Here is a 72,089-nt window from a genome sequence, read left to right on the forward strand (position 1 = left end):
TTATCATTTTAATAAATGAGACTCTCAAAGTGATTAACAGCTTTTAAAAGTGTTGTCAGCAAAGCTGGGCCCTTTATTTCCTTTCTTTCTTTCTTTCTTCCTTTTCTTTCTTTCTTTCTTTCTTTCTTTCTTTCTTTCTTTCTTTCTTTCTTTCTTTCTTTCTTTCTTTCTTTCTTTCTTTCTTTCTTTCTTTCTTTCTTTGGCTAAACTAGCAAATAAAGAGATGAGAGATGAGAACTATGCAACGGAGCAGCATGGGAGGCAGGAGATGCTCACCTCTTCTTATAAGTTTTTCCCTTGATGATTAATTACTCAAACCAACAACAGGACAACTGGACATGGTGGGGGCAGGGGGAGGAATAGAGGAAGAACCACAGAGCTCCTGAAAAAGAGCACATGAGTTTATTGCCCCACTGGGTTCTCACGGGGGTCCATGAATCCTAAAAGGTTAAGAATCACTGAAGGAAAAAGGTTTCAATAAACCTGAGACTCTAGACTCAAAAGAGTTAAATGTATGAACAGCGACCAAGTTGGTTTAGAGAGAGAAATAAAGAGATTTCATTGGACTTTCAACCTTTGTAGACAATGGAAGGTGTTTGTTGGGTTAACTTTTCCAAAAACGACTTCCTGCCAAGCAGTGGGCTGCAACACTTGCTCACAATAGTCTGCACTTCCCACACAAGGCACTGAGAAAATCCTGATTTCCGCGGACTGTTTCTGGAGAGTGCCATTATATTACAGTTGAGAAAAGGAGTGGGAGGGAGGAGGGAAACGCTGCATTCAATGCCCCTACAATCTATTTTTAACATGCCTGAGAAGGTTTCAGCTATTAATGTAATGAGGCTCGACTCAAAAACAAAGGAAAAGCAGTAGCGCAGCAAAGGGGCCCGCCAAGGAGGTAGTGGTGGCTGACTCCTTGAGGACGCTAGCAGCTATTTCAGTATCACATGGGTGTCTGCAGCACTCATCGCCTTACATTTAACTGGAGGAAATCTTGATAAAAAGAAAATGTGTGATATGAATGACTTAGCTTCTCCCTGATTTTGTTTTTCACTGTCTGTGGTGGTGTTTCATAACTCCCTGCAGTCTGCCTACTGAATGTCACATTTCACTTGCTTATCAGGGGAAATTTCTGCAATCCTCCACCCTGGTATTGCTCTAGGTTCTTTTTTCTTTTCATAAAAAAAAATAAAATACAGATTTGATCACCATGACTGGGATACAGCACAGGTATGGATTTGCTGAAACACCCAAAGGAAAGCTGAGCTCGCATAGCATCATTCAAGGCCAAGATGTGGGAAAGTTCATGACGCGGGGACGACTATACAGTGATGCTCTGCTGTTAAACCTCACAACGACAGGGCGGTCAGCCGCCCTCACTTGGGACGGAGCTGAGACCCTTGGACATATTACTTAATCATCTGCAGCAAGTTCTCCATCTCTTCATTCTCCGGAAGACCAGTGTGTCAGCCCGACTCCTGGTGAACCAAGCAGGTATTAATTAAGAAAATCATAGCAATTAAGTAATAATAGCAGCTAGAATTTGTTAAATGCCTGATAATGATTTTACACAATGTGAGCACTTTGCAAATGGCATCACATTTAATTCTCGTTTCTCCCATTTACAGATGATAAAGGTGAGGTTCAGAAAAGTTACTTCAGGGAGTTCCCGTTGTGGCGCAGAGGTTAACAAACCCGACTGAGAACCATGAGGTTGCGGGTTCGGTCCCTGCCCTTGCTCAGTGGGTTAAGGATCCGGTGTTGCTGTGAGCTGTGGTGTAGGTCGCAGACGTGGCTCGGATCCCGCGTTGCTGTGGCTCTGGCGTAGGCCAGCAGCTACAGCTCCTATTTGATCCCCTAGCCTGGGAACCTCCACATGCCATGGGAGTGGCACAAGAAAATGGCAAAAAGACAAAAAAAAGAAAAGTTACTTCATTGAAAATGCTATACTGCTAGTAAGTGGTGAAGCTGAAATTTAAGTCAAATTCCATCTTTCTTCAAACCCCCATGTTCTTAACCCCTACGCCATACAACTTTCACCCAAAGCCGTGGCCCGCCTTGTGAATCACAGGAAACTTGTGCCAGGCAAGATAAACCACTCTCTTCTAAGAAAATTTACCTGGCACTGGGGCTCTGAATTTACTGCTCAGCCTCCCTAGTCTTCCAATAGGTGGTAAAGGGGAGAAGGGAGAAGATGAATGGAGAAAAGGTGTCATCCAATGGCTCTCATCTTTTATGTCTACTGTTTCTTTTTGCTTCAGCCCTGAAGCTAACATTCCCCCAGCGGAAGCAGCTTCATGCAATTAGTCCAGCTCCTCTAAGTGGAGCTTAATAATCTGCCAAATGCCAAACCATCCGACTAGTATTGTTCCTGCTAGGATTATATCACTATACTGACGGATACCCTAGAGAACAAGAGCATGCCTTACCCAGGGGGCTATGTACAAGATTACTTAATGTTCCATGTGTGCTTTATTTTCTTGTATTCTCTTTATTATAAATGTATAAGGGCAGTCACTGGAGTGCTTTTCCTCTGTCTCCTGTCCTTCCAAGACCAGGAGATACTCAGAGACTGGTTCTTTTCATGACAATGGCAGAAGCCAAAAACAGCAAGATCCAAACTCAAGCACATTTCAAGCATTTGTTTGCACTGTGGATGTGAACATACCATTTGCCAAAAGAAGCCTTATGGCCAAGCTCAAGGTCAAACTGGGGAGACATAATCTTTCATATAGAAAGATGGAGATGGGGGATAAAGTGAATATTGTTATACAAAATCTAATCTATTATAGTCCTCCCTATTGTTTACAAATAGTCATATTCGTTGCATACGGGAAATATACTCACCCCCATCTCAAGGCCCCCCCAGATCTCATCCATTGGATCATATCAGACACAAAGTCTAGGATCGCATGACCTACATCAAATCTAGATGTGCTTCGTCTTTTTCAGAGACCCATGACCTAAATAGACTATCTCCCTACTCTTTCAAAGTACAGCAATGGAATAAAGGCAGGATAACCACAGTAAACAATCCCATCTGAGAAAAGGGAAGAATGAGAAGCACATGGCAATCAATGGTCCACAGCAGTTCCGAAAGCCCACTATAAACGTTGCCACATTCTCCTGGGGAAAGAAAATCTTCCTTGATTTGGTCCAAGTTCTCACCCGGGAAGCCTCTGCCTGGCCCGTTACTTTCCAGAAGAGCTGACGAAGCCTCTCTGAGTGCACTGGGGAATCCTCCCTTTACGTTCTCTTCCTTGGCCTTCTGACAAGGCCACTGGAGAATACACCATTCTTGCATCCTGACTAAGTTCTCAGCCTGCTTCTCGCCTATGGAATGATGAGATGTCATTTTCATGACTTGTATTGTCTTAGGCCCTTTTAGCCAGGCTGGGGTGAGACCAATATGACCTGCTCCAAGAGACGGGGGCATTTCCATGTATCTGATTCCAATCAAGGCTATTTGCCAAAAACCACATTCGCCATTCTTTCTGAGACACACCCCCTCTTCGCAGACTCAATTACATGCACTTCAGCTTCTATGAAGCACACTTAAGGCAATACCATAGTAATTACTTATTTCCCAATTACAGGCCTTCAGGGCATTCAGGGCAGCTCCACTTCAGCATGTAGATTCGACATTACGGGGAAGCTGGGAGTTCTGCTCCATGTGTCTTTTATCCTCCTGGGACCAGCAGGCTATGCAGAGGTCCTGTTTTGCTCACGGCAATGGGAGAGATGCAAGCGTGGCCTCCAAGCATACTCTGGAAGCGGGTGAAAGGACAGGAACACGGACGCCTAACCTCCTTACCTCAGGTGTGGCCCGTCCATTTAGTTCCTACTGCACTTTTCTGCCAATGATGTGGCCCCACAAAGCTGCAAAAGGGCTAAGAAATGCAGTCCCTGGTTGGGAAGCTGCTTCCCCAAAACAACTCTACACTGTGGAAGGGAAGCTTAAATGTTTGAAACTCAACTGGCCTTTTCTGCCGTGAAGGAAACATGTTAAATATACACAGTATCCTACGGCAAGCTCAGGAAGGACAGAAACCTCCCGTGCAGGAGAAGAGCAAAAGCTTGCTTTGTCTTGATTTTCAGTATGAACACAGACCGTGAAAGGGGGCCTCACGATCCTTCTGAACTTTGTGGTTTTAAGCAGGAGGTGTCAGAAATATTACCACAGGGATAGCTGGCTTATGGTGATTACTCCTTTTAAATATTTATACTCACACACATACAGCATGTGCACTGACAGAGAGAGCTCGATGTGTAGGAGATGTTTACGTATTTGTAGATCTAGAAGAATAGAAAAATCTAGAATTATATATTGATAGTGGCTACTGATAAACAGGGAGTTTACGAGTAGTCTTATTTCTTCACTTATATCCAATAGGAAAAGTGTGTACTTTAAGAAACAAAGTATAATTTTTATAATGAGAAAATATAAGGTACTATAAAAAGTTCAAACAAGTTCCTTTTTTTAGAGTATAGTGATATTTACTATTCTCTCTAAGGATTTGTAGGAAGCTACTGGCATTCTTTTTTACTTTTTCCCTTCATTTTGGAAAAAAAAATGTACCCACTTTTAATTTCTGTCATTTTTTGGAAAAAAATGATTATACTTTGATTTTTCATCTGCCACTGACCTTGGTTATTCTTTTGAGAATACCTACAAAACCCGACATTCCTCTGGCTATTTGAGAATTGCAGGCACTACTTTTCAGCATACAGAAAGAGCAAGGGTAAAACGCTTTTCCTTTGTCATTTTAGAAGGAACTATTTCAGGTAGCCTTGATGTCAAGTTCTATGTCAGCAGATATGTTCCCAAGAGACAGAAGAGCTCAAGGGGCATAAAAATTAATGTTCCAATGTTTCATCTGTAGTCTCTCTTCTGAGTGGATTCACGTGGACAAACAGTCACTGCCATCTTCCATTTGCGCATCTCTACCCACGGAAAGAGACAAGGTATCCTCCTCTAACCATTCGCTTAGACCGCTTCTCAGGAAGGTCTTTTGCAAACTGTGGTTCAAGAGCTCCTTTATAAATGGTTTCTTACCAATAGTGAAACTGAAGTCTTCTATCACCAGAAGCCTAAATAAATCATGGGTTTTAAGGTTTTATTCCAAGTTTTATTTGCCTAAATCTAAGGTTTTAGGCCCTGCCCCACTTTTCTGTCACAGAAACCTTACCAATTATATCCTAGAAGGAGAATACTCTTCAAAGTATCGTAAAGTATAGAGGGGCAAGATACAAAGCAAATTAGCAGCAGTCCATTTCTCTGAGAAGGTTTACGTTTAAGTGGGGAAAACTAAGCATATGCAGAAAATTATCTAGAAACTATGATAATAATATTATCAGTATGGTCATGTTCCATGTGATAGGAAAGCAAGAAATCCCTCCCACAGAGCCCCCCGTCTCCCTCTGAATTATGGAAAGCCCCGGAGGTTTACATGGTACGAAAGGGGATCTGTCTGCCATCTCCTCCCCGTTAGAGAGGTCATTTATACCTGAAACATATGCAATGGCTAGTAATGTGGTCTCCGGAGAGAGACTGCCTGGATCCCAGGCTTTGAATTCTGGCTCTGTCACTTTCTAATTTATTACCTCTCTGGCTCCAGCTGCCTCATCTGAAAAACATGTAGTGAGAACTAAATAAATTAACTATTGTAAAGAGCTTAGAAGAGTGCACTGCATTAGTAAGTGGGCAGTGAATATTAGCTCTTAGTAGGTGGCTAGCCGCCATATGGTGTTATTGTTGAAAATTGTCCTTCGAAGTCTGACAGGTGAAGCTGCCCACTCTACAGTGGTACCCACCAGAGGCCATCATGCAGGTCACCTCAGTTCTGCAGCATAGCCCCATCTTTCTTCCTCAGGCTAAGCTTGGCAAAGGATGACCCACTCTTGGACTCCCTATGGTTGTAGCTTTGACTTATCAGCTCTTTAGGGACCACTTCCAGCCATCTCCCTGAATTGCCAGCATCCATGGTGCTTGATTAGGAATGAATCCAATGATTATCTCTCCAAAGACCCTATCTACTGCCCATCTCTCTTCCAGGCAAAGAATTAAAACAATTCTTTTATCATTAAAAATAAAAATACATCAATAAAAATGATGTAGAACAAAAAAAAAAAAAAACACAACTATTTGTTAAACTTTTCCAAAGCCATATTAAGTCAACAAGGGATTTTTTCCCATTTAATAATAACTCAAATTATATTCAGGCTTCTAGTTAAAATGTATTACTCTAGAAAGAGTAGTGCCCCTGTCCTTTAAAGAAAAAAAAAATCAAGTAATCTGCAAATTCATAACTTTCATTACACATTTGAGATCTTAGAGCAAAAACTGAACCCCAAACCTAAAGAAAGATAGCTGATGAGGAGGGCAAGTCCTTCCTTACATACAGAAGACTCTGGGAAACACATACGATGATAAAGACTAAGCAACCACATGTTTTAACAAATTGCTAAAAGCCAAGTGTGATCTATTATCAGAGCATAGAACCTCTGGGAACCACAAACACAAAAGAACATGCGCCTACTCCCAAGCTCCTCTCCAGGAACCTCATCAAGGGCTCACAAGAAGGACTTGAGACGAATAAAGAGTCAGAAGAAAGCCTTTCTTGTAGAGAATCCCTGAGTTAAGGAAATGCCATCCATTAGAGCAGTGGATTCTGCTCCCCACCTTCCTTAAGCAACAAAAGCCTTAAGCCAGTGAGGAAAGATACAGTGAACCCTGTTCCTCTTGGACAAAAACTCAAGACTGGTTGCAAAGATTCTTCTGTCCCTCCAGGTAGGGCAGGAAGTCATCTGGGCTCAGGTGACTAGTGTTGTCCTACAACTAGTGGAAGGAAAAATCATCTGAAAGTATTACCCCAAGGGAGACAGTACTTGCCTGTGACTGAGGTTGAACTAGCACAACAGAGAACAGCCTGCATCCCCATCCTGAACAGACAAACCAGCAAACACTGTGTGCAAACTAACAGCCGTGTGTTGCTGGGGGAGGTACAAGAGATTGGAAAGAGATCCTGTCTGAGGCACAGGCACAATGGGAAGACCTAAAGCTGTCATGGAGCAGATATTGAGAAAAATTCTCCAACAAATAGCTTCCACCCCAAAGACAGGAAATTTAAAGCATGTGATATGTTGAGGGTGCCGATAGCAATAAACCCACACTCAGCTCCACTCCTGATCAGATTATTTCAGTATCTTCTCCCCCTCCAAAACCTAGCCCCCAAGTGGCAGACATTTCCAAGCACAAATAACACCAACTTCAGTCTTTACTGTTCTACATTAAATGCTCAATATTCAAATAAAACATACAATGCGTAAACAAACAAAAACCCAAAAGACAAAGAGGTTAACAGGGCCTGACTCAGATGAAACATAGACTTTGCAATTATCAAAGGAATTAAAATATGATTCCTATATTAAAGGCTCTAGAGTTAAAAGTGGACAGTATGCATAAACAATTAGAGAATTTCAGCAGAATGGTGAAAACTATAACAGTACATCAAATGTAAATGCTAGAAATGAAAAAAAAAAAAAAGGTAGCAGAGATAATGCATGTTCCTAATAAGCTAATCAGCATACTTGAGGCAGCTGAGAGAAGAACCAATGAAATTAAAGACAGGTCAGCAGAAATTACCAAAAAATAAAAATAAAAACACAATGAGAAAAAAATTTTAAGAGAAGGAACAGAACAGAGAGATCAAGAGTTGTGCAGTATTAAACAATTTAACATATATGCAATTGGAGTCTTATGCGAAGAGAAAGAGGTAGAACAAAATACTGGAAGCAATAATGATCCAGAATTTCCCCAAATTAATCAAAGACATCGAACGCATACCCAAGAAGTTCAGAGAACACTAGTAGGATAAAATTTTTCTTAATTTTAGCAGAAATAAAGAATGATACCAGACGGAATTTGGATCTGAGCAAAGAAATACAGTGTTATCAAACTACTAGCCACATGGTACATTTTTAACCAATCATATTAACAATTACATCAAATATAAAATATCTAAACACACCAATTGAAAGAAACTGTCAGAATGGATGAAAAGCAAGAGTCTACTACAAAAAAACTGAGGATGAGATGGGCTATTATATTCTGATAAAGGAGTGAATTCACGAGAAGATGTAACTGTCTTAACTATGAATGTACCTAACAGCCAGGTGTACAGTCCACCGACTGGAAAGGCTCACCCACAGGATGAGAGTTCTGAGCCCCTCATCAGGTTCCCATAGCTGGGGACTCCCCACACTGGCAAGCGTCAAAGATCGTCCTACAGTTCCTCCCTCACAGAGCTGAAGGCTACGCAGGAACTCCACAGCCGTCACAGGTAATTGGTTCCATTCAAATGTAAACGCCTAGTAAAAAGGACCCAGCTGACTGTGTGTAAAGAAAGAACTGCTGCTGTTTAATGTTCACTGAGCATTGTGGATACTCTGGAGCAATTTGTTCCTGTAGTTCTAAATTATTCATATCATTCTAATTGTGTTCATATAGCTCTGAATCTTTTTCCCAGGATTTCCTGGAATTTCCATGTCATCCAAATTTCTTCACAAGCATCACATTAATGGGTGCTCTGCATCACTCTATGCATGTTTAGGGGGAAAAAGATTGTACTGAAGTGAACCAAACTGCTGGCAGTTAAATTTAAATGGCAAATTTACTGTGACATTTATTCATATTTATTTGTTTGTGTTTTACAAATTTTCAACAATTAGGAGGTACTATTTTTATGCTTAGAAAACTAAAGTTAATTAAAAAAATACTCTCACTCCTTCCTACATGAGGCTGAGCTTCTTCTAGGTAGCAGGGTCCCATAATGGCTCTTTTTAAATTATTGAGGATTCTACAAAGCTTCCATTACCCCTTGTGGTCAGAATAAAGAGACATTTCACTGAAAGAAACAGAACAGCTAGCACTCTAACAAGACACACAGACACACAAAAACAGACACACACATGTAATAGCTTCTTATTTAAATCTAAAATTAGGGTTTCTCTGTGGGACAAATCAAAACTTTCCCTTAACAAATTATATATGTTGCCTCTTTCCATTTCAAAACTTTTGTCTGTTTTCTTTAATTTTACAAATTTCTCACCACTTTTCCTCTGCTTACTCTTTGATGGCAGAGAAATACTACAGTAATATCCCTAGGTTTATTTTGCCAATATCATAGTATTACAATATGCTTACACTCTCAGAAACCACAAAATCAGATCTATTTACCAATCTTTACATAACACCACGCAGAACTTGGGAAGAGAGACAAACAAATAGGTCGGTCAGTCGGTCGGTCGGTCACTACGCAGATAGACTTCGTACATCAGTTGGCAAGTCTCAGCTAACAAACCTAAAGAAAAGGAATTTTTTTTCTTGGAACTGTCTAAAAAGGAATATCATAGAGCCTACTCTTTTGTTCCCACGAAGCTCTGAAATGATCATTCAAATGGCACAAACTCTAAGTTTCAAAGAGGTGTCTGTGGCACCTTAAAATATTTTCACTATTTCAGGCCATTTCTATTTGGTGTTAATTTTACTAATACATCCGTTTGGACAAATGATCGGTCTTTTAAAGACTAGCAGAAATCAAACTAACAAAAAAGAGCTGAATTTTATTCCACTGCATGGACTCCTCCCCTCTATACGCATAGACATGATAGATTTATAAGAACAGGACTCCTAAAAACTAAGGCTGGATGAGAAGACACCAATCTCACAGCTGCCCAGAGACTTTTTTCCAGTTTTGTCCCTTGTATTCCACAACCTAGTTCCTCTAGTTTGTAATCTCTCTGCTCACGCAGAACCTGCAGCGTTTTGAAGGTCTACAGTAATCCCCTGGAGCCATTGTTTACCAGGACTTTTTTATTCCAGTGCTGTCACCACAGGGAGTTGTCTCCTCCAGCGCCCTGAACTTCTGACGGCGGCGTCTGCTCTCAATGACCTTCGCAGGAGCCGAACACCATCCCACCTGTGTTTCTGGAAGCCTGCAGAGCAACGCAACCCTGCCTCTGTCATTCTCCCGGCTGCTGCTTAGGGTGATTTCTAGAGGAGCAGTGTGAACAGTGGGTGGAAACAATCGAGTTTCACATGCTTATGTCATCAACGCAAAAGCAGAGGAGAGCTCACTTCTGAGAGGAGGAAACAAAGCCGTTCACTCGATAACTACAGAGACTTTTCCTGGGGTGTGTGTTTGAGACATTGTTCCATATACTTCTAGGTTACAAGTGCTGTCTTGAGTCCACTCTTAAAAATAGTGTACAATAGTTTTATCACCTACCTCGTAAGTCTGGGGAAGATCAGGGCGAGTACTAAACGGGCCTGATTCTCAACCTTGCTTACTACAGGATTCCAAATTCATTTTAGGATCTCAGCATGTATGTAGTGGCTAACTGAACTGAAATAATGGCTAATCGGTTAACAGTACAGATGGATAGATAATATTAAGATGGCCTAGGAAGGAAGAAAATATTTTAAATTCTCCAAACTACATCCGAAAGTTAATGTACGTAGTATCCTTTAGTTCCTCTATTTATTAAGCATCGACTTTACACATGCTGCCCACAAAAACCTAGGGGGCTTAATTTTATTAAGTCATTAGAGTACACATGTTGGCTTTTTTTTTTTAATGAACCCCCTGTCTGTGCTTTGGGTACGAAATTGTATAAGTCAGTCTTGCCAGGAGACAGCTCCCCCTCCTGCTGCCAAGGCCCAGAAGGTCAGACCACTTGTACCCCCGGACTCCTGGCAGCCAGGGTGCAGACTCACGTGCTGCATTCAACACTCTGGTGTCCCAACCTGGGATTTTGAATCTGGCACAAAGATTCAAAGAGAGATAGGTTTAAAATTCATTTCCAGTTTTGACAGCATCCTGTCCTTAGTTTCCAGTGATGATATTCACAACAAAATCAAGAAACTAAGAGTCGCCAGTGGCCCTCTTAAAAGTAGATCATTCCATGGTGTGATCTGCCTGTATCCACGGCGGCACTGTCTTGAGCCCAGTTCTATGCCTCATTCTCCAGCATTTTCATCACTTCTGTATTATCTAGCCGGGAAATATCTTCTCAGCTTTAGTCAGCCACACTTATGCTCTGTACCTTCTACTCTCACAGGTTGCCAGAACTAGAGGGTGACCTGCTAACCCCTCTGCCATTTCACTCCTCTGCTCCCTCACTTTAAACAGAAGTAATTAGAGCATCATCAGTCATCTCCTAAAATCCATTCTGCACCTTTTCCTTCCACCGGAAAACCTCTCATTTTTAGCCAGGCCGAGACCACCTTTCCTTGTGACAGCTGGTTGGTCCATGTAGCTAAGCTCTGGCTGATGGGGTGCGAGTGGAAACGACCGGGACAGTGTCGGCACTGTGACAGTAAAGGAAAGAAGCATTCTCTCGGCTTCATCGTCCTTCCTCACTGCGTACTCCAAGGCAGACGTGACGGCGAGTGCTGAAGCAGCTATTTCAGACCAGAAGGTGGAAACCACAGGTGGAGAAGGCTGAGCAACCATACAGAAGGCGTGTGGGTCCTGGGTAAAGCGCAGCCTTCAGCTCTGGTCTGCTTACCCCCGGACCATTACTCACAAAATAAATGACCCTCTTTTGTTGAAGTCACTGCTGTTTTGGACTTCATCACTGAGCCTCGTCTGCATTCTAACCAAGGTGGCCACTGGCATTTTTTAGCGACATTACTCAACATCTTGCCAGTTATCCTTGCCCTCGGGCTCTGCGGAAGCTTCTCATGAGAAAAGAAACGAGTCTTCGTGCGCCTCTCAAGCCTTCTGAAATTCATTTACTGTGTTAGCTGCTCAGTAAGAGAAGTGAGAAGAAATGACAGGGACATTGCTCTGCCGCAGCGGCAGAAACAGAAGCCCCAGCATAGCCTGAGGAGATGCAGCAAATTCTAATCAGTATGGAAAGGTCAGGCCTTCGTTTTACAGGCTTCCTGAGAAGTGGTCTGAGGCCTTTTAGCAGTACTTAATACTGCTGTGCTGGTTTCCATTCTGAGGTTCATGGCACACTCCCTAAATGGGAGAACAAATAAAAGAAAACAGCTGCGTTGTGGTTTATGATACTCATGTTTGCCATTGACGAAATTACAGTTGAGGCTCTTTTTTTTTTATTAATCATATCGAAAGCATGTTCCAAACGCAAGTCCCTTTCCAATTAAACATCATCTCTATTCCATAAATTTAAATTCTGAAAGTCAAATGCAAAGCAGTTATGAAGACCCTCCTTCCTCTTCTCAGCTTACAGTGGACCATTCCCATGTGCCCAGGATAAAAGGCTAGGGAAACAAGTGGCTTTGCTAAACATTTTGGTATGTGGAGAAATCACTCCAGCACTGATGCTAGGGGGCTGCAATAGAGGTCATACACAAACGAAGCCTGTCTACTGTCATAAATCACTGTGAACGTGAGAGCCCTGGTGGAACCCACAGTACTCGTAATTAGCCTTTCACTAGGTCTAAATCTCTGCTTTCTGTGGGGTTAAAACAAAACAAAACAAGACAACAACCGAACCCTTTGCCATCTGTAGTTCATGTTCTATAGCTAGGGACATAAAAAAGAAACCCTATTTCTGTGCTATTGCAAGCACATCAAAGTTGACTGCTTCCAGAAAGTCAGATTAAGTCATTGGTAATGAGAAGCACTCAAATTACTATCACTGCTAATTTCCTATACCTACCCCAAAGATTAGAAAATGTAGAAGGGCGGCTGAGACTGGCATTAAAAAGACACACACACATGACATAACACAAATTGGTCTTCCCGAACCATTATCCATTTCCTTCCATACGTATTAGCAATCCAAGGGGTTTGATAACTTCTTGCCTCTGTTCTGATGCTTATCAAAACAAGTATCTCTAAAATAAATAAATAAATAAATAAAAGAGAAAAAAAAACAAGTATCTCTTAAGAGCATGAAGATGACCAGCTGAGAGCTCAGCTGCCAAAGATGATTGCTTGAGCATCCTTGTAATATCAGCCTAAGGCACAGCCTGCAAAATGAGATTAATTGCATAACTTTGAACACAGGTAAGCAAACCACAACCAAATGGATACTGTTTCCCAAAGAAGGTGTAAGCTTTGGATGCTGGGCATCTACCACATACATTCCACAACGGGTATAAATTCCATCACCACCAAATACCCACCAGGACCCTCCTCTCTTATCTCCCTGGACAATTTTATTTCACTTCGCAGACCACAGCTCACAATCATGTACTCTAGCCAGGGTCCATTCTAAGGGATTTGAATATATTTTCTCATTTAAGTCTCACAACAGCCCTTTAAGGCAGGTACAATTACTATTCCCATTTTATAGATGAGGAAATTGAGGCACTGCGAACTCAAGCAGCATGTAAGTATGTGGTAGAGTTAGAATTTGGATCCAGGCACTTTTACTACCTGTCTGTGTGCCGAGAGCTCTGCTCTTTACACGCGGAAGTGATCTTTTCAGGGTCTGTAATCCCCACGAGGCTGTAAGCATGTACGCTTTAGGAGCTGTGTCTAATTCACTGCTGTCTCCTTATCACCAACCCTAATGCCAGGCCTATACAAAGTACCCTTGAATATTTGTTGAAACAGACTGAATCAATTGGCCACTTCACATGGTATAGACAGGATTTCATTCCTCCTCTTGGCTTAGAGCTACACCGCAGCTCATGGCAATGCCAGTTCCTTAACCTGAGCAAGACCAGGAATCAAAACCCGCGTCCTCATGGGTACAAGTTAGGTTCACTACCCCGAACCCCGCCGGGAACTCCACTGGTGGTTTCGACCGGAGCCGAGCGGTGAAAAGGTGTGAGGGGAAGTCGACAGTGTTGAAACCGAGTCCAGCGCAGATGAGGAGGTGTGGCCGTGAAGCGGAGGAGCCGGCTGGGGCCACAGCTGGAAGGTCCTGTGGGGCCCGGGAAGATGAGGGCAGTTTCTTTTTTTTAAGACAGACGAGACTAGCGTGCGTTCAAATGCCTGATAATCCACGAGCAGGAAGAATGACCACAGCCTTCTCCACTTTCAAGGCTCCGATCAACTCCCTGGACTTCTCAGGGAGTTTTCCTGACGCTCTAAGCTAAGGTAGGTGAGGCGCCCACAGAAGAATGCCTGCAAACCTCCGTTCAACCACGTTTTGTGCTGAAATTATTGGTTTGCTTGTTATTCACTCACTAAAATAGAATGCACTTAAGTGCAGGGATTACTCATCCCTCCCATGCTTGACATGTTGGATTCACTCGTCAAGCAGAAAGGGTCTAGCCCATGGCTGAAGGCAGCCCCATCTGCTTGTTAGACACACTGTCTGATTCTCCTCATTAAAGAAAAAGTGTGGCCGGAGAGAAGAACCGCGAACATTTTTAAAGGCCTAGATAAAGAGATTTCTAACCTAGACTCGACCCTAATTATTGACAATGCGTTAGAGCACAGATGAAATAATGCCATTTGCAACAACATGGGGGGACCTAGAAACGGTCATACGAAGCGAAGGTAGTCAGACAGTGAAAGACACTCATGTGATATCACCTATATGCGGAATCTAAAAGGGGGGGTGCGCCAGTGAACTTTTTTTGCAGAACAGAAACAGACTCACGGACTTTGGAAAACATATGGGTACCTAAAGGGACAGATGGGGGCGGGGGGGGACGGACTGGCGTTTGGATGAGCACATGCACGTGGAGGAATTTGGAATGACTGGCCAAAGGAGACCTGGGTGTAGCCCAGAGAACTCCACCTGGTCGTCTGTGATACTCTACGTGGGAGAAGAATCTGCAAGAGCATGGGTAGGAGCATGTGTGGGAACTGGGTCACTCTGCTGTACAGCAAGAAACCACCTCACCCTGGTAAACGAACTACACTTCGCTAAAATTTTAACAAATGAATAAATATTTCTTCAAAGGGTAAAAGAAAAGGATTTCCTCTCTAGCTGTCCTGTAAGTACTACGTTTTATGCCCTTTTGTTCCTTTCACTGGGTTCAGCAAGGCACAGAACTTAAAGCAGCAGGTTCAACAAATATTTATGGATCAATTTTCTTTTACCTTCATGAAATTTTGTATAGACGAAGCAAAAGCACCACCATTTAATACTGCAGCGAAGTGGTCGTTTTTCTTTGGTGTTGGTCACACAGCCTCGCGTCACCCGTCAGTGTGATGACAGAAGCTTCACATCAAACAGCAGGCAAATAAATTGTGGTTCCTCTGCAATATGCAACCTTCATTAGCTGGTGCCAGCTTTAGCTCTAACGGGAGATGTGCCGGGGCTGAAAACTGGCAGCAAAGTTTGTCTGCTCTTAGGAACATCTCTGAGGGCAGAGGAGCTGTAAAGCACCACGAAAACAAGGTCTGATGAGTAAGAACACTCTACGAGGGGTCAAATCTGTGTTCTCGTTGGTGAATTCCGTACAGGGCAATTTCCTTTCGTGCAAAATACAGCCATTTTATTTTGCTGCTCTTGCTCCTTCTGCCTCAGGTCCCGATGTGGTAAGGGAGCTAAAAAGTCAGAAAAACAGCTAGAACGCAAGTACTCTGACATTCAATCATTCTTGACAAAAGAAACCCAGCCAAGGATATCATTTCCTCCCCGGTACATCAGAAAAATGTCACCAAGTGTACATTTCTGACGCAGAGGTCACGGATTCATCCATATCTGTGTTTTCAGAAGTAAAATACTATTTTACGGAAGAGAAGAAAATTAATAGGATGCATTTTAAGCTATGAACTCAGGACACTACTCGCTTAAAAACACGGATCCTTTCATTACATGAACGATATTTTTAGGTCTTGGGCGGAGGAAAACCCTTCTCTCAGTCATTCAGGCACAGCTGGGGACCCAAAGAAAGTGGAGAAGTGCTTCCTATTTCAAGCTATAAAATAAGATGCTGTGCTGGACGTGGACATTGGAAGCCTATGCGACGTCTGGGAAAAAAGATGACATAAGCACACGCGTCTAACTCTCCTTCCAAAACACCACTGAAACGAGCCATGGCATATCAAACTGGAAACGCTGCCTCAGCACCGGCCCCTAGAAGAGACGGCCCATCGCTCCCTACCAGAAATAAAAAGGGATGGAACGCTCTGTGGCAACCAAACTACCGGGCAATAAGTAAGAGGAAACTCGAATGACCTTTTCGAACCAGGGGGACATCCAGAGACAAGGGCAGGACCCACGGCCGACACCGGGTGGCTCCGTGGTGTGTGTCCAGCACAGGCAGAAGCAAGGCGGGCATGGAATTGGGCATGTGGGATACGGAAGACAAGCAATTCATAGCATGTCAGAGACCCTGCTCTACGTCATGACATCCCCCCGCACCAGCTCGCTCTCTGACTCTCTCGCAGAGAGAGTAATTTACTGTGGTATTTTTGTTGATTTGGTTGTTTGCTTCTGCCCCTACTTGCTTCTGTCTAGACTTGAAGGACCTCTGTGAAACATTTGGGGAGAACAAGAAGCAGACCAATTTCTAGCAATACTCACTCAGTTCCTAGAATTGCTGGCAAGCCCAGGCAACCTTCTGGGAATAATAGGAAACTGAAAAATCCTGAGACCTAAAAATTTTTAGAGTGTACATGAAGGGAATCTCTTAGAAAAAGGACACACTCACTGACTCGGCAGGTATTTTTTTCAGCATTTGCCATGTGCCGGGCATGGTGCTAGGTGAAAAAAGAAACAAATAACACAGTCCAGACAAGTTTCTTCTGAGGAGGAGGTAGTCAACTACCTCTAATGTTGATTTACTACCAAAATCAAAAAACCTTTAGAAAATATCTAATGCATGTGTCAGCAAGATTCAAGGAACCAATGAGTCTGAGAGTGTAGTAAGAGGGCAGATTAAGATTTAAAACTCATTGATGAAAACATAATCACTCAATTAAAGCCACAATGGAAGCAGTTAAAAAACAGAAACTTAAATCCCTGTAAGATAAACATGAGAAATTCACCCAGAATTCCTAGAAAATTTAGATTGTGAGAGAAAACAGGAGAGAGAGAGGTGCTTAAACTGTGATTCATAGGAATTCCAGAAAGATAGAAAATAATCGAAGCAATAATAGTAGAAAAGTCTGCTGATGTAAGAAAGACTTTATTTCTTTATGAAACTGACAACCCATTTCTAATATTTATACATAAAAATTCTAAGGACCTAAAAAAGCACAAAACTGTTTAAAAAGAAGAAAGTTGGGGATTGATACTATCTGATTACCAGACTTCCTATAAAGCTATAGTATTCAAGACAACACGTATTTGTAAAGTCAGACAAATAATGTGCTGTGACTGAGGAGCGTAAGAGGGGCTCACCCTTATATATTTGAAAGACTCTTGACAAAGGCAAAAAATCAAATCAATGTGGGGGGGGAATCCTTCAACAAATTGAGGAGAAAAAACTAGATATTCCTGTGGAGAAAATAAACTTTGATCCTTACATGGCATACCACACAAAAAATTAATTCAGAATAGAAGACAGGCCCAGATTTAAAAGTTAAAATTATAAAGCTTCTGCAAGAAGACCTAAAAGAATATTTTCACAAGTATAGTTAAGGCAAACAAATATTTATTTATAAAGCATTAGCCATAAAAGAAAAAATTTAAAAATTAATCTTTCTCAAAATGTAAAACTACTGTTCATCAAAAAAATCCCACAAGTAAATGTAAATTGGTGCAGCCAATATGGAAAACAGTACGGAGATTCCTTAAAAAAAGAAAAATAGAGTTACCGTATGATCCTGCAACCCCATTTCCATGCATATATCTGGAGAATACTCTAACTGAAAAAGGTATGTGCAGCCCACTGTTCATAGTAGCACTATTTATAACAGCCAAGACAAGCAAGCAGCATGAACGTCCATCAACAGGAGAATGGATAAGGACAACGTGAGATTATACATATGCGTGCACACACACACACACAGAGGAATATTATATATTTTACATATTATATTATATAGTATATACTATAGTCTGTAATATAATATAGACTACATACTATATATGCTATATAGTATATGTCACTAAATTAAATATAAACATTAAATATGACATATATATTATATATAGTCACTAAATTAAAACCACAATGGAAGCAGTTAAAAACAGAAAATTATTATTATTACTATTTCATTATATATACTATATAGTATATATTGTATATTATGATATAGTATACACACACACACACACACACACACACACACACACCCAATGGAATATTACTCTGCCATAAAAAAGAATGAAGCAATGCCATTTGCAGCAACATGGATGGACCTAGAGATTATTGTACTAAGTGAAGTAAGTCAGACAGATAAATATATGATATCACTTATATGTGGAATCCAAACAAATGATACAGGGAGTTCCCATAGTGGTGCAGCAGGAAGGAATCCAACTAGGAACCATGAGGTGGCGGGTTTGATCCCTGGCCTTGCTCAGTGGGTTAAGGATCTGGTGTTGCCATGAGCTATGGTGTAGGTCGTAGATGCGGCTCAAATCTGGCATTGCTGTGACGTAGGCCAACAACTGTAACTCCTATTAGACCCCTAGCCTGGGACCCTCCACATGCCATGGTGCAGGCCCTAAAAAAGAAAAATAAATAAATAAATAATAAAAAAATGTTTAAATGATACAAACTAAATTATTTACAAAATGGAAATAGACTCATAGACCTAGAAAACAAACGCATGATTACTAGAGAAGAAAGAGGGGCAGGGGAAGGATAAATTAGGAGTTAGGGATTAGGAGATACGGACTACTGCAGGCAAAACAGATAACAAGGCCCGACTGCACAGCGTAAGAAACTCTATTCAACATCTTGTGATAAACTATCAAGGAAAGGAATCTGAAAAAGTGTATACACACACACTTACAAAACAATGTATATATGTATTATATTTACACACACAGACACACATATAACTGAATCACTTTGCTACACCAGAAACTAACACAACATGCTAAGCCAACTACACTTTAAGAAAAAATAGGCAAATCACAGACTGGTAGAAAACACTCACAGTACTAACGTATAACTAGTTAGGAGTATCTCAAATACATAAGACACTCCTGCAATTCAAAATAAAAACATGAACAATACGATAAAAATGGGCAAAAGACTTGGACATCTCACAAAATAAGATACACAAATGGTAATAAGAAAGAGAATTTTGTATAATGCCATCAGACTTTAGGGAAACATAAAGTAAAACCGTGTAAGTACACAGTACACGTTACCAACTCTACCGGATAAAATAAAGGATCCTGACGATACCAAATGCCACTGAGGACGCGAAGCCATGAGAGTTCTCATCCGTGTCTGACGGGGTATAAAACGGCACAACTGCTTCCGGAAAGAGTGTGGCAGCTTCGCAGTGTTTAAAACCCTCCCACTCCACTGCCCACGTATTTTTCCAGGAGACACAAAAGACGTCCACGGAAGATCTGCGTAAAATGTCCAGGGACATTTAGTTCATGATCGCCTCAAACTGGTAACAACCCAAATGTGTAGCAACAGATTTTTGCATTTCACTCTATGTAAATTTTACAGCAATAAAAATAAAATTTAAAGTTATGAAAGGAAGAAAGGCTTGAGTCTAAAAATTCACGATGTGCTCCATATCCTAAGAAAACCTAATCAACAAAATCGTACTTAGCATAATTTTCAAATTACAAAAATAAAGAGGAGGCAGAGGGCCCAAAATGAAATAAAACCAAGTTACACACAGTTTTCTTTGGATAACATTCAGTCGTAGGGCACCGCATTTACTGCTACAGATTCAAAGGTGATGATACCGGAATTCAACACCTGTGAAGCCGTCATTAAGATGTGAAACAAAAAGACAATCTCAGACACGGAAGGACTCAGAAAATACACTAGATGCCCAAATATACTTCCAGAAAAAAACCTACTTTAACCCACGGGAAAACAGAAAGGTCAGAATGAGATCAAGGATGAGCTATGAGAAAAATGTCATAGAAAAAAAAAAAGCTGACATTAAAATTAAAAGACACCTAAATATTAGCAATTGTTTTAGATACAGACACAAAGCTGATCAACAAATGCAATGTTTTAAAGTGAAAGGTATAGGAGTTCCCTGATGGCCTAGTACTTAGGAATCCAGCATTGCCCCTGCTGTGGCTCAGGTTTGATCTCTGGCCTGGGAACCTCTGCATACTGCAGTCGCAGCCAAAAATAAATTAAAAAAATAAAATTAAAATTAAATAACATAAAGCTGAAAGATATAATTTTCATAGAAAAGGAAACAGAAAGCCAGAGTCACAACAACAAGCAAAAAACCCAACCCAACTGAGAAATTGGCGGAAGACCTAAATAGACACTTTTCCAAAGACACATGGGTGGCAAAAAGGCGTATGACAGGATGCTCAACATCACCAATTATTGGAGAAATGCAAATCAAAACCGCCATGAGGTACCGCCTCACACCAGTCAGAATGGCCGTCATTCGTAAGTCCACAAATAGCAAATGCTGGAGCGGGTGTGGAGAAGAGGGAACCCTCCTGCAGTGTTGGTGGGAGTGTGAGCTGGTACAGCCACTATGGAGAACAGGAAACAGGAGGTTCCTCGGAAAATGGAAAACAGAATCATCATATGATCCAACAAGCCCACTCCTGGGCATATGTCCAGAGAAAACCATAATTCGAAAAGATACATGCACCCCTATGTTCACGGCAGCCCTAGTCACAATAACCAAGGCATGGACAGAACCTAAATGGTCATCAACAGATGAGTGCATTAAGAGGACGCGGTGCACATATACAATAGAACACTACTGAGCAATAAAACAGAACAAAATAATGCCATTCATAGTAACGTGGAAGCAACTAGAGATTCTCATACGGAGTGAAATAAGTCAGAAAGAGAAAGGCAAATACCATATGATACCACTTATATGTGGAATCTAAAATACGGCACAAGTGAACCTACCTGCAAAACAGAAACAGACTCACAGACATGGAGAACAGACTTGTGCGTTCCAAGAGGGAGTGGGAAGGGGAGGGATGGACTGGGAGTTTGGGGTCAGTAGATACGCGCCGTAACATTTAGAAAGGATGGACAATGAGGCCCTACTGTAGAGCACAGGGAACTACATCCAAGCTCCTGAGATAAACCACGATGGAAAAGAATAGTAGAAAGAATGTGTACGTACATGCACAACTGAGTCACTTTGCTATACAGCAGAAACTGGCACATTATAAATAACTACATTTTAATTTTTTAATGGGAAAAAAAAGCAAGAGTCTAGGTTTATGACACTAGCTTAACAATAACCAGGAAGGAATTTGATAGGAATCCAAATCATTGTAGGAAATAAAATAACCAGTACCAAAAAAAGTAGATTTTTTTTCTGAAAAGGCAAGAAACAGTACAAACGCAGGTAGAGAAAATATGACCAAAAAAGGTGAATGACTTGCAGCCCTGTTCCTTATCGAAGAGCGTCTAAAACCGACTGAGTAGTTGGTACATAGAGAAACATGTGAGGGACAGTTCTACTGCAGAAGAGAAACAAAAGCATACTGATTGCTGGGTACCATGCCAACGGAGAGTGGCGCATTTCTTGTCCCTCAGGAGGTAGACGCTCGAAAGTTGTGACTTTGACTCTTTAACCTCAGTTTTAATATCTTTTTCCTGTCTTTTCGTCCCTAAACACTCAACTTGTATCTCATTCCGAGAGGGCCTTGCCTTCTCTTGGTTGTAGATCGTGGCGCAGAGGAAAGAGAATGGGATCCTGAGAGGCAAGGAAATTAGAATTTCCGTCCAACTCAGTCATTTCCTAGCTTACTTAACACGTGTGTATTTTTTCTGAGTCCAATTTTCTCTTTCATAAAATTAAGATAATGTACCCCTCAAAAAGGTATCGTGAAAATTGAGTGACATCCCAGAATCATGTCTCAAACATCATGGCTAATGAGAAGATGTGTCAACTGGAAGTGTTCTGAAAGATTAACTTTTTATAGGACATCTGCCTTTCAGTTTGCCTTGGAATTTTGATGTGTATCAAGAAGTGTGTTGGGAGTTCCCTTGTAGCACAGTAGGTTAAGGGTCTGGTGTTGTCACTGTGGCAGCTTGGGTAACAACTGTGGCTCGGTTCGATCCCTGGCCCAGGAACTTCCACATGCCATGGGTGCAGCCAAAAAAAAAAACCAAACAAAAAAAAGCATGTTATGGGATTTCGTACAAATTAAATTATTTCATTTAATTACTCAAAAAGGAATGCATTTCTAAAGGTAGAACTTCAGTTTGTGAGTGGGTCCTAAAACTTGGGCCAGTTTATGCAATTTGTGTCCTCTTGATAATTAGGAGGATATCCAGAATCTAGAAACAAGAATTTAGGATTCATTTCCTTGGAAACTTGTATTTTTGTAAAATCATGTGTAATGGAATTTAAACCTTGAGAGTGGTTCAAAGAGCATAATTATTATCTATGAAAGCAAACCCCCAAGAATAAGTACCTGGGGATAGAATTCTGCTGCACCTAAGGGAAATAAAAGGTGTGGAGAAGTTCTTCACTTGTGTTCTGCTGAAACTTCCCTACCAATCTTTAGCAGAATGCTACAGCTTAGGAACAGCCAAGTGAGCGGGTTTTTTTCAAGTGTTTTGTTCACACAGCTCCAGAGGAGATTGAAAAAAAAATCTATTGCAGTTAGAAATAAAGCGCATCGGTCAAAGGATCCTGAAAGAAGTTACAATATCCTCACCCTAACCAAACTTCAAGAAGCTCTGTTACTTGAATTTTAACACTTAGGTTAACATTTAGAGTTAGGCGATATTTAGAAAAAGATTCAACCTTCCATTGTCCCAATTCCCCAAAGTTAACTAAATAAGGCTCAAGGAGTCTGCATGGGTCAAAGTGTTGAAAACCTCCCTTTGATCAAAGAAACATCTCTCTTCAGTTACATGTTTTTTAAAAGACATTTGAGCTCCTTGACAGGTCTCTCGGTTCTCACGCTCCTGTTTGCTCCTAGGTAAGAAGGGAATTGTAGTACCTGTACTACTCACCTCACTGAATTATTTGGCAGGCTCATAAAGAACAACATAAATGAGAACACTTGACAGGCAGGAACACACCGAGGCAAACTGCGCAATTTCTGTCCATCCTTTTAGCCATTTCTCTTAACTGTCTGCATTTGCATCTTCCCCCAGCAAGAAGTACATCTCCCCGCTTCTAGAACCTAGGTTGACCTTTTGGCTTGCCCTGACCAATAGAATGTGTCAGAAATGACACTGTAACAGTTCTGACCTGGGCCTCAAGAGACCCGGCATAAGTCTGACCCCTTGCAGGGGACGGGGAGGTGGAGGTCGTGGGCCCCGTGAACCAGGCCAGCTGAGAGTAGCTGAGCACAGATGCTCAGAGCTACTCAGGTAACTCTGGCCAAGACTGACGAGCTCGGCACGGACAACTTTAGAAGGTCTTGCTCACATTTAAAAAAAAACAAAACAAAAACGGTGGTTGGCATCTCTAAACAGTTAAATATGAGTCTGCAGACATTGAGACACAAAACAATCCACAGGATAGAATCTGACCTAATTCATTAACTTACAGACCCTAGAAGCCTTCTTGTTACCCTCCCATGTAATTCTCCCCAGACACAGACTCCTGCCCTTAAAATTTGTTGATAACTCAATTATCTTTTTTGGGAATGAATTCTTTCCCCTAATATAGAGAAACACAGAAGATATCCCCTCCTACAAGGGGAGAGTAAATATGATTTTGTGTGGTTTCTAATGTCTTGTTTCTTCTAGTAGACAGATCAATTGTTAGAGGAAATAGGGTGAGCATTTTGAGTTAAGGGCTGGTCAGGAGTGGCACAGCGGTACCCAGGGATGAAGAGAGAAAGGAGGGAAGCGGGTGATGACTTGGGTCTGAGAGAGAGCAGACAGCAGCCCCATTCTGGGATCCACACAGAGTGTAAGAAGCGTCATGGGAAGAACCGCCACCAACAAGGTGACCCTGCAGTGATGCCAGCTCAGGCCAGCCCAGAGGACCCACCCCTGCAACCTAGTTTTAAAAAGGACAGCACAGGAAAGTGTACTCAGTAGTTTGTAATAACCTATTCACTTTGCTGTACACCTGAAACTAATGCAACACTGTAAGTCAAATGTACTCCAGTATAATTAAAACATTTTAGAAAATCGAAAATAGATAAAACTGTAAACGGTGACCACCCCGTGAGCTGCCCACTCTGCCCCCACACTGACGCTGTGATCCCCCCTCTCTAGCATGCCTCATCGTCGACCTTCAGTCCTGAAAAACATGCTGCTCCCCTAGCAGCACCCCTGGACAGCTTGGAGGATGGAAGGGAGGGGTCCGCCAGAGCTGCTGCTCCATTTCCTCAGAAGGTATAAGGTCCAGGACCTTGGGACCAGACGCAGGACAGTGGCGCATTCCAAACCAAGGGCAAGAGCAGTGAACATGGTATCCGGCTCTTACCCGTGGACCCTGGAAAGCACCTCCTCCCTTAATAGCGTTAAAGTCCTCCAGGCCATTCCAGGCAATGCTGAGTCCCACGTCGAACACAACCTACACTCAGTCCGGTCTCCCTATCTCAGATTCAGTTTTTCTTCCAGGTGACAGGCCTTAAAATACTCGACAGCAGCTATCATGCCCCCTCTGTCTTCCCTCTGGGCTAAGTTTTCTCCTTCAATTAGAAAACAAGCATGCCTGAATGGAGCCATTTGAACGAAATTCCCAGCAGCCTCACTGAAGCAGGGAACCCCATCTGTAACCATCAGCGTAAACATTAAATAGGGAAATCCCTTAGTTACTGTCGACAAGACAGCCATCAACGCAGGGGGCCTGCCAAAGAAAGTCATCAGCACGGGAGTGATGAGAATCACACAAATTAAAAAGCTACCCCCAAGGGCACAAAAGATTGTTGTGTTCTGCAAGTAACCGGTCTGGCATCGTTCAAGATGGTTTCCTAGGCACTGGCCCCATTGTCCACGAAACTAGAAGCTCTTTGAGGGCAGAGCCAGCATGTCCTATCACCCCCCTGTGGCCATCCTGCCCAGATGCGGACACACAGTTTTCACCTAAAACATCCCTAACTGAATGTGGGCTTGGTCTCCATTCCATCGACTTTAAAGCCCAAGGAAAGAAGTTTCCACCAAAGATGGCACTAGGTGCGTGTCTGTGCTAAGAGACAGGCATGCTGAATGGTAGAACTCCAGGACGGAGTAAATTTACTTTTATGCAGAACAACCTAACTCACAGACTTCCACACAGCCCTAATGAAAACACACACGGTATTTCATTTACAGAGGAATTACAGACCTGAAAATGTGAATGAAATTTAATAGAAGGGAGTCTTAGAATGCTGTTTTCCAAAAGGATCTATCCACGTTCTCAGCAGGATAACATTTTTCTGGTTTTAGTAAAAAATAACTAACATACATCACTGCGTAAGTTTAAGGCATAAAAATAATGGTGTGATTTATAAACATGCGGTACAACGATAGGTTGTAACACTCATCTTCTCACATGGATACAAGAAAGAGAAAAGACCGAAGGAAAAAAGAAATTTCTCCCTGCGATAACTCTTAGGATTTACCCTTAGCCACTTTCCTGTGTGTCATACAGCAGGGTCAGCTCTAATCCCGGTGTGGTCCAGTCTGTCCCTAGAACTTACTCATCTCATAACTGGACATTTGCGGTCTTTGACCTCCACGTCCCCTTCCCCCACTCTCCACCTCTGCAACCGTTTTTTTGTTATTTTTCTATGAGTTCTTTTTTGTTGTGTTTTGGATGTCACACGTGAGATCATAGAGTATTTGTCTTTCTCTACATGACATTTCACTTAGCGTCACGCTTTCAAGATTCATCCACATATGGTCATAAAAGGTAGGATTTCCTAACTTTTAAAAAAATCATTCATAATATCCCTCTCTGTGTTGTGTGTGTGTATAAATATATACCAATACCATAACTTCTTTATCCATTCGTCCATCATTGGACCCTTAGGTTCCTTCCATGTTTTGCATGCTGTGAATAATGCTGCGATAAACATAAGGGTGCAGCTGTCTTCTGGGGTTAGTCTTTTCATTTCCTCGGTATATATTTCCACAAGCGGAATTGCTGAATCATACAGTCATTCTATCTTCAATTTTATGAAGTTCCTTCATACCGTTTTCTGCAGTGGCTCCACCAACTCACAATCCCGCCAACAGAGCGCAAGCATTTCCTTTTCTCCACCTCCATCCGCTATTTGCTGTCTCTTCTTTTTGATGATTGCTATCTAATAGGCGTGAGGTGTTATATTGTGATTTTAACTTGCTTTTCCCTAATAGCTAGTGATGCCGAGCATCTTCTCATGTACTTGTTGGCCTTTCGTATACATTCTTTGGAAAAATTCATATATATTGCCCATTTTTTAACTGGGTTATTTGGGTTTTATCTATTAGGTTGTATGAGTTATTTCCGTATTTTGGGTATTACCCCCATCTAATGTATGGTTTGCAAATATTTTTCCCATTCTGTATGCTACCTTTTCACTTCGTTGAGATTTATTTTGTTGTGCAGAAGCTTTCTACTTTGATTAGCTTTGTATTCATTTATCTTTATATTTTGCTCTTGTGTTTAGGTGTCATATTTTAAAAATCATTACCAAAATCCACATCAAGGATTTGCTGTTGTTGGTGGTGGTGTTGCTGCTGTTGCTTTTTAGGGCCGCATCCATGGCATATGGAAGTTCCCAGGTTGAATCAGACCTGCAGGTGCTTGTCTACACCACAGCCACAGCAATGTGGGGTCTGAGCTGTGTCTGTGATGACTGCACAGCTCACAGCAATGCCAGATCCCCAACCCACTGAGCAAGGCCCGGGATAGAACCCATATCATTACGGATACTAGTCAGATTTGTTTCCACTGCACCACAGCGGGAACTCCCCCATGTCAAAGAGCTTTGTGCCTATATTTTCATCTAGGAGATTCATGATTTCAGGTCTTATATTTAAGTCTTTAATTCATTTAAAGTTCATTTTTGCGAGTGGTATAGAGTATGGGTCTAGTTTCATTCTTTTATGTGTGACTATCCAATTATCCTAGTACCACTGTGTGAAGAGACTGTCTTCATTGAGGATTCTTGGTTCCCTCGTCAAATATTAGTTGACCATATATGACTGGGTTTATTTCTGGGATCTCGATTCTGTGCCATTGTTTTTAAGCCAGTCCCATACTCTTTCGATGACTATAGTTTTATAGCATAACTTGAAGTATAATACCTTCTGCTTTGATCTTCTTTCTCAGAATTTCTTTGGCTTTGTAGGGTCTTTTGTGGTTCCATAAGTTTTAAGAGTGTTTTTCCTATTTCATAAAGAATGCCACTTGATATGGATTACACTGAATCTATAAATGGCTTTTGGTAGATTCCTCCAATATTAATTCTTCCAATCCATGAATATAGGATAGCTTTCCATTTTTATTTGCATCTTCTTAAATTTCTTTCAACAATGACTTGTAGTTTTCAGTATAGACATCTTTTACTTCCTTACTTAAATTTACTTCTAATTATTTTTTATGCTATTGTAAATGGGATCAATATCTGTATTTTTTCCCATAAACTTTGTTCTTAGCATGTAGAGCTGCTACTGATTGCTGTATGTTAATTTCATATCCTAGAACTTTGCTGAACTCATTGACTAGATCTAACAGCTTTTTAATTGCACTTTTAGGATTTTCTATATATAAAATCCTACCATCTGAAAAGAGAGAAAATTTTAATTATTCTTTTCCAATGCTGATAGCTTTCATTTCATTCCCTTGTCTGACTGTTCTAGCTAGGACTTCCAATGTTATACTGAATTAGAGTGGTGAGAATGGGCACTTGTCTTGTTCCTGATCTTAGAGGAAAAGCTTTCAAGCTTTCGCCATTGAGTATGATGTTAGCTCTGTGCTTGTCATATGGACTTTTTTATGTTAAGATGTTTTCCTTCTAAGCCTAATTTGAATGGGATAGCATTTTTAGAGAAATCTGATATGGCTTAATACAACAAAAAATGAAGATGAAACAGTTTCAATAATTTCAAAGATAGTTTCCTATCATAAAACTAACAATCTGTATATTTATTTGATATATACTTGTTTAATACCTGCCCTGTGCCAAAAAAAAACTAGCTTAAAACCCTGAATAAGTTTAGTCAACTAACTATGGATAATTTAATCAATTATTGGTGAAATAATTCTGCATAACACGACCCAAATTCTCAGTTGCTTGCAACGACAAATATATATTTTTCTTGTTTATAGGTCTGCAGGTCACTAAGGGCTCAACTGGGCTTGAATCCAGGTTGCATTGAGTTCTGTTTCACGCCAAGTATTTTCATTCTGGGACCAGAAGCTACTCATAATATGATCTTCACAAGGAGGCCTGCAAGGGGGTCAGTGGAAACATACCATGCCTCGCAAGGACAATTCTAGAAACAGCTATGCCTGTCAATTTTCCCTTGGTCAAAGAAAAGCACGTGGCCAAGTCAAACATCAGAGCAATAAGGAAATAAAATCTGCCTGCTCTGGTGGAAGGAGCTGAAAGGTCACATGGAGAAAAATGGATATATAAGTTTTACACAAGGAACAACAAAAGAATTAGGAAAGATAATCCAGTCTACTGTAAAGGCATAACTGAGTGCTCATGAAGCTCAAGTAAAAGGAAAACGACTTTTAGCAAATAATTATTAATTTGTTGGGAATTCACTGAATAAATTTGGTGGAGTTACATATACTAAATACATTTTTTTTTCAGGGCTGCATCTGTGGCATATGGAAGTTCCTAGGCTAGGGGTTGAATTGGAGCTGTAGCTGCTGACCCGCACCACAGCCACAGCAACACAGGATCAGAGCTGCATCTGCAGAACTACACCGCAGCTCACAGCAATGCCAGATACTTAACCCACTGAACAAGGCCAGGGATCAAACCCACATCCTCATGGATACTAGTCGGGTTCATTACCACTGAGCCACAATGGGAACTCCCACACTAAATATACTGAAGACCAGATCTGCTGCTGTTGGGCGAATAAGGGTCAGGAATGAAGGTAGGGAGACGCGTTAGGAAGCCTTGACAATGGCCTGAGTGAACGCTAATAATGGCCTGGCCTGGGACGATGACGGAGATGACGAAGAGTGGTGGACAGAGTGAAGGCATGTTTTAGTGGACGTGGTTACTCGTAGATGTTGTGGATGGGGAAGAGTCATGTTTGGAGGATGCCGCTTGCGTTTCCAGCTTGAACATCAAAGGAAAGGATGCTGAAATGAGGAGCCATGAAGGGGAGGGCATCTTAGTCTCCACTGTTAATTCCCCCAATTCAGTCCCTCGAAAGGGTTGACTGATTTAAGCCAGCAGTCTTAAAAGGGCACGCGCTTCTCCTCCACCCCGCACCCCCCTACTGGCCTGGAGGAGGGAGCGTTCTTGGAAAAATGTGAGGTAGAGGAAGTTTGGGGTTTTCCTGGTGACTAAGAAGCGTTGCTGGTATTGTTCATTCGGTGTTCTAGAAGGGTAAACATCCTGAGATGCACGAGACAGGCTCACACAACGAAGATTCGAACTGTGCACCAATACACGCTGTTGAGAAACCCTGGCCGAGGCCCGTTACGACACTCCTGCTCCACGCACGGATAATCGGGTCAGGAAAAGACCGTGACTCCTCAGCAAGACACGAAGAGCAATGTTCTAGAGAACATCCATGAAAGGCTCCTTACCCGTAGGGGAGAGAAAAGGAAGAAATGGTCCCTTCCCTGTTTGGATGTGATGCCTGGAACTTCCGCAGACATCTTACGGACAAGAGGGAGGCCAAGTGAGGGTGGAGCTGATGAGGACGAATGAACAAAGAGTGTAAGGAGGAAGGACCGTGGCAAAGGCATCAAACAACCCTGGTTCCCCGCCCCAGTCATGATGTTAGATAATACGGCTTCTTACAGCTTAAGTCACCTTGACTTGGATTTTTTTTGTTACGTGAGGAGGAACAATCCTAAAAGGAGTGAAGCAGGTTTAGACGTCGGGAAAATTTGAGTCCCATTTTGGGTGACAGACAGCAGGATATGCGAGTCCAAACATTTCAATACATGGGTTTGGTCCTGCCAATACAAGGGACTGCCCTCCGCTTGGTGTCAGTGCTGGCAGGCTACACATAAATACATGTAGGTATATACATATAAATATATGCGCATATATATAGGAAACGGCGGTGACCCAGACTTTCACAGTTTACACCATTAAAAATCGCGTTCCTAAGATCGCTGGGCATGCTGATGAATTATTCCCACCTTTTCCTACAGTGTGAGCAAGATAAATTACTCATCTCAAAGTCATGAAGCCACATACTTACTTACGTCTTCTAATTGTTCCACGGATGCTTTGTTGCTGCTCCTAACTAAATTATAATCTGCTAAAATCATTTATTCCATACCCACCATAGTACCAAATAACACTCGGCAGGTACTAAACATGTTCGCTGAATTAAAATTATTGGAAACATCGGTCACATTTTACAGTTGTTAGATAAAGAATAACTGTGGATTACATCAGGTGTCTTAACCCAGAGGTTGGAAACTAGAGACCCACAGGTATGTAATCGTGTGGCTTAATGTGGCAAAATGTTTGAACTATGTGGTCACCAATATTTAAAAATTGGGAAGTTTCACGTTAAAATCTGGATGTTTGGCTTCAACTAAAGATCTGACAGCAGGGGTCCCATTTTCTCGCCTATCCATGAGCGTGAGTTGATAAGAAGGTACTGCCACCCACCCCCCATCTCCAAAAGCCGGCTTCACTTACATTTGAGTTACTCTCTTATTTCACCTCTCTGGGATCAGGGCTTCCTTCTGTATAATCAAAGGATTGAACCAAGCGATCCTGCTCTAACATTGTGTGCGTCTAAAAGCCTGGTTTAACAACCATACATACAGTAAACTAGTGACACCTCAGTGTTTTCCCTTCCTACCCATCTCTCCTGAGCATTTAACCACGGTACTGCCTGTCCCCAGTTTTAGCTTACTTGGACTGCCTGGTGGAAACAGAGGTCAAGAGTTCTATTCAGCCTCCACAAGGTCGGGTGAAAGATAAACCCACAGTTCTCTCTGTTACCACCAGAGAACGCCTTCCATTAAAAAAGTTAAAAAAAAAAAAAATTAATCAACAGGGCAAAGCCAAAGTTGCTCTCAACCAGCAAGAAGACAAACAGTGACTCATCTCCCCAGATCTCACACAGAAAGAGAAATAGCTTTCAAAAGTGTTTTTCACCTGCACGGTGATCCATTCAGAACAAAGGTTTAATTACTTGTGTGTCAAGATGACTGTAATAATAATTCATTCGACTGATAGAAGATAGCTTAACTGGGTATCATGAACCTCTTTTATGGCCTCATTTTGCTTCTTGGTAAAGGAGTAGTAGCTGTCTTCAATCCCACTGAGATGCTCGAAGAAGGCGTATTTCGGCTCCCATGCTTCCTGCTGTCCCTTCACTGTTGCACTAACTGCTCTCCCTCATTGAATCCATTTCAAAGACACACAAAGAGATTAGACGTCAGAACATCAGCTTATTTCCCCTTCTCCTCTAAGGTTCACTAAGATAAAATGGAGCTGTGGCCAACAGCTGTATTAAGCAAACTGCAAATTTTTGTCCAGGGTGCCTAGGGCTACCCTCGTCCTAACTCTAGGAACTGTGTCTAAAATCCTCTTCTGCAAAGCACTATACTTAAGGGCTTTGTGTTGACGCCTAGTAGCTGATGCTAATGAAAAAAGCAAGAGTTGGTATTTCTAATGGCAGAGAAAATAGGAAGCCAAGGCTCCTGAGAGCAATGAATCAGCCATTGCTCTTCACGTCAGGGCGTCGGAAAGGAGAAATGGAAATCCGTTTCTTGCACCGTCACGGAAACAGTGTCACTGCTAAAGTTAGCCTACAAGAAGGATGAAAAACGAGATCACCACTCCATTTGTCTTCAGAAATGTCTTCCTGTCTTGAATGGATAATATCCTCATGCTTTTACGGTACAAACATAATGCACTCTTTTTTTAATCCTCACTCAACGATGTGCTTAAACAGAGTGTGCAGTTAGAGAAAGTCAAGCAGCAACAAGTAGTAACAGAGAGAATGACCACTTATTCACTCAAAACATGGAAGAAAAGACGACTGAGGTTTAAGATGACGTTGCCTTGAAGATTATTTTCAGCAGTGAAGGAATATATTTAAAATAAAAAGGACATTTTAAAGTTTTCAGATGTAATTATACAGAGGAGCGATTATACACGCTTCCACTTCCACATAAAAGGAGAATTACCTTTTACTAAGCTGTCTGGGAAGCTGTAGTTTCTGCATTGTCTCAGCACTGCAGCCAGTACATGATGTGGTGTGACTCATGAGACCAGCATTATCCCAAATAAGGCTCCACCCTTCTGTGTCCCTTTATGCCCTCCCTCAAAGGGACAACAGAATGTCCAATACAGCTTGAATTAATGGAATAAGACAAAGGAGCACTGGTGAAATGCCTCCTTATCATTCTCCCAGACATAGATCCAAAGCCTAAGGATACTTTATCTACATTTTGATAAATTCTTTTCACAGTCATATTTTCTACCATTTGGGGCCCGCTCCACACTGTCTTTAAGCTCCAAGATGAGAAATTGAATTCATTATTCCAAACTGATTGTTTTAATCGTCTCTACACCTATTAGAAGAATGTAAGTATCTACTTTGAGTATGAACATATACTACTGATGCAATCTGGAATATAGGAATGGAGTCCATTAATGTAACTTTATTCTGGAGCAAATTACTATACAGCATGTATAGACATGTGTGTTCAAATTAAAAATTTGTCCTACGAATTCTTTTGTTCTGAAATGTCTAAATGTGAAATTGAGTGATTTAGTATTATTAAATGTAGATAAGAGATAACAATTTAAAAATTCTCAGGGAGTAGGTTCCAAACCAGGGTTATATGATTATAAAAAGAGAACAAACCCATAGGTGTTCAGTTCTTTGGTTGGATTAATAAATGTATTAAGTCAAATATTTAATAGCTTTCAACCTTGTGTGAAAAATAAGGTGAAATATTTAAACTTATTCAGAGAATCCCTTGTGTTGGCTACTTAATACTTTGATCTCTTCACACATTCATTCATTCAACATTTATTGAAACCTTGCCGCATGCTAGTACCTGATAGAAGTTTAAAAGACACTTACTAAATGATATTTTCCATAATCATAAAATACGCACAAACACACACACACACACACACACACACACACACACACTGTTCTTATGTTCCTGTGTCTCTTCATAAAAAATATAAAGCATGTACGGATCTAATTAGCCGGCCAGGGAAGTAAGCAGGAAAATAGCGTGTGGCTTAGCACTTTTCCTACCTAGGAGAGAAAGCTTTGGCGCTGCCATCTCCCTGGGGGAGACGCTGTCACATACGCCTTTCTGAGAGGGATTAAGAAAGCCAGAGCAGCTGGGATCCATTTTTAAATATAAAACTGGCGTGAAAGGCTTTACATGAATGACTAAAATGCTAAGTTCAAATAAGCTGGAAGAACCTAAGAAGGGGATGCATTAGTCTTGGTGTTAAACCAAAGAAAATTGATTAGATCACAAAATAGGCAGGTTTACCTTCTGATTCTGTAAGCCCAGGAAAAGGAAAAACAAAGATCTGGACCCTTATTTATCAGTCTTCTTCCATATCAGAGTCAGAAGATGATAAGAATTGAAGGTTATCTAAGAAATGCCACAGGCTGATCCAAAATAACCAATACAAGGATTTGGGTTTAAATCTTTCACTTTCTAAAATGTTAGACAACTTTCTGCATATCCCATTTTTGAAACTTAAAAGATGAGTAGCTTTTTGCTAAGACAAGGTAGAATTTGTCACTTTCTATTCTTTTGTCATCTCCTACTGGGAGTAGCCCTTCATTGGTTAAGGGGCACTTTTTTCTAAGCATCTTCATAAAAAAGAAGAGTTTAATGTCAAATTATAACAGGTTCTTACATATCCTTAGATATCAAAGTATTTGGGCCCTTTCTTAGAATTTGAATTACAGTCAAATGAGATCACAAAAGTCACAGGAGTTTAGAGTGGGATCAAATTCAAGTGACAATAACGATACAATCTTATTGGACTTCCCATCTCTCTATAATCTGGTAATGAGAGTGATGATTTCTCAGTTTCTAGACATGTGGAAACATGGCACCTATGAAACAGCACTTTGATGTTTCTGAAGCGTCAATTTCTGAAACAAATACAGAAACCCAGCAATTATCACAAACACTTTCCACTGTCACATTGCAGAAGTGAACAGAATTATTAAAAATAAGGAGAAACAGGGAGTTCCCGTTGTGGCGCAGTGGTTAACGAATTTGACTAGGAACCATGAGGTTGCGGGTTCGGTCCCTGCCCTTGCTCAGTGGGTGAAGGATCCGGCGTTGCCGTGAGCTGTGGTGTAGGTTGCAGACGCGGCTCGGATCCCGCGTTGCTGTGGCTCTGGCGTAGACCGGTGGCTACGGCTCTGACTCGACCCCTAGCCTGGGAACCTCCATATGCCACACGGGAGTGGCCCTAGAAATAGCAAAAAGACAAAAAAATAAAAATAAAAATAAAAAAAATAAGGAGAAACAGTACACTACTTAATAGTTGACAGCAGAAATGCTTTGTTCAGTAACCTTTGCTGATTTTTGTCAAATGCAGCCTTTTACCAAGCCTGGCTCCATAATCTTCATGGTATGAAAACCATAGACCTGTAGAAATCATTTAAATGCAAGTTCTGAATAAAAAGCCACTTCTAAATTACACACATTACATTTCCTTAGAGAAAGTAGTATCACTGCAATGGTTTTTGATGGTAGCAGCATATAATTCTGATATTCTCTAAATTTTTCTTCTATTAAGAAACTAAAGAAAGGAACACTTCCAAAGACATTCTATGATGCCATCACCCTAATTCCAAAATCAGACAAAGATACCACCAAAAAAGAAAACTATCAGCCAATATCTTTATGAATATAGATGCAAAAATTCTCAACAAAATTTTAGCCAAATGAATCCAACAACATATAAAAGATCATACACCACGACCAGTTGGGATTCATCCCAGGTTCAAAAGGATGCTTCAACATACGCAAATCAATCAACGTCATACACCACACTGACAAACGAAAAGTCAAAAACCACATGATCATCTCAATAGATGCAGAAAAAGCATTTGACGAAGTTTGACATCCATTCATGATCAAAACTCTTCCCAAAGTGGGTATAGAGGGAACATTCCTTAACATAATCAAAGCCATTTATGACAAACCCACAGCAAACATAATACTCAATGGAGAAAAGCCAAAAGCCTTCCCACTAAAATCTGGAACAAGACAGGGATGCCCACTCTCACCACTGCTATTCGACATAGTATTGGGAGTCCTAGCCACAGCAATCAGACAAACAAAAGAAATAAAAGGCATCCAAGTAGGAAAGGAAGAGGTAAAACTGTCACTATATGCAGATGACATGATAGTATATATAGAAAACCCCAAGGACTCAACCCAAAAACTACTTGAACTGATCAACAAATTCAGCAAAGTAGCAGGATATAAGATTAACACTCAGAAGTCAGTCGCATTTCTGTACACTAACAATGAAACATTAGAAAATGAATACAAAAATGCAGTACCTTTTATGATTGTACCTCAAAAAATCAAATACCTGGGAATATAAGAACTATAAAACATTAATCAAGGAAATTAAAAAAGATGTAAAGAAATGGAAAAATATTCCATGCTCCTGGCTTGGAGAAATTAATATTGTAAAAATGGCCACACTACCCAAAGCGATCTTCAGATGCGATGCCATCCCCATCAAATGACCCATGACATTTTTCACAGAACTAAAACAAACAATCCAAAAATTTATATGGAACCATAAAAGACCCAGAATTGCCAAAGCAGTTCTGAGGAACAAAAACCAAGCAGGAGGCATCACTCTCCCTGACTTCAGGCAATATTACAAAGCCACAGTCACCAAGACAGTGTGGTACTGGTACCAAAACAGACAGACAGACCAATGGAAGAGAATACAGAATTCGGAAATAAACCCAGACACCTATGGTCAATTAACCTTTGACAAAGGAAACAAGAACATAAAATGGGAAAAAGACAGTCTTTTCAGCAAGCATTGCTGGGAAACCCGGACAGCTGCATGCAAATCAATGAAACTAGAACACACCCTCACACCATGTATCCAAATAAACTCAAAATGGCTGAAAGACTTAAATGTAAGACAAGACACCATCAAGCTCCTGGAAGAGAACACAGGCAAAACATTTTCTGACATCAACCTTATGAATATTTTCTCAGGTCAGTCTCCCAAAGCAACAGAAATAAAAGCAAAAACAAACCAATGGGAACTAATCAAACTGACAAACTTTTGCACAACAAAGGAACCCAAAAAGAAAACAAAAAGACAACATACAGAATGGGAGAAAATAGTGTCAAATGATGCAACTGGCAAGGGCCTAATCTCTAGAATATACAAGCAACTTATACAACTCAACAGCAAAAACGCCAACAACAACCCCATTGAAAAATGGGCAAAAGACCTGAGTAGACATTTCTCCAAGGAAGATATACTGATGGCCAACAAGCACATGAAAAAATGCTCAACATCCCTGATTATTAGAGAAATGCAAATCAAAACTGCCACGAGATACCACCTCACACCAATCAGAATGGCCATCATTCATAAGTCCACAAATAACAAATGCTGGAGGGGGTGTGGAGAAAGGGAACTTTCCTGCACTGTTGGTGGGAATGTTAACTGGTACAATCACTATGGAGAACAGTATGGAGGTACCTTAGAAATTTATACATAGAACTATCATGTGACACAGCAATCCCGCTCTTGGGCATATATCCAGACAAAACTTTGCTTTAAAAACACACATGCACCTGCATGTTCATTGCAGCACTATTCACAATAGCCAAGACATAGAAACAACCCAAATGTCCATTGACAGATGAATGGATTAGGAAGGTGTGGTCTATATGCACAGTGGAATACTACTCAGCCATAAAAAAAGATCAACATAATGCCATTTGCAGCAACATGGATGGAACTAGAGACTCACATACTCAGTGAAGTAAGTTAGAATGAGAAAGACAAATACCATACGATATCACTTATATCTGGAATATAATATAAGGCACAAATGAACCTTTCCACAGAAAAGAAAATCATGGACTTGGAAAATAGACTTGTGGTTGCCAAAGGGGAGGGGAGGGAGTCGGGTGGATTGAGAGCTTGGGGTTAATGGATGCAAACTATTGCCTTTGGGATGGATAAGCAATGAGATCCTGCTCTGTAGCACTGGGAACTATGTCTAGTCACTTATGGTGGAGCATGATCATGTGAGAAAATAGAATGTATACATGTATGTGTAACTGGGTCATCATGCTGTACAGTAGGAAAAAAACTGTATTGGGGAAATCATTAAAAAAAATTCATGGAACAGAAAAAATAAATAAATAAATGAGTTAATGCATGTTAAAAAAAGAAAAAGAAACTAAAGAAACATTCCCCCTCCAGAGGAAGTGCTGCAGGTTATAGAAACACTCGCATCCTTTCCTGTATTGGTTTGGATAAACTTGAGAAACAGATAAAGGGGACTAGTTGGGGATCAAAACAAACTGCTGAATGGATCCAGCATGTCCTGGGGCCGCCTGCATCGGAGCGATGGTAACGCTCTCAAGAGTCGTCCTCCTCTTTCCCCAAATGTAGACCTTGGGCTCCACCTCGGCAAAAGCTGGAGCCAAACACCTGACTGGAACATCACGGACTCTCGCACGCCCTGGGGCAGGTCCACATCTGGAGCCATCTCACCAATCGCTATGTCATACAGGAAGAAGCCAGTGAGTGACACAGAGAAAATCAGGACATTTTCGCTTCAATACTGCCTCCCTTTCAGGGTGTAGGGCACAGGCTTCTCAAGAAAAATCGAAGAAAAATGACAAAGTATTCCCCCCAAAGCTAAATTTATGAAAATTTTTTTGTTTCATATTGCTCATGTTCTTTTTTTAAAAAAAGGGGAAACTCTATTGTTTTGCCACAGTACTTTCCAAAATCTACAGATTGCACAAAGTCGTTGGCCATTTACTCTCTTCCTCAGTGAAAGTCACTAACAATTATGACGATGACATCAGCCGTCTCTTCTACTGAGCTGGTAGAAAGTCATCGAAGGATGTGCAAATTTCGTCAAGTACATCACTCCCTTTGGGCGTCTGAATATTGGTCTGGTGAGAACCTCTGCTTGTTTAATGGCAATCGAGGTGACCCTGAGGGATGCTGGCCCACTTGGTAAAGCTTTCTCCCAAGGCTCCTCCGTGCAGGGATTCGCGCGCCACGCCACAGGCCAGTGTTCGCAGCACTGGCGCAGCAGGCAAGACCCTGCCCTCGTGGGATTTCGTACAGGACGGTGGTTAGGGTCAGTAAGCAGAAGGGATAGAAGCAAGACGACTTCATGCCACGATGAGCACAATGGAAAACACTTAACCTACTCGGCAAGGTAGTGAAAGTCACCAACTGGAGACAGGAGAAGGGCAATTTGCAGCGAGTGGTCAAGAAAGGCTCTCTGAGGAGAAATCATTTGGGCTGGGAACTGAATCGAAAGGAGCCAGCTAGACCTGCAAGGGGCCCATTAAAAGTTGTAAGATGCCACGGTCTAGAAATGAGACGCTATAGCTACAGTTTGAAAAATCTAGCTGATGTAATTCAAAAAAAAATTGCTCTAGGAGTTCCTGTCGTGGCTCAGCAGAAACCAATCTGACTAGTATCCATGAGGACACAGGTTCGATCCCTGGCCTCACTCAGTGAGATAAGGATCTGGCATTGCCATGAGCTGTGGTACAGGTTGCTGACGTGGCTTGGATCCTGCGTCGCTGTAGCTGTGGCGTAGGCCAGAGGTTATAGCTCCAATTTGACCCCTAGCCTGGGAACCTCCATATGCTGCTGATATGGCCGTAAAAAGATAAAAAAATAAAATAAAATAAAATAAAATAAAATAAATAAACGAAATTGCTCTATAAGATGCGACTGTACAGTCCGACAGCTTACTGCTTTGTAGACAACACAGGGTAAACCGGGGGGAAATGGCATATGATTGATGACAGGTCCTGCAGTGCGGACCCATGGTGAGGGATGCACAGAAACCACACACCCAGAGCCTACTGCACACCAGGCGCCGACTAGGCTTGTCCATACTGTGCTCACTTTGAATAAATAGATCCATTGTTCACACAGTGAATTTGCATCCAGTTCTTCCATGTGCCAAGCACTGTACTTAGCATTTGATTCCATTATGAACCTGACACTCGACTTCAAAAAGGGCACTTATGCTCAACTGAGAAATTTGACAACTAAATAAGCAGTTGTGACATAGCTTGATCAGAGCCATCAAATGAGTCAAAAGGTTCTCCAGGTGCAGATGGAGGTGCCCTTGGGCTACTTGGCGAAAAGGGGTCGAGACAGTCTTCCCAGATGAAGCGTCCCTTAAACAAGGTTTCACAGATAGGCAGGGAAATAGCCAGGCCATGTGCCTAGAGAAAAGAGAGGTTAGGGAAGGACAAGTCCTTCTCCAGGCCAGGGGCCATAGAAAGTAAGAAAAATGGGTAAGAGGAGTTCCCGTCGTGGCGCAGTGGTTAGCGAATCCGACTGGGAACCATGAGGTTGCGGGTTCGGTCCCTGCCCTTGCTCAGTGGGTGAAGGATCCGGCGTTGCCGTGAGCTGTGGTGTAGGTCGCAGACGCGGCTCGGATCCTGAGTTGCTGTGGCTCTGGCGTAGGCCGGTGGCTACAGCTCCGATTCAACCCCTAGCCTGGGAACCTCCACATGCCGCGGGAGCGGCCCAAGAAATAGCAACAACAACAACAACAAAAGACAAAAAAAAAAAATGGGTAAGAGATAAGACTGCAGGATCAGCAGGGGCAGCTCAAACAGAGCCTTATGTGCTGAGCTAAGGCTTTATGTGGTGGCAACAGGAAACCCCTGAAGAGCTTTAAGCAGGAGAATGGCATGACAGACCTGCTAGTTAAAAAAAACCTCTAGCTTCAATGTGGAGATTCCAACGTAAAGAGTGAGAAGAGCAGGGGGACCACGAAGTGAGCATAACCCAGTCAAGCACAGTTAGGAAAACTTCAAAGCCGCCATCGAACCGGATTTCTGCCCGAATCTCACATCACATTGCTGTGAATGAGCTTAAACCTTACCTATAACTTTCACTCGTACTTTCAATACTCAGGTGGTAAATTTAACCAGGTAAGTTTGCCTTGTATTACTTCACGTATTTTGAACTGTGAGTTTTTCACTGAGTCAGCACGGCCATACTGCTCAGCTCAGGAAAACACGTCAATCTTTAAGCCCCTCAAAACTGCCATTAACACGCGTGGCATCAGATTTTTTTCTAGGTGATGCACAACTAAATCATGACTCTCTGCAATGTATTCTAATCAGCCACTCCATTAGCTGTTTTCAAATGGTAATCGACTCGGCTCCAAATGAACAGTTACATATTCAGCTCGCCCATGAATTCTATGAATGCATTTACCAGTACAAGTTGTAATTATAACACTATGAGAAATCATTACAGCAATTGAATACACTAAAAAAAAGCTAAGATGCTTGTGTGACAGTGCAATTAAACAGTATGAACTGTAAGACTCTACACTTCGTAGTCAAAAATTCAGTTATGATGTATTTCCTGAGAAGTGACGTTTTTAGGAAAAATATAGACATTCTCAGGTTAAGACTTTTTGACATAAATTATGGACCACCACACAAAATTATCAGAAAACATGTGATATTTTGTTATGTGCTAAATCAAATACATCTCTAAAAGAAGGAAATCTCTTTTAATAAGGTGGCAGGGGGAAATATCTGCATCAGATAGAGTGCTTGGGAGAAGCTAATTAATATTTTTATAACACCTACTATGAGCCAGGCACTGCACAAAGGATTTTAAGTATTTTGACCCATGTCATGTATTTCACCTGAATATTTTTGTGGCCGCACTGTGGCATCCCTGGGCCATGGATCGAATCTGAGCCATAGTTGTGGCCTATGCCACAGCTGCAGCAGTGCCAGATCCTTAACCCACTGTGCCAGGCTGGGGATCGAACTCTTACCTTAGCAGCAACCCAATCCCCTGCAGAGACAAGGATGGATCCTTCACCTGTTGTGCCACAGTGGGAACTCCTCATCGGAATATTTGATGGAGGAACCTATTTTCCTCTAGTCGGAATCCTTCAGTTTCAGGTAGTGCGGTAGTTATAAAAGACACTATAACGTTATTTCAATTATCCCTTGCTGTGCAAAAACGACCATTCATTAGCTTTCACGATTCTGTGGACTGACCAGACATTTCTGCCTCTATGGTGATGGTTGGAGCACTTCATTAGCTAGAAGACCTCAAGTGGCCTGGTTCATACGGCAGGGAATTGATGTTGGCTGCTTGCTGGGAGGTCAGTTGAGGGAGTTGGCCAGAAGCCTTGACTCTCCCCTATGATGTCCTCTCTATATGGTTGCTCGGACTTCTTCACAGTACAGCAACTGTATTTCAAAGAATGAACATTCCAAGAATATAAACTCACCAGGCAAGACTTTTGAGGCAGGTCGTACAACGCTCCCTGCAAAGATAACCGTGCTTTAATCCTCAAAACCTGTGAATGTGTTACCGTGCATGGCAAAGGAGACTGTGCAGACGTGGTTAAGTTTAGGGGAGATGGGAAGATAAGCCATGATTACCCAAAACGTCCTGAGGTAACCAGGAGAGTCCTGAGAAGGAGGAGGCAAGAGCGGGGAAATTTGAAAATGTCATGCCGCTGGCTTTGAAAGTGGAGGACGGGGCCACAGCCCAAGGAATGCGGGAAGCCTTGAGAGCTGGACAAGACAAGGAAAAAGACTTCCCTTAGAGCCTCCGGAGGGATGTGGCCCTGCGGATACCTTGATGTTCAGCTCAGTGAGACTTCTGACCTACAGGGTTATAAGATACTAAGTTTGGTTTTAAGCCCGTAAAACGTGTGTAATCTGTTAAAACATTGATTGGGGAGTTCCTGTCGTGGCGCAGTGGTTAACGAATCCGACTAGGAACCATGAGGTTGCGGGTTCGGTCCCTGCCCTTGCTCAGTGGGTTAACGATCCGGCGTTGCCGTGAGCTGTGGTGTAGGTTGCAGACGCGGCTCGGATCCCGCGTTGCTGTGGCTCTGGCGTAGGCCGGTGGCTACAGCTCCGATTCGACCCCTAGCCTGGGAACCTCCATATGCCGCGGGAGCGGCCCAAAGAAATAGCAACAACAACAACAACAACAACCAAAGACAAAGAGACAAAAAAAAAGACAAAAAAAAACATTGATTGGAAACAAATACATTTGTTAAGCCTCTGTTTTTTATTCCATCTGTTAATTTCCTGGGGTGAAAGGCAGGTTCCTGGACTAAACTCATGGAAGCATGATTCACGGTAACAGTCCACTACTGAAGTACTAATCCCACACAAGTACCTTTTCCTTCCCAACATTTTCTGCAAGTTCATTTTCTGTTGTGACTATAACAAATCACCACAAACTTAGTGGCTTACAACAACACAGACTTCTTATCTGAGTTTCTGCAGGGTTTTACAAAGCTAAAATCAAGGTCTTGGCAGAGCTGCACTTCTCACCCAGCGCTCTGGGGAAGAATCCATTTCCAAGCTTATCCATGTTGTTGGCTGAGTTCAGTTCCTTGGGGTTGTAGGACTAAGGCCCCCATTTCCTTATAGGCTGACAACCAGGGCGTGGGCCTTAGCTCTGAAAACTTCTCTTCAGTCCTCGTATGCGACCCCTCAGATCTCAGAATGACCAACAGTGCGTCAGATTCTTCTCACAGTGGAATTCTCTGACTTCCCTCTGCTGTATCTCCCCCTAGCTGGAGAAAGTTCTCTGATTTTATTTTATTTTTTTTTAATTCTCTGATTTTAAGGTATCATGTGATTAGATGGTGCCCACCCATGATAATCTCCTATCTTAATATCCACAACCTGAATTAACGCCATGAAATTCCTTTTCCGTGTAGCAAAGCGTATTAACAGGTTTTAGAGACCAGAGCAGGGACAGCGTCAGGGCCATTCTGCCTGCACAAGAATGGTTGTGGGCCATTCTCCACAACCAGCATCTTCATGCCGAAGAGAGATGAGAAGCACAGCATTGACCTACTCTGTGCCGTCTAGGAATGAGCCCTCAAAGGCGCACTTAGCACAGATAAACTCATCATCGTTTCCCTGTTCACTTGTTCCAATAGCATCTCCAAGAGACAATTTATGTGAGATTCTACTCCTCCGGAATTAGTCACAGTTGAGTATTTCACAACCAGTTCTGCTCCATCGTTAAAGGGCAAGGCTTCTCAAAAGAGCAATCGCTATTTTTTGCAATAACCACATAAACCACCTTCCTTGACAGCGAAGGAGAACAACTCACAAATCAATTGATTCAAATTGCTCTCATGGCATGAGATGGTAGACTCTGTATCTACAAGTGGTGGTTGCGTCTTCCTTTTTACGCTCCAAGGATTTTGGACTTTTTGTTCAGTATTCTAAATCGAATAGTGGCTTCTTTAAAAACAATATAATTAGAGCATTTGGGGTGAATGTGATTATCCGAAGTTATAAACATGAATTCTCTTACATAGAGATAGGCAAAAACTAAGAGGGATAGATGGGTAGAGGCAATAACCATACTTTTAAAAAAATCTGCAAAAGGGGAATAGAATCGGGAAAAGAATGGCTAGGTGTATGCATATAACTGAATCACTTTGCTGTTAAGCAGAAATTATCACAACATTGTACATCGGCTATACTTCAATAAATCTTTAACAAATGAAAAAATCCAAATGCCTTACTGATTCCTCAAAATACTATTTTGTCAAATATTATATTGGATATTTATGGACAATCTGGAGACAATAAAGCTATAAGGGTTTAGCTAAGGAATGCTGAGATAGTCCAAGTTAGTGAGGAGAATTTTATCCTGACATTCTTATTAATTGTTATTGAACTAGAAGAGAAGTTTATGACTGAGCTGGTGGCAGGAAAGAGCATTTCGCACTCCCTTCTTAGCCGTGAAGAAATCTCAATATGGTTTCCCCAGGGCAAGTTCCAGAGTGCTGCTCCTACCACCACGAATGACAGAAACAACTTGAGGAATATTAGAGTCACCAAGAAGTGAGTTTAGACACTTGCAGTCTAACTTCCTACAGTGAGGTAGAAGGGAGCCTCCTTCTGGTCAATCACACAGAATTTCGTTTTTCACTGAACGTTCTTTGCCTATTTTACAGCTAAAATTGCATCCGGCTTCCATTGACAGCGTTTTTGCCATATTAATACAAGAAAAACCAAGAAAACGATCACACTGCATGACCTCAGCAGAAATATGCCCAAACATACATTCATTTCAAAGTAAAGGAAGTTCTGCACTATTTCAATTACTAGAAAATCATTTTGTACAACAGTCAGATTCCAAAGAAAATACAGCCTACACATACGTTCTCAAATTATGGGTAGACTTAGGACAAACCCTATAAGCTAAATAACTTGAAAGCGAATTTTTTAAAATGAACTTTTCCTTATTAAAATATTCATTAATTTATTGTAGCCTAAAGGCAGACTTCTTTTTTTATTATTATAGTTGATTCACAACGTTGTGCCAATTTCTGCTATACAGCAAAATGACCCAGTCACACGTGTATCCATTCTATTCCTCATGTCACCGTCCATCATGCTATATCACAAGAGATGAGGTGTAGTTTACAGTGCTCTACAGTAGACTTCCAGTCTATTTGTTAAGTATGGTGCCCCACGAATCTGCAGATCACCACATGGGCTGTGCTACTCTTCAATGCGTCACTCCAATTTCAGCGTGCGTGCTGCCAAAGCAAGCACCCGACTTCTAACATTTATTATAATAAATATGCTGGAGGAGCATAAATCTCAATTCAGATACTTTAGTTTACAAATACGTCAGTTTGATTAATGGAGTCACTTTTCTATCCAATCCCATTAAACTACATCCCTCGCCAAATCCCTGAAGTAAATTATGAGCTCACTCAGGAAACGGCCTGCCAAGAGAGTATTTGGCACACAGTAGGCAGTCAATAAAAATTGAAAATAAAAACCATGTATTCTATCAGGACGTACATAGTATAGATTTTCAACCGCATGGAAACTCTCTAGCTGAAACATTGACAAACAGCCACGTCCCTTAACCCAACACACCTGAGAGCCGCTTCCCCTTCCATTAACTGAACTGAACTTTGGGGGTAGACGTTAATTAATATGAATTTAGCTTACTGTGAAAGTAAAGCAGTGTCACCACCAACTACTCTGAGACCATACGTGGTGGATTTAGACGTGCCACACTCCTCGTTCCCTCAGGCTACACTGACGGGGAAGTGCAGGTCGTAATGGTGACCTAGACACATGCCAAGAAGAATCAGGGCGGATGAGGCTCAGGAGAATCCTTCCACATAATCTGGGAAGGCTTTCTAAATGCCCGCGTACGGACATTGACTGGGGGGTGTCTCTGTACTCGGCACTGTGCTCGCCACTGGGGATACAGAGGTGATGAGAGATCCTCAAAAAGCTTATAATCCAAAGTTGAAACGTACAAGTGCAGGAAAGCATCACACTAAGTGCTGAGCTAGAAAACAGAAATGAGGAAGTTGTCAGTTCAGACTTAGGTCTGGGGAGAAGCCTAGGAAAAGATCTCCCATCATATCTGAGCACGTGAGTTCCCGGCTGTGAGCAGGCATCTAAGGGTCTCCACCTTCCTGCCAGAGCTGTGGGAAGTGTTACAGAAAATTAAATGGAGGAGCAGAAGGCCTGGGACAACTTGACAAGGACTCGTAATGCAAGCATGGTTTGCCTGGGCCATTCCTTACCCAACAGGCATAAACTTTTAGACGCCGATGGCAAATACCAGAATTTCTCCTGGGTACCGCACACAAACCCTCTGTGTGCACATGAGATACTGCCTTACACTGTGTTTATTCACTTCGGCTTTCATTCACCAGCCCTAGGAATAATCAAAACCTTGAGGCCTGACTTACCAGGGCCAGAGCTCCCACATCTTTCCCCAGTCAGTCGCTAACAAGACTTGCATGTCCTACATAAAAAGGATTCCTGGAGTTCCTGGGGTGGCACAGTGGGTTAACAATCCACAACAGTGGCTCAGGTGGCTGCAGAGGAGTGGATCTGGGTCCCTGCCCAGCAGAGTGGGCTAAAGAATCTGGTGTTGCCGCAGCTGCAGCAGAAGTTGCAGCTGTGGCTCAGATTCAGTCCCTCGCCTGGGAAAGGAAGTTCTGTAGGCCGAGGGACAGCCATTAAAAAAAAAAAAGTTCTATGACAAGTGTGATTAGGGAAGAGGATAGCCTATTACATACGTCCTGCGCACTTCCTATTCCCATTCTCTCTACCCCAGTGTCATAAGGAAAAGAGGGGGCTGACATATCTGCTCTTTATTTCTGCTGCCCATGGAGAAACACAGAAGCTCCTTCTGGTGCCAAATAAGGCATTTTATCTGCTGACCGCAAGTCACCATATGGAGCAGGTTCTACCTGAAGCCTGTCTGGGCGAAGTCCAAGTCATCGTGAGACCTTATGTCCAGCTTTCCTAGGGCTCTGATTTACCGCGGAGTGTCCCAAGGAGCTGCCACAGATGCCAGGCCTGTGTTTGCAGAACAAGGCACCGGAGTCCCAGTCTGAGTCCAATAAGCAGGGGGAAGTCTTTGATCCCCCGGGGCAGCCATACGTCTGCAGCTTGCACCCCCTTCTGGACCCATAAAGCTCCTCTTTGTTGCAAGGGCATTTGTTTAGAAAATGAAGGGACAAAGGGCTTGTTTGCCTTAATAAAAGCAAAGAACAAGCTCAGTAATTTATGAGAGGTTTTATTTGACTCCTGGGTCAGTGGTTTAATTTTGCACATGTTCTCATAAATGTGACCACAGCGTTTTGTGCGAAGATCGTCTTGTAAACTAAATGTGCTGGCAGAGGGAACTCGCTCTGCGGCACCCGAGACATTAGGGGAGTTGGCAGCCCTGGAAAACACCTGAAATGCCTTCCTCCCCAGCCTCACAGCTCTCCACCAGAAAAGGAGTACCTGTGCTCGAACACTCTCCTCACGAGTGGTAAGCTCTTCTGCCGACTGATTACCTTCTGGGCAAACTTTAACATCAAGAAAGAGAAGATGGAAGGAACAGCAGCCCTTACGTCTGTGCTTTTGTGTTGAAGAAAGATATTATGTGGCTTAGAGATGGCTCTCATGTCTTTCATGCATTCCTAAATGATGCAAATCAAGCACAAACGGATTAAATGGAGAAATTTGCTGGGATCTGTGTGTGTGTGTGTGAGTGTGTCTACACATGTAAGTACATGTGTGATTCACATGTTTTGTTTCCAACTAGCCAAGACCTACACATTAAAAGATAGTTATGGGAAGCTTAGAGTCTTGGATGTTTGCCTCAAACTTACCAGGGATGGAAAATCCAGCAAGGTGGACCATCCCCACTGGAAGCTGCTGCGGCTAGATGCAAGCCAGCGTCGTTGTGAATCGACTCAAGAAGCCTCTTCCTTTTTTGTGATTAGCCCTGAAGCTGGGGTTCCCTCCGGTGATGATCGAAGGGTCAGGATGAGACTCCGTGGCTGGAGCTACCGCTTGTGATCAGGACCCACCAGACGACGCGGTGCTAGGCATGTTCTTCAACGCCTTCCCAGACTGATGAAGTCTTGCAGGATAAATATCCTTGTCTGTATTTTACAGGCCAAGAAGCTGAACCTCAGAGAACTTCAAAAGTGGAAAGAATGATGTGTCTAAATTAGGCTGACGGCGTGGTCAGGCTTTTCCCATAAACACACAGCCACTGACTTTATACACCTCGAGGACTGAGGCCAGCCACTCAACCCTATTTTCTAAGAAACCCTGCTTTTCTGGGGTGGCTAATACTCGTGAGAGACAAGTGCTATACTTATGGCTTCCCAGCCAGAACCAGTCATCGCCCACCCTGAGCCAGGCACAGAGGGCATTTTCCCTCCCACCCAAGACATCAAGAGGGTGGGAACAATTGTGTTTAGAGAACACAATAGGAGTAACGTTTGTCTCAGCCACTCCCAGGAAAAGTCTGACGTTCATCACTCCTTCATTCAACAAGTACTTACTGGCGGACTGCTTCCTGCCACGCACTGTATAACGTGCTGACCTTAAATTAAAGACTATGAGATACTGCCCACCCTCACGATCCTCACAGTAGTAGGAAGACAGACGAGCAAAAGAGTGTTTCTATGCAGAGCAACAAAAGCTATTGGAACTGTGGAAATAAGCAAGAGATTACTGGACAGAGAGCAAGGACAACCACTTGTCATGGAAGTTCAGAACAATTTCCAGAAGAAAAATAGCACCCAGGCAGAATCCTAAAGAAGAAATTATGGGAGTTCCCTGGTGGCACAGTGGGTTAAGGATCCAGCACTGTCACTGCAGAGGCTTGGCTCACTGCTGTGGCATAGGTTCAGTCTCCAGCCTGGGAACTTCCATATGCCATGGGTGTGGGGAAAAAAATTATGGTGAGCCTGGGCACTGAAGGGAGGCAGTTAAGAGTTTTCGAGGCAGAAAAGACAGGATATGCAGACCTAGAAGTGAGAGGGAGCCTGCGTGACGCCAAATCTATAAGCTCTCTCATGTTGCTAGAGGGGGTAAAGGAGACATAATGAAGACACTGGACAATTAAAAACAGAACAAATGGTGAAGGCCCTGGTGAGAAATGTTAGAACTATCCTGAATGGAAGAGGTTCCTTAAACAGACAATCGTGATTTAGATCCCTTAACCACCCAAGGAGAGACTCAGCCAGCGAAGAGCACTGCTCCTTAACCATCCCAGGAGAGACTAGCCAGCAAAGAGCACTGCTCCTTAACCACCCAAGGAGAGACTCAGCCAGCGAAGAACACTGCTCCTTAACCACCCAAGGAGAGACTCAGCCAGCGAAGAGCACTGCTCCTTAACCACCCAAGGAGAGACTAGCCAGTGAAGAGCACTGCTCCTTAACCACCCAAGGAGAGACTCAGCCAGCGAAGAGCACTGCTCCTTAACCACCCAAGGAGAGACTAGCCAGCGAAGAGCACTGCTCCTTAACCACCCAAGGAGAGACTAGCCAGTGAAGAGCACTGATCCTTAACCATCCAAGGAGAGACTAGCCAGTGAAGAGCACTGATCCTTAACCATCCAAGGAGAGACTAGCCAGCAAAGTACACTGATCCTTAACCACCCAAGGAGAGACTAGCCAGCGAAGAACACTGCTCCTTAACCATCCAAGGAGAGACTAGCCAGCAAAGTACACTGATCCTTAACCACCCAAGGAGAGACTAGCCAGCGAAGAACACTGCTCCTTAACCACCCAAGGACTCAGCCAGAGAAGAACACTGATCCTTAACCATCCAAGGAGAGACTAGCCAGCAAAGTACACTGATCCTTAACCACCCAAGGAGAGACTAGCCAGCGAAGAACACTGCTCCTTAACCACCCAAGGAGAGACTAGCCAGCAAAGAACACTGCTCCTTAACCACCCAAGGAGAGACTCAGCCAGCGAAGAACACTGTTCCTTAACCATCCCTGGAGAGACTAGCCAGCAAAGAACACTGCTCCTTAACCATCCAAGGAGAGACTAGCCAGCAAAGTACACTGATCCTTAACCACCCAAGGAGAGACTAGCCAGCGAAGAACACTGCTCCTTAACCATCCAAGGAGAGACTAGCCAGCAAAGTACACTGATCCTTAACCACCCAAGGAGAGACTAGCCAGCGAAGAACACTGCTCCTTAACCATTCAAGGAGAGACTAGCCAGCGAAGAACACTGCTCCTTAACCATCCAAGGAGAGACTAGCCAGTGAAGAGCACTGCTCCTTAACCACCCAAGGAGAGACTAGGCAGCGAAGAGCACTGCTCCTTAATCATCCAAGGAGAGACTCAGCCAGCTAACATTGCTCACCTGACTCATCTGGGGAGCAAAACACTACATTTGTAAGGTTTGTTCTCTTGGGCTCCTCACTCAGCCCTAAAGAGTTACCATGGTGTTTTTACCCCATATGGTGTTGTGATTTTCAAGCAGTCTCATGAATACTCATGAGAGAACAGAGGGAGAGGTTGCTGCCAAAGAGGCTGTCATTCATTCATTCACTGGTCCATTCCTTTGTTCAGTCACTCATTTAATTCCAGCCATACAACAATGATTTAAATCAGAGGTTGGCAATCTATGCCTGTTAAGTCAATGGTAACCTTCCACTTGTCTTTGTAAATAAAGTTTTATTGGAACACAGTGATGTGGGTCTGTAGCTGCTTTCACACTACAAGGGCGAAGTGAGCTGCTGTAACAGACCAAAAGTACTTACTGCTGGGAGTCAATCATACATGACATATTTGAGGCCACAGACTGGATGGAATCACTGGGGAAAAGTGTATGTGGAAAGTAGTAAAGGCCAGACACCAAATCTAGTTGAGGTTTGTGGGCATAAATTAAAGTTAGACCAACAAGCACTTTGTATTTTTTCCAGCTATATGCAGTTGTGCTGATGCAAGCGTAAAATAGGAAGAAAGTTGAATTCACTGAGGGTTTAAATTTCGCCAGGTGAAAACAGTAGAAGTGGGACAAGGAAGCTGAATGCATGTGCATGGAAATTATTTAACAATAGACCAAGACTTTTTTTTTCTGGTTGGGGCCATGGCACATGGAAGCTCTTGGGCCAGAATCAAACCCACAACACAGTAGCAACCCAAGTGGCTGCAAGGACAAAGCTGGATCCTTAACCTGCTGCACTATAAGAGAATTCCATAGACCAAGAAATCTCAACCAAATAAAGATGAATGTTCACCAGTGAAAGAGCAGGAAGGTCAAAGGACTGGGGTTCCAGATGGTGTCTGAGAATTACTGGAGCAGAATCATTCTCTGCTTACTCATTTACACTAAGTGAAGTGGAGAGAAAAGAAGAGGCGGTCAAAGAATAGACAGAAATAGAGATGGCGAGAAAGTTACTAAAATCCTCAATGCACTGGGGAAATGATGGAGAAGAAAAAAGCAAAAAATTGGGGTGGGGGCAAAGACGTACCGCCTAACTCCATGTGCTTCAAAGGAGCAGAGGGGTCAGAGAGGAAGTAGACTTTAAGACTGTCAAGGCAGTCTTGAGGGAAGGGGGCACCCACCCTAAATAACCTGAGTCACAGGTAAGCAACCGAGAGAGAAATGCTGACACAGCAGGGGCTAAGTATAAATAACGTAAAGAGAGTGTCTTTCTAAGGTCATACTCACTGCTATAGGAAATAGAGAGGAAACAGAGTCCCCGTTGTGGCTCAGCGGAAACGAATCCGACGAGGAAACATGAGGTTGCAGCTTCAATCCCTGGCCTCACTCAGTGGGTTAAGGATCCGGCATCGCCGTGAGCTGTGGTGTAGGTCGCAGACGCAGCTTGGATCCTGCGTTTCTGTGGCTGTGGTGTAGGCCGGCAGCTGCAGCTACAATTAGACCCCTAGCCTGGGAACCTCCATGTGCCACAGGTGTGGCCCTAAAAAAAAGACAAAAAGAAAGAGAAAAAAAAAAAAGAAATAGAGAAAACCCCAAAGCTAAGTGGCTTAACTTAATAGAAGTTTATTTCTTACTTAATAAACTCAAGAGAAGTGCATCTCCTGGAAAAGGAAGGACTCTCTTCCATGCAGTTATTCGAAGACTCAAGTTGAGGTGAAGCAGGAGGTAGATGGGTCCCAGGCTCAGCAAATGTAATCTATTCCCTGTGGAAGGATAACTCCAAGATAAAAGCTGCATGGATAAACGACAGAGACCACCTATTTCTCATTCTTGAGGTCAAGGAGACCTCTGGAACTGCAAACTCACAGAAAGATTCCTCAGGGCTCAGAGGAAGGAGGGGCACTAGACCACAGCACATCCAGCCCACTCCCAAGACCCGTGTGCGAGCATCCATCCTGGCTAAAAGATGCTCCGGCACACAGGGGAGGCCCAGAGTCAGGCCCAAGCCAGACAAAGCAAGATGATTGGCCAGAGGAAGCTTGGAAGGACCGCCCCCCACAGTGATTTAAAGGAGCCCGGAGCATGTCACTCTCTTCCTCCCTCTCGCTTTCTCTCCGTCCGTCTTCCTCTCTCCCTCTCCACCCACCACCCACAAGCTGCTCCACACCGATCTTCCCTCTTCTCTCTTTAAATAAAATTTATTGGCCTCACTATCCTCAGTCTCTTGGCCAAATTCTTTCTCCAAAGAGACAAAATTCTGGGGACCTACATCAAGTGGTTAGGATTCAGCACTCTCACTTGACAGCCACTGAGAACAGAGGGAGGCTCTCCCAACTGCAGTATGCGATTTCTAAAACTTCCACGGGAGCTGGCAAAAGAGGGTAAGAGAGAGGGAGAAGGGCATCCGATTACGGCCCAGGTCCGGAGGTGGCCAACATCAGTTTCTGCCGTTTAAAGTAATTTGGCTGGGAATGGAGTCCATTTTTTGTGCCCAGAAATAAAGGGAAATAACACTGATTCCTCGCCAAAGAACTCTAGGGAACAGTTTAACCAGTATGCTTTGGTGGAACCTTATCAGAAAAAAGAAAACATAGTATACTTAAAAATACTATGGACTCAGAAGAATGTGATTTAAAAATCGATCTTTGTCAGGGAGTTCCTGCTGTAGAACAGTGGGGTAAGGATTGACTGCAGTGGTTCAGATGGCTGCGCAGCTGCAGCGCAGGGGGCTAAAGGATCTGGTGCTGCCACAGCTGTCGTGTAGGTCGCATCTGCAGCTCAGACTCCATCCCTGGCCAGGGAACGTCCGTATGCCACAGGTACAGCTGGAATAAGTAAGTAAGTAAAGTAAATAAATACATAAATTTGTCAAATATATGACCTTATTAATCCTCATTTATAAAATTGGAATAAATAAGAGTTCTCCTGCCTTAAAAGGTACATGAAAATATCAAAATGCCATATGTATTAAAAACATCTTATAAAAATGTCTTGTGAGCTCTGAAGCAGTACATAAACACCAGTTATTATTATTTCTATTAACACGAGTGACATATGCCCCCTTCTTGCCCTTTTAAATTAACTTCACCCCTATGCAAATTGGCATTATGATGCTGTGAAAAACTGCCTTAGATACATGCGTTTCCTATCTGAATTTTCTGCACACGTGCATTTCATCTATCCACCTAAGTTCTAACTCCTGGCAACCCCAACTTCCCAGTTCCCCATTTTCGCGTCATACTTAGCTCTCATTTTCTGCCTGTCTTATGATGCTGAGACCCAAATTCCAGGTTTCCATCTTGCTTTCGCCCTCTGACACTGCTAGAGAATACAAATCCACTGCTATTCATGCCTATGCCTTTACAGAGAGCGACCCAGCCAGGCTGCTCCAGTTCTGTCCACGGCCACTGTGTTTTTGCATACAGTTGTGCTGGCTGCGTGCTGTATACACCTAGAAGCCACTGGTCGCACGGGGTACCGAGAATTATTACAAGGTTCCAGCAGATGAGCGCAAACCACTTTGCTCTGTTGAGACAACCTCTGCCAGCAGTTGTGTGTCTTGCAGAACCACCTTTCCTAATTCACACTAAGGTGTTGTACGGACTTGTGGTAAATCTCTCATTAGAGGTCTGGTCCTGTCCAAACGTCAGGAAGAGTCCTGTGTTAGGTCGAGCACGATGAAGGACAAAACTCAAGAAGATACTCCACCTAGGGAGTTCCAATTGTGGCTAAGCAGTAACGAGCATCCATGCGGATGCAGGTTCAATCCCTGGCCTCACTTAGTGGGTTAAGGATCCAGCATTGCCATGAGCTATGGTGTAGCTCGCAGATGCAGCTTGGATCCCGAGTTGCTGTGGCTGTGGCATAGGCCGGTAGCTGCTGCTCCGGTTAGACCCCTAGCCTGGGAACCTCCACATGCTGCGAGTGCAGCCCTAAAAAGCAAGAAGAAGAGGAGGAGAAGGAGGAGGGGAAGGGCAGGGGAGGAGGAGGGGGAGGAGAAGATGCTGCACCTAAAAGAATGAGAACTGGGTCAGAGCCTTGTCTCTCTTGAAAACCATAGATTAAAAATATCTAGCATTGCCTAATGACATGAAATTGCTGATTAAAAAGAGTAACACAACAGCAAAACACGCGTTGAAGTTTGTTATACATGCACCTGTGTTCATTATTATATTAACCTGTGTGTAAATTTCCCATTGTCATGTTTTGGTTCTTCAAAGAAAAAAAAAAAAAAAACCTTCGTTTCAAAGCCAAATCAAAATGCTCCATCCCATCACAGTTCAAGCAAAAAACAAACAAACCTCGTGTCCATGCTTTTAGAACCCAGGCAGCCGCTTCTTTGGCTTCTGGACCACAGTTTACACTGATGAGCCATAAAACTGATGCCCAGAGATCCCCCCTGAGCTGGGAAAGGCAGATAAAGTCACACATACACATATGGACAATTACGGTGCGCAGGAACTAAAATATCCATAATCTCAGAGGAAACTGCCCCAAGGAAAACAAATACGGAATGTGATGCCTAGGCTACCATCTACCTCAGTATATGTGAGGCAAACACACACTGTGGCATGACACCAACCCGGTCACCTTATGTCGTCACTTGTATTTCTGCCTATTTAGCCCTCTCGTCTCTAAATACATAGCTGAAAATCAACACCCTTCTTAAAAAGGCAAATACTGTATGACCCCACTCATCTGAGGGAGTAAAATAATCGAATTCACAGAAAGTAGAATAGGAGTTCCCGTCGTGGTGCAGCGGAAAGGAATCTGATGAGGAACCATGAGGTTTCGGATTCAATCCCTGGCCTCGCTCAGTGTTGCCATGAGCTGTGTGTGGTGTAAGTTGCAGACGCAGCTCAGATCTGATGTGGCTGTGGTGAGGCTGGCAGCTACAGCTCCCATTAGACCCCTAGCCTGGGAACCTCCATACGCCGCAGGTGAGGCTCTGAAAAAAAAAAAAAAAAAAAAAAAAAGGAAAGAAAGTAGAATGGTGGTTACCAGAGTTTGGGAGGAATGGAGAATGGGGAGCTGTCATTAAACGGTATAAAGTTTCTGTTTGACAAGACAAAATAGCCCTAGAAAGCTGCAGCACAATAATCTGAATGTGATTAATGCTACTGGCTATACACTTAAAAATACTTAAGATGGTAAATATTATATGTTTACCACAGTTAAAAGATAAATTTTAGGAGTGCCCAATGTGGCTCAGAGGGTTAAGAGCCGGACTAGTGTCCATGAGGATGCAGGTTCGGTCCCTGGCCTCGCTCAGTGGCCATTACTGTGAGCTGTGGCGTAGGTGGCAGATGCAGCTCGGATCCCAAGTTTCTGTGGTCCGATTGGACCCCTAGCCTGGGAACCTCCATATGCCGCAGGTGCAGCCCTAAAAAGCAAAATTAATTTATTTATTTAAATAAATATATATTTATTTTAAATATTTAAAAATAAATAAATGCATAAATAAATAAATTTTTGAAAAGTTCTACACTCTTCTGAAACCCTTTGTTTAGCCATCCCTGCCTGAAGTAATCTTGTCCCACTCCCCCGAATTACTCCCTGTCCTTCTTGCTTAGTCATGTGCTTCCTTGAAACAACTAGTTTTGTCTGAAATTGTTAGCATTTCTAACTTTTTATGTCGTTGAAGCCTTGACTAGACAACAGGAACAAAATTACTTTAAAATCTCTACCTGTATCTCCCACAACATCCCCTCGGTGCCCCGCCTAAAGTGGCATTCAATAATCACCTGCTGTCTTAACTCAGCTGCATCACAGCAGGAGCCTCGAGACGTGGAGAGCTGATGCCTAATCTGAACGCGACATAAAGACTGGTGTGAGAAATAGGTTAAACATCATCAGAAAAGGCACAACATGCAGTCAAGGACAACTAAGCGGACGGTGACCCCTCTCATTTGCTCGTCCTTTTATTCGTAAATATCACTGAGTCCCAGTGTCTAAGACATCGTACTCACTCTGTGAGATACAGGCGGACACAATATCTGCCTGTAAGAGTTTATAACCCAGGAGTACCCCCTGTGGTGCAGTGGAAACCGGTCTGACCAGCATCCATGAGGATGAGGGTTCGATCCGTGGGTCGGGGAGCTGGTGTTGCTGTGGGCTCTGGTGTAGGTTGCAGACGTGGCTCAGATCTGGTATTGCTGGGGCTGCGGCATGGGCCCGCGGCAGCAGCTTCAACTCTACCCCTCGCCTGGGAATTTCCGTATGCGGCAGGTGCGGCCCTAAAAAGCAAAACAAAAAAATAAATAAGTAAATTAAATAATTTATAATCCATCAGTTTCTGACTCTTTTTCTCAAGAAAATCTGGGGAGGAGGGCCAGCCATGTAGGCTCCTCTCAGCCTAGGGTCTCAGGTCTGAAAACCAGATATAGCAGCAACTCAAGAAGGACAGAAACATGCGTAAGGAAAAGAAGAGGCAACATGAGAAGTTAACTTTGTCATCAGGTACCAGAAGCAAGCACAAATGCCAACAGATGAAATGAAGACAGTCGTGCAGCAAGAATTAGGAACCAAGACTGGCCTGGGACAAAACTTAAAAGGCCATTTGGCCACTGTCAGAAACAGGGAACCCAGCATCCCCTCTCAACGGGCTCATTTCCACCTGGAATGGGAGGACTCAGCAGGGGTAAAGGCCCAAGGTCAAGCAGAGCAGACAAGCAGGGTAAATCCACAAGCAATCAGATGGAAAGTACCCAGAAGGGTTAGGAAGGAGCCAAATAATATGAGACGGCACGACAGACAACAGGGCACACAACAGCACAGATCCTGCTGTCAGAGTGTCTCAGTCCAAATCACACGATGCCCGTTATTTGCTGTGTAACTTTGGGCAACATAAAGATATGCCTCCGTTTTCTTATCTGTAAAACAGGAACAATAGTTACACCTGCCTTGTAGTAGATGTTGCAAGGATGAAATGAGTTATACACATAAACGCTTAGGGAGAGGGCCTAGTGCAGAATAAGCTGCATATGCCAGTGTCAGCGGTTGTGTGTTAAAGGCAGGAGCAACCCCTTCTAGCTGGGAGGCCAGGGAAATTTTTGTATAGGACCTGGCATTTGAGTTTGCTCTTGAAGGGTAAGGATAGCTTGGATGTGGGGGATAGGAGTGTGGGGTTAGGCCAAGGTGGCATGAATGCTCAAACTGTGCTTAGAGGTGTGTATATAACTACAGGAGATAGGCCTGGAAGGGTGATTCGTGGCCAGGTAAACTGAAGGCCAGGCTCAGGGATACAAACCTCATCCAGAAAGCAATGGAGAACCGTGGCAGGCTTTTGAACAGGGGAGCGGTATGGTCAGAACAGTAAGATGAATCCTTGCAGGAAGGACTGTGGAGTGAAGAGACCGCCAGCAGCATGCCCAGGTAAGTAGTAAAATTGCCCAGGTGAGGTATTAAAAATCAGGGGCAAAGTACAAAGGTATCACTAAGTCTTGCAAAGAATAGAGTTCTAAAAAAGTGCCCTTGAAAAGAAAAATAAATAAAATATGTGAAACACAGCCTATTAATATACAAAACACATCACATGATCTGCTGTGACAAGAGAGAATTGCAGTGCTGGCTCAATACATTTTTATCTACCTGGATGGTTCATTTCTATGAAAATTCCTTCAGAAAGAACTCAAATTCCTCCAAAATATTGTCTTAACCTGGGTCTCCAACCTTGTCTCTCTCCTGTCCCATTTATGTACCTCAAGGTACAGGCAAATTGCATCAATTATTTTTTTGTCTCTTTTTTCAGGGTCTCTCCCACGGCATATGGAAGTTCCCAGGCTAGGGTTCGAATCGGAGCTGCAGCTGCCGGCCTGCACCACAGCCAGAGCAACGCCAGATCCAAGCCTTGTCTTCGGCCTACACCACAGCTTACGGTGACACAAGATCCTTAACCCACTGAGCAAGGCCCGGATAGAAGCTGCGTCCTCATGGATACTAGTCGGGTTCGTTAACCGCTGAGCCACGATGGGAACTCCTAAACTGTATTAGTTGTTACTACCAATCAGTGAGAATAGATTATAAATCATAAAGCACTGTGAAACTGGGGGGTTTATTTATTATTCTCCTATCTTCTATTTTCTTCACTTGCCTTGCCTCACCCAGTTTTCTCTCCCTAGGAGAATCTTTTTATCTCCAACAATCTGCAAACTTTGAGGCCCAGCAGAAACTCTGCTTTTAAATGAAGCCTTCCTTAGTCTCTCTAGCAGGAAGTGATCTTTCTCTTGTCTATGTTCTCAAAGTGCTTGATACATTACCCTCCCGACACTATAATTTAATGAAAAAGTGCAATAAACGCTATTTGCGCCATAACTATGTCATTACTAATCAATTTTTAAAATAGGAATAGTGCTCAAGAGTTTACAAAGCTATGTCTCATCTACGTATAGAATAAACGAATCCTTGCAACCACCTGTTAAGACAAAACACAGAAAACTGTTTTCTGCTCACTCTTTACCGCTGATGAAAGAATAAATGAATTACCCAAATGACACAATTGGAAGGCAGCAGCCCTGGGGCTTGAGCCCAGATCCAGGGAATTTTCCATCACATGTTGTCTACCCACTAAGCTCCTGCTCCCCTCCCTACCTGTGCTGCTAACCTCCGAACCTCTCAGGCAGTGCCCATGACGTGCTCGTCCTGGTCCAATAGGCAGGGGCTCCGGGTGTGCCATCCCTGGGGAAGAGGCCCTGTCATGCTCACTGTCAGCCGCAGGCCACCGTTACACCGCCTTCCCACGGCAGACACCACCACCCTCCCAACACGCTTTCTGCCTCTGGCCCATTCGCTGAAATGCCCCAAGCAGCCAGGAACGGCAGCCCAGAGCTGCAGTCCACACGAAGACTATGTGTCTCCCTGGATGCAGGAAACGTGGAGGAATCACGCTGTCCATCTCAGAGAAGCAAAGCCTGGCCCCGGATGCTCAGCACTGGACTACCCCGGGCTTGGCGCAGTCTGCTCAGCACACTGCTCTGTAAGACATCGGATGTTCTGCCCCGGTTCCACCCAGTGCAGGAAGGAGGAAACAGGAAAGGGGAAAGCGAAGGCGTCCTCAGAATTTTGCACGAATTTATAATATCCTATGACTTTACTTAAGCATCTTGCTTTTTCCATCGCTCCGTTAATGATGGCCAATTTTTCATTTTCTAGCTTCTGAGCTAGACCAAAAGGGACAATCTAGCCAAGAGGGGGGAATGAGTCAGTGGCACGAGGCACTAATTCGTGAAGGGTAACATTTCTCTCTGCCAAACGCTTTTTCCTTGTCAGATTTTTTGCCAGAGTCAGTTGGTTATTTTTGGAGTTATTAAACATAGTATTGAATCAAGCAAATTGTGCCACAAATAATATCACAAATACTATTCAGAGAGAGAAAAATAATAGATGATTAAATGTCTCAATGTAGTCTTCCTAGGATAGTGTTTTCTAATGACTTACATAACATGGACATTTAGGGAACTATTTTCCCTTCAGAGAAATGCTCCTTTACTGGCTTTGGAAAAATCAGAATGTACCCCACGCAAACAGTATAAATTCTTGGTTTTCAAAAAGTGTTTTCCTTTATATAACAAATGTATAGGGAGAATAATGTTCAATGATGTAATTTCACATTTTAAGGATGCTTCTCACTTTAATTTTCTTAAATCTTTACAGAAAATCTGATGCTTCACTGCATCTTTATTTTCACCTTTACTGCTTTTGCTGATTATAAGAATAATGCATGCTACCATAAAAACTAAAATATTTCAGAAGAGCATTGCATGGAAAGCCAAGAGTCCTGCAATTACTCAGAACTGCTACTCTTTAAAAAAAAAAAAAAAAAGTCCTGCAATTACTCAGAACTGCTACTCTTTTAAAAAAAAAAAATCTGTAACTGCAGCTTCAGATTTTCCCAACCTATTAACCCTCTTCTGACCTCTTGAAATCAGCCCAGCTGCTTCTTTCACTCTACAGGTGTACCTTTCCAGCCCGTGTGCCATTAAACTTCCCCCATAATTAAAAAAAAAAAAGTCCTTTGACCCTTCAGGCTCTTAGCCCTACAATTTTGCTCTCTTTTTCTTCTCATCTAAACATCTCAAGAGTAAGTTATAGTCATTTCTCAGATCCCTGATTTTGTCTCTTTCCCTTCTTTTCAACTGAAGCCAGTAAGGTTCCAGCGTCTAAATAAACTGAACACATTTCTTATTCTCAAAAATCCTCTCTCCAACTTTAATACTGCTGATCTCTCCCCCTTTAAAATACAGACCCAAGTGGTTTGATTACATTTTTCGGTCCTGGATCTCTTCCCACTTCTCTGACAACGCTTTCTTGATTTCCTTCATTATTCCTACCTCCTCTGCTAGTTCTTCTCATACTGGTGTTTTGTCTTTGGTGCGTTTTCCTTCTCACTCTATGTGAAGTGTCTTGTCTGAGTTATCGAATTGCTCTCAAAGTTTTTACGACCATCTATGACAGACTGAAACTCCCGAGTCTTACTGATCTCCAGCCCTGAACCATACCTTCAGGCTCCAATTTATGCAGGTGCCTGTATTTCCCAAAGGCACCTTGAAATCAACATTGTACAGAGTGAAATAATTCATCATCTCCCCTTTTTCCAGGCCCAGAGATCTCCTTCTGCTGTATCCCACGGGTCAGCTATTGACACCATCACCCACCTGACCACCCAATCCGGAAACTGGGCAGTCACTTCTTTTAATTAGAGTAGAGTCAGTTTACAGTGTTGTGTCAATTTCTGCCATGCAGCACAGTGACCCAGTCACTACACACACACACACACACACACACACACACACACACACACACGCGCGCGCGCGCGCGCGCAATCTTCCTCAAACCATCTTCCATCATGTTCTAACCCCAAGAGGCTGGATAGGGTTCCCTGTGCTGCGCAGGAGCAGCCCGCTGACTACCCATTAGCATCCACCAACCCCAGACTCCCCATCCAGCCCACTCCCCTCCCTCCCCTCCTACTGGAAGCCACAACTCTGTTCTCTCTGTCCCCGATCTGTTTCTGCTTGGGGCAGTCGTTTTTAACTTTCTCTTTTTCCTCATTCTCCACATAGACTTAACCATCCAATCATATCTTAAATCTGCTCCCTTTTTTTCTAATTTAGGCCCTAACCTTTCCTTTGTGCCTTTTTATGAGACTAAATTTCTGGAGTCCTGTCTCAGCCCCTCATATACATTCCCATACTACTTTCAACATAAATTTTGGAAAATTAAAATCTGGTCCCATTATTTCCTGCACTAAGATGATCAATGATTCCCCACAGCTTTCAGATAAAAATCCAAGCTCTTTAGTTTGACATTCAGGTCTTGTATAACACGGCTTCTATAATTTTTCTACTACCGTCTCAGAATTTACGATCCACCCATGCTAAACTACTTGGGATTCCCTGCACACATTATGACCTTTTCTTTAGGGATGCTATTCTCTCTTATCCTTCTCTGTTTACACCCCTTAGCCCGTCTAATTTTCACTCATTCGCTGCTTCTTTAAGGAGAGTAAAATGAACGTTGGCTTTTCCTGTGCCTGAGGGTCAAAGGACACATCCATAAGGGATTTCTGTTTTTAGTAAGAGTGGGTTGGGCTGCTGCAGAACCACTTCCTACTGGGGCAGGGGGAACCTAAAAAGCTAGACAAATATGCTCTAAAGACTTGACTGAAGACATCTGAGAGGTTCCAAAGCAGTGAGGAGTGAGGTAGCAAATACCCAGGAAAGAAGGCAAGTATGGAGAGGTGAGCCTAATTTTCCCCGCAAAGCATTTTCTGGTGAGAGTGCACGTTAGGACAACCCTTCTAGAGAACAGTGTGGGAGTATTACCACTCACCATACACCACAGCCACAGAGGGCACGAATTGCCAGGCTACCTATCTGCCTGACCCCTGGAAGTCCAGATCACTTGTGCACATCCCAGTGCTGTGTTTCAGCTCTCGCCTGGGAATCACTTAGCACCTTGGATTAGACGCCTGTCTAATTTACATAGAATGCTTTCTGAGACAGAGGACACCGCCCAAGCTCCAGCAACTGTGTCTAACATTCTAATAAGGGACAGACACTACGTTGGCCCCGAATTGTCTTTGCCACCTGGTTGCCACACCTTTGTCTCAGATCTGGACAACAACACGTGAACCTGGAAGATGCGTCTTCCTCAGTCAAGCCTCAGATGAGACCCCATTCCTGTCCAACAACCTCAACTGCAGCTGCATGAGAGACCCTGACACAGGAGACTCAGCCAAGCCACATCTAGATTCTTGAGCCACAGAAACTTGGAAGATAAAAAACGTGTTATTTTAAGTGACTAAGTTTGTGGGAATTTGTTACATTAACATAGTTTCTAGGAGTTCCGCTGTGGCTCAGCAGTAATGAACCTAACCTATACCTCCCTGGCCTCACTCAGCAGGTTAAGGATCCGGCACTGCCGTGAGCTGTGCTGTAGGTTGCAGACGTGGCTCAGTTACTGTGGATGTGGTGTAGGCCAGCGGCTACAGCTCCAAACCGACCCCTAGCCTGGCAACTTCCATATGCCAGGGTGCAGCCCTAAAAAGACAAAAACAAAAACCAAAAAAAAAACAGTATCTAATATCTACCCCATACCAAAATAGCACTGAATTTAGGAGGGTTAGTCCCAGGCCAGTCCCAAGTTGTTGCATTTTTAATAATAAGTCTTTAAAACTTGATAGTCTTTTGAATATGAGGGAAGAAAAATATATTTACAGAGCTCAATTTCTAACGCCATTAACTTCTGACATGTTCGAGTGTCTGAGGCAAGTTGGTGGACAGCTAATGAAATACGAAATACTCTTTCCAGTTGACAGGGATGTTCACTTTCATAACCTGTAGCAAACTGTGCTTCTCAAAGATGCCACAGCCACATCCTCCATCCAGCTCGCTCTCATGCAGTGTGACTTTTCCACACCTTCAGCAAAAGGGGGGCCTAGCTCCCTCCTCTTAGATCTGGGCCAGTCTTTGTGACGTGTTTATAATCAGAAACACAACCAGGAGGTAGTTCTAAAAGACACAAGAATTGGAAGACTGGACGTTGGAACTTGAAAGGAAAGATGCTGGAATTCAGAAGCTGAAAACTGTAATCACTCAAGGGGAGGCAAAGATAAAGAAATCAAGCAAGAAATGCAGTTATCAGAAATGCTTCAGGAAAGCGAAATGAAAGATAAAGCAGAAATGCTTCGGTAAATTGATGAATCACAGAGTATCAAGAATGAAATCACTTCACTTCATGTGGCACCGGAACAAGAAAGCTCTAAAATAAGAGTATTACAAGCAGAATTAGCCAAATATCAGCGTGGCCAAAAAGGAAACACCAACCCTGCAAATCTGACCAGAATGTAGATGATTCCATTAGCCTCCAGGTCCACACAAAAATGAAAGCTTTTGCGGTTTTGCAAAAACGTATATATTTAATGCTGGGCAACTGCTAAACTCTGCAGTTTTTGTTGAAGAAACTTAAAATGATTAGCTCACTAATTGTCTACAATTTTACATCCTTTTGGCTGAAAGTGAAAGGAGGGAAACAGAATTCCAGCAGAACTCAATGGTTATTGTTTATTCGCCATACTTTTTGCCACTTTCGTTTTTTTCAGTCAATAAAGTTAATTCACTCCTCAAAATAATAATAATAAATAAAATGTGTAGAAGTGACACTGCCTGATTTTTAGGGCTAGATCCGATAAAGCCATGCAGCTTCTGCCTGGTTTTCTTGACCCTCTTCCATTCAGGACACTTTCTTTCAAGTTGCCTGCCCTCCAAACGCCACTAACATGCTGTAAGAAGCAAAAGCCACCTAGAGGCTCCAGAGGAAGGTTCGGTGAGCCCAGCCCTTAGGCCAGGCACGAGTCCCACGAGTAAGGAAGTCTCCTCGTGCTTCCCCCATAGTTTGGATCACCCCAACACTTGGGTTTTCCTGGCTGAATTCGTAGGCATTGTGGAGCAGAGACAAACTGTGCTGGTCAGTTTTACATGCCACGCTTAGCTAAGCTAGCGTGCCCAGTTAATTCAAACAAATACTAATGAAGGTACTTCTGAGAAGGTAAGAAATGGTTAACATTGACAGTTGACTCTATGTTAAAAAAAAAAAAAAAAAAGATTATCCTATATAATCTTTGTTAGGCTAATCCAATCAGTTAAAAGACTTTAAGAACTGTAAGAACTGAAGTTTCCCTGAGGGAGAAAAAATTCCACCTGTGGAACACAGCATCTGCTCCTGCCCAAGTTTCCAGCCTGCCCATCCTGATAGCCGGCCCTACAGATTTCAGCTAGTTTAGCCAGCCCCCGCAATCACGTAAGCCAGTTCCTTGCAATACACATATAACCTAATATATATTCCACTGGTTCTGTTTCTTGGTGGAGCCCTATTACAGAAATCACCCGACCATGCCCTACCTGGATTCCGTGCCCATTGAATCCATAGCGTAATAACATGTTAGCTCTTTCATACAATTAAGACTGAATATTTTGTTATACAGTAAGAGGTAACCGGAACATGCTCTGTTACCTAGCCACTTTCCCAAGAGTTTTCTAAATCAGAGGAAAACACTGACTGTGAGTGTGTGCTTGCGTCCCTCTCATAGTTCAGGCAAAATTAAAGGAAAAATAAGATGCGGTCCCTGAATCCAAAGGCATTTTCGTTCATGGTATCATTGAGCTGGAAATCTAAAAGACGCATTGCTTCATCTTTAGTCAAGACCATGTTGAGAACAAACAAGACAAAAATCTTCCTAACCCGTTCTTAGAGAGGGTGATTCTCCCTTGATGACGTCAGTGTGCCAGGGGCACGTTAATAACAATAATGTTAACAGTGACGAATGGTATCTCTTTCGCCATAGCTCTACCTTCTCTGAGAGCCTGTCTCTAAAAGGGCTCCCAGTGGACCCAGAGATTCTCACGCTGAGTGACGCAAGTCAACCAGAGAAAGGCAAATATCATATGGTATCACCGACATGTGGAGTCCAATAACAATGATACCAGAGAACTTATTTATAAAACAGAAACAAGCTCCCAGATTTCAAAACAAATATTGTGGCTACCATGGGTGAAACTATTGGACAGAGGGAGAAATTAGGGGGGGTGGGCATAACATATACATACTACTGTGTAAAATAAAAATTAATGAGAACTCTGTGTAGCACAGGAAAATGTACTCAGTAGTTAGTAATAACCTACATGGGGAAAAAGAATGGAGATATATAGAGAGAGATTTGATTCATTTTGCCATATACCCAAAACTAATTCAACATTGTAAGTCCACTATACTCCAATAAAAATTAAAAATAAAAATAGAGAAAAAAAAAAAAAAGAAATGCCACAGGAGAAAACAAAGGTTCCCCTTCCCCATCCCAATTTTTCTGAGAACACATTCTCTTCGCTTCCACTTGGCACTCACCCCCACACCCCGCACTTCTTTGGCTCATTTCGGAGTATCTAGTGCTGAAGTCCCTGCTGAGTGGAGCTTGGGGAGGGTGGTGCTCCAGCACGGGGCCAGCATCTGCTGTCCATGGTGCTAATTTTTTTGCACCAAGGTCACTGTACCCTAATGACACAAAGCACTGCCTCCTGTCACACGGATGAATCCACTGATCCCAGACATCAGAGCCAGACACAGACACTGGATTTTGCCAGATGCTGCTGTGAAAGGTCCTGAGTGTCCTCATGGCACTGAGGGCAGTGCTTTGCTGCAACCAGACGTCATTAGATGTCAGTGCCCTAAACGCACCAGGGTTCTAGATCCCTCACCCACCTATGCATCGCTCCAAATTTTTAACCATGTTCTTTTTTATTTCTATTTTTTTGCCTTTTGTCTTTTCAGGGCCGCAACCGCGGCATGTGGAGGTTCCCAGGCCAGGGATCTAATTGGAGCTGTAGCCGCCAGCCTATGCCAGAGCCACAAGCAACGCCAGATCTGAGCCACGTCTGCTACCTACACCATAGCTCACGGCAATGCCAGATCCATAACCCACTGAGAGAGGCCAGGGATCAAACCCGCAACCTCATGGTTCCTAGTCAGATTCGTTTCTGCTGCGCCACGATGGGAACTCCCATGCTCTTTTTTAATGGCCACCAATGCAAAGGGGCTTACTGCACTTAATGCATGACTAAGTTTTTAGCAATAATGGATTTTTCTGTTTTTATCTTCAGCCCTCAGTCTCCTAGAGATTAATTCATGACTATCATGCTGAAAAGCAAATCTCAATAGCAGACAGCATGTTATACTCAAAATTGGCCCTGACTTCTAATGCCCAAGTTTAATTCTTGCTCTCAAGAGTTTTCCCAGAACTTCTTCCAAACAGACTCTGCATGAACCTGCCCTGATGCGTCTAATTCTGGGGGGAGCAGCATTAAGGCTTTGCTGGGAATGCACACCACATTATAGTTCTGTAAAAATCTAGTTTAGTTGAAGGGAAGTAGTAAGTTCTTATTCCATTCTGACAAATGAAGAATCCAGAACCCCAATTTCAATTAAAATATCATATTTTGGTGTGTTGGTTTATTTGGATCTATTGACTCTAATCTTGCAAAGACTGTAGCAGTTAAGGGAGAGACTCTGGAACAAGACTCAGCTTATCTCAGGTTTGCCAATGACCAGCTGTGGGACCTTGGAAAGTTACGTAATCACCATTGGTGCCTCCGGGTTCCAAGCTATGAGCTTATTGATGGTGCACACCCGTAGGGTTCTAGCGGAGATGAGTTCCCACACATAAGCAGTGTTGGCATAGAGCAGCGACTGGTATAGAGCAAGCTATATAGTAAGCCTAGTAAGCACTCTGTGACTGGCTAATAGCATTTAACAATTGCTTCACGGCTACAACTTTGCTAATGACCACCCATGCAAAGAGTTTCTCATTTAGTGGTACTAGATGAGTAAGAATTGATGTAGTCTGGGCGGGTGCCAAGGATTTCAATTATTGAACACTTCGTGCATTCTGAATTAGAGAGGGGGGTACACAGAGGAAATTGTGCAAAGGTTTGTACTTCTTTGCCGTAATGCATTAAATTCTCGCCTATATTGTAATGGGAAGAGGGTGTTACTTGGGAGATAGTCTGTAAGCACATGTGCTTTATTGGCATATAGACGTCTTTCCTGCACAAGCAGAGTCGTGCACTTTATCCAGCAGCTAGTAGAGCTGCATAATGTTAATACATTAGATATATATGCAGCCAATATACAAGGTCCTGTGTGTCAGGCTGTATTATTTAATTATTCCACTGACATAAATGTCAAAAATATTCCTATTTTGACCAAGCGGAATACCTCCAACAAAGACAGAATCTCTAGTCACCGCTAATTTGTATATTTTCTTTCTTTATTAGCCAAAAATACTAAGTACCTCAAACTAATTAAAGTGCAAATAAAAACTTAGATTCACACACAGACAAATCTCTTCATGAATATTCACAGAAGCTTTATTCTCAATAGCCAATGCCCGCAAACAACCTAAATATCCTTCATACAAGTGAAAAGGTAAACAAACGATGGTATGTCCAAACCATTAAATACTGCAGGGCGATAAAAAAGAATGAATTTCTGACGGATGCAACAACATGGATGATTCTCAAGGGACTTGTGCTGAGTGAAAGACAGTCAATGTCAAAAGATCACATCCTCTATGGTTCCATTTTTGTAACATTCTTGGAATGACAGAAGTATAGAGGTGGAGAACCTATGAGTGGTAACCAGATGCTGAAGGAAGGAGTAAGTACATAGCTACAAACGGGTCAGAATCCTTGAGCTGGAACTGCTCCGATCCTTGGTGTGATGTTTTCATGTGAATCTACACATACAACAAAATTGCACGGGACTAAACAGTACACACACATGCGAATGACTGCACGTAAAGCTGGCAGTAAATTGTAAATAACATGGATTCATTTTATCAACGGCAATCTCCCAGCTGTGATACTGCACTAGTTATGTAAGTATACGTATTACCACTAGGAGAAGCTGGGTCAAAAGTGTTTGGCATCTCTCTGTAACATATCTTACAACTATGCATGAATCAAAACACTTCAGAATAAAAAATTTACAAAAAGAAAGTGCATCTAAGAACTCTCCGGAGTGTCACAGCTAGTTAAGGATCTGGTGTTGTCTCTGCAGCAGTTCAGATTTGATGCCTGGCCTATCACAGTGGATTAAGGATCCAGTGCTCCCACAGCTGTGGCACAGGTTGCAGCTGTGGCTTAGATTAGATCCCTGGCCTGGGAACTTCCATGTGCCAAGGGTGCAACCAATCCCCCCCAAAAAGAATTCTCATAAGACGTATAAAATGTCAAAAATGCAAAATTTAAACCTAAAAACACTATGATTTTATTACCCATAGATATACAATATGTGCTATTTTTAAAAAAAAAATCCTGTGATTCAGATTCAATAAATATTTACTGAGCCGTAGCCCTAGCAGTAGGCATTTAAGCAAAGAAAATGTTACAGGACTTCTAGGATACTCCTGGGGTAGGCATTTATCACAGTCCCTATTTTACAAATGAAGACACGGGTTCAGTGACGACAAGGAACCAGCTGAAGCCCCACGTTCAAGGTGCAGCCGGCAGCGCCTTTTCCAGCACGAAATCAGAGCAGCCTCTGTCACAGAGAAATGCCCCCCACTGTACAAAACAGCAGCTATTTAGAATGAATTTAGGAACTTAAATACTGGACTTTGTGTTTAATTTCCAGTCATAACACGGGGGTAACTAATTTCTTGTTGCCGTCACCATGGAACTTTGCTTTACTCTTCTTCTGCCCCTTGAGCACAGGAAAAACTCAGTCACAATCCCACCGACGTTTAAAAAATCATCCCAGTTCTTTCCCACTTTGATAAGATGTTGTATAAAATATCAACCTACAAATGCAAAATCTAAATCTAAAAGTAGTATGACTACCCATAGACTTACAATAGAACTATCAATCCCAAATGCATCATTAAATCCCCTGTTCACTGCAACTAGTCACCCAGTGGCTGAGCTATTGCAGACTGGACAAGTGGCAAGAGTGGTACCACAGCGAGGTCATGACCTCCAACCTTAGCAGCCACGGTCCACTTTCCTGCAAAATGCATCCACTGGTCCCAGCCTTTCGCTTGACCTGTAAAATGCAAGTCGGTTCCCTCTTCTCACAATATTACTCAAATACTGGAAGTCAGTTATCAAACGGCCCAAGTCATCTTGTTCTCCAGTCTACTGAACACACTCCCATTGGCCCGTGTCTCTTTCAAGGCATGGTGACCAGAGATGATAATAGACTGCAGGTGGGTTCTGCCCGGAACAGAGGAAGCTTTTTCTCCCCACGATTCTAAGCACTGTGCTTCTTACTAACGCAGACAAGTTTACATGAGTCTACTTCACAGAGTCACCACTTACAAAGTGACATTTTACATGCTATTTCCAAGCCAAATTTCCCTTTTCCATGCAGTTGGGCATTGCCTGTACTTTATTATGTTTTTTACCAAGGTATAAGTCATTTCACACAGTCAACAAAGAGATGTAATACCTACTTTGTCCAGCATTTTTATTAGCACTAAGGTAGTAGAGATGAGCAATCTCTGACATCAGAAAGCTCCGAGTTGAGGAGGACGGGGTGCAACGAAAAGCAAAACAACCTCATTTTCTTATAGTTTGGTAAGAGTTATAAAATAAGTAGGCATAAGAGTGTTACTGCAGATTAACAAAGAACCCTCAGTGGGGGACAAGGTTGAGAAATGGTTCACTTTTTTATGATTTCTTAATGATTTTTATTGTTTCCATTAAGGTTGGTTTACAGTGTTCTGTCAATTTTCTACTGTACAGAAAAGTGACCCAGTCACACACACATACATACATTCTTTTTCTCACATTATCCTCCACCATGCTCCATCCAAAGTGACTAGATATAGTTCCCAGTGCTATACAGCAGGATCTCATTGCTTATCCATTCCAAAGGCAAGAGCTTGCATCTATTAACCCCAGATTCCCAGTCCATCCCACTCCCTCTCCCTCCTTCTTGGAAACCACAAGTCTGTTTTCCAAGTCCATGAGTTTCTTTTCTGTGGAAAGGTTCATTTATGCTGGATATTAGATTCCAGATATAAGTGATATCATATGGTATTTGTCTTTCTCTTTGTACTTACTTCACTTAGTATGAGAGTCTCTAGTTCCATCCACGTTGCTGCAAATGGCATGATTATGTTCTTTTTATGGCTGAGTATTATTCCATTGTGTATATATACCACATCTTCCGAATCCAATCATCTGTTGATGGACATTTAGGTTGTTTCCATGACTTAGCTATTGTGAATAGTGCTGCAGTGAACATATGGGCATGTGTGTCCTTTCACAAGTAACAGCACCTCTCAACCTGAATCTCAAAGAACAAGAGGAAGGTAGCCAAGGAAACCACAGGTGGGAAGTGATCAAGGGTATTCCTGGTATAGCAACCACACTGGCCATTCATGGGGCGGCACGTTCCCAATGTGACTGGAGTAATTCCTGTTATGCCCAGGATTCATCCATAGAATTCTTGTTCTCAAACCCATTGTCTAATATGTTAGTTATACTGTCAAGGTTTATCCACAAATTTGATTTTTTTTTCCATCCAAGTCTCCGAGAAAAAGGCTGCTTGTCCTATTGCACAACTTGTATTCCTACCCTTCTTCAAAAAGAGGGGACCTTAAGAATGACTACCTAAAAGTCAGACACTCTGTCACTAATGAGTTATTCTGGTCATTCGGACAAGTAACTGTCAAAAAAGAAAGAAAGGAAAGAAAGAAGGGAGGGAGGGAGTAAGGAAAGGAGAAAAAGGGAAAGAGAGAGAGAAGGGAGGAGGGAAAAAGGAAGGCAGGGAGAGAAGAGGTGGGGGAACAAGCCACCTTCATTCACTGATTTGTGAAATCTGCTCACTTCCAGTTGTTGAAAAATGCTTTCTAAACTGGCCAGAAGAATTAAGCACAGGCTACTTAAAGTTCTTTAACTCAGCCATAGGTATGGGTGAATTGAGCAATCAGCTGTGGGAATTGAAAGAGAGTTAGGAATCCTAACTTTAAGTACTGTGAATAATGAAGAAAGTTACACTAACTAGCCATCTCCTTCTTGCAGACCTTACCTCCAGCTGGTCCCCATGTGGCTCACAATTGAGGCACGTCCCCCCCACCAGGGGATGAAATATTAGTGAGCCCCCCAGACCACAATGTGCTTGCATTGGATTGCTGCCAAAGTCCCTGTCCAGGAAATCAAACGGGGCTGGGTAAGTATTAGGTTATCTCTCCACCAAGAAGACCATGTCAAACAGGGCAGCCTCACCTTCCAACAAAGGAAGAGTCTTTCCGTAATGCTGCCACTGCACTCAGTCACCACTCTCATCACTCCAGCTCGGATTCCTCTCCATCAGAGCTGGGCCTGATCTCCAGTTTCCTGGAAGCAAGGACTTCTCTTTTATTGCTCATATACCCCCAAGACTCAGACAGAGCGATGGGATCAGAACCGTCATTAAAAGAATTGGTTCATGGTGGGAACCTGGAGCCCAATAGGCTAAGAAAAAATAATCAAAAGGTGCTAATGACATTTTAAAAGTTCAGATCTTCTCTTGGAAAGCTATACACAGCAATAAAGGGCAGGAGCTGAGTGGAATATATACAATGTACTGCATACAGTGGAATATAGTGGACATACAAGGCTCCCTTCCAAAAAGCCAGGAACTCCGTTAGCTCTCCACCATCTGACAGGGCCTGGAAGTCGCAGTCTGGAATCAGCAGGCATCCCAGTTTGCAACTGTTGATACAGGGATGCACGTTTTCTTTTTTTGTTTTTGTTTTTGCTTTTTAGGGCTGTTTTGTTGATTTTCTTCTTTTTTGTTTTGGTTTGGTTTTTTTCGCTGCATCCACAGCATATTGGAAGTTCCTGGACCAGGGAGCGGACCTACACTGCAGTTGCAACCTGTGCCACAGCTGCAGCAACCCACTGCGCCAAGGGAGGCAAGTTTTCTTATTCTTTATAAATGACACCTTCAATAATGTGTCCTATAGAGTTTTTCCTGGGGTATCAGGCTCATTGTCCAACAGTGT

The sequence above is a fragment of the Phacochoerus africanus genome, chromosome 7 (assembly GCF_016906955.1).
Source record: "Phacochoerus africanus isolate WHEZ1 chromosome 7, ROS_Pafr_v1, whole genome shotgun sequence".
Taxonomy (NCBI): Eukaryota; Metazoa; Chordata; class Mammalia; order Artiodactyla; family Suidae; genus Phacochoerus; species Phacochoerus africanus.